This window comes from Zootermopsis nevadensis, unplaced genomic scaffold (genome assembly GCF_977971745.1).
Source record: "Zootermopsis nevadensis isolate Lab colony 2312 unplaced genomic scaffold, Znev_1.0 Znev_ptg000087l, whole genome shotgun sequence".
Lineage (NCBI taxonomy): Eukaryota > Metazoa > Arthropoda > Insecta > Blattodea > Termopsidae > Zootermopsis > Zootermopsis nevadensis.
In genome coordinates this window covers 1-72,089 of record NW_028259218.1, presented here as the reverse complement: position 1 = coordinate 72,089, position 72,089 = coordinate 1, and the positions used below count along the sequence as shown (strand labels likewise).

The window sequence follows — 72,089 nt, the reverse complement described above, 5'->3', positions numbered from 1 at the left end:
TAAATCGCGGGGTTGTTTTGAGTTACCAGACATGACACTGGAATATAAGTGTTAGATTTCGATTCGCTTCGCCCCTATGGAACTGCTGAGTTAAGTGGCTGCCAGCTTGTCAGGGTGTCCCTCTCGGTCACCACGTCCACACCAGAACTGTGACAGGCCCTCTGCCCTCAGGCAAAGCTGATGGAACGTGAAATCCTACTATCGCAGAAGCCTGAACACGATCCACCCCCACGCCTACAATTTCTACACGTTCGGTTTTACCTTGCGATTTACTATTTTACTTCTGAGGACGTCTATGGAAGTCCACCGGAATATTTAATATTCATAGCTGGATTTTATAAAACAGCGGCAGATTTTGCTGTGAGCCTACTCCAAGGAAATCGAGTTATGCATTTACTGAGTTGAGTTCTCTGCACAAAACTGTATGTCCGACGATCACCGGGATTTTGCTGACCGACGTCTGATATGCAATCTAGTATCGCCCTAGAGACGTATACAAACATTACCCCTATAACGAAAAACCTACCCCACCCTTCCCAGTACTCAGACATATCTTACAAATTTTTATTATTTAATTTTGCATCTAATTTCATACAAGTATTCTCCAGTATTTCTTAATTTGAAAACCTTGATACATTTACAATGTCTTGCAAGTTATACGCACAAAAATTTCCGTGGGTTAAGAAGAATCAGGGCTGCCACCATCAAAATCAATTCTATAGAGCATAGTATTCAGTGGTATATATAATTAAATCGTTCTGGGCTGCCAACTGTGCGGAAAAGTACAATATTTGTGCTGATACTGTCACAATCGGTGATGCGTTACTTGTGAATGCTTTCGCAAGATTTCACAGAGAAGTCGAAACATTTCTGCCGCTATTACTGTTTATTATAAATACCCTGATGAAACTAACTTACGAACACAGTGCAATCTTCAGAGCGATATACAGAATGTCCCAGAAAGATATATAAAAATACAATATGGAATATTAATCCCGATATTGATTTCACCGCTGTCAAATGTACCACGAAGCTAACGGTGTCCATTTTAATTAACTGAGTGCCAATGCTGACGTATGTAATGATTTACTTCATTAATGCGTATATATCTTTATGGGACATACTGTATCTGTTCATATAAAGGCTCGCCCATATTACATCTGAGAGTAAGTTTAGACGCTAAATAGCCGACCCCCCCCCCCCCATTTTGACATTCAAATCTACCCGCGGCATTAACATTCATGCTCAGAGCTGAAGTTCAAAGGATATTCTACGATTAAACACACGTGATACTCTGATTCCCACTAAGTGAGATCTAAGGCTTTATATTTTTTTACGTGCGATAAGTTTAATGATGTAAAACTTGCAGTTATGTACCAATACTCCTCAGCGGATCTTTTGAATGCCAGAACTCACCCACAATAACTTCCTGAAAGCATCATACGTAGTTCATGCCGTTATTCAAAGGTGTGGGATACGCCACGGACTAATACACGACCGGAGCATATAAGTAACGAAGGAAAGATTAATAATCGACCTTCGGCTTGATAAATATTCGTTCATCTTGAAACAGTGAAGTAGAGTTTTTATTTAGAGTAGTATACACCGAGCCAGAAGTAGCCTCCATGAAGGAATCGATTACAGGACCTCGTGGACGCATGCAAAACCATCGAAAAGGTTAATTTCTTTCTGCATACTCTGTAGTTTGTTCCGGGGTCTGAGGTTTTCATAGTGATGAAGATTGTAGTGACGTTTTCCGGGTTGTGACAACTTACGACTAAAATTTTGGATGAACGCGTAGCCTCAGTCTTGTCGGTAACCACACAAAAGACCACAGGTTGAAGATGAAGACAGTACGTTCTTCCAAAACGTTCGTAACAAACTAGAAGACCTCGTGGCAGATAAACACATGCCAAAACATCTTCCTCTGGAAACAAAAGTCGTAAAAGTTAAGTTATTTCTGTTTGCGATGCCATTAAAGATGGCAGGCAAGATAATGGAAATCTGGACGTACGTTCTCCATTGAAACATGACAGAACCGCATTACTACACTTCACGATGAACAAGACCTCTTAGCATAACGACTTTTATCTCTCACAAAAGAGCTCGCGACACCGTAGGACTGGAAAAGGTAACCGACGCTGATAATCAATAACGACGCACAAAGCAACAGTGTTGACTGACGACATGCGTTCATAGTTTCTCAAACGTCAAGCACAGTTCCGCTAATATAATAAACTTCCATCATGACGACGCGACCCGATATATCACCAAAGAATACAGATATTAATTTACATATAAGAAGACACTCTCTTTGATGAAGATTCAAATATGTATTCATACGTTTATGCAACATAAACCCTTTCAAGTTTACTAACCGATTCCTTACGTCAAAAATACATTTCCTAAGATGATTGCATTCTGGGTTGCAGCATCCTGTCCTCCGGTAGTTTACCAAAGAGTCAGGGGTCCTAGTACCTCAATCATACGGGCGATAATTACTAATGACAGAAGCAGCAAGGTACTCTGAAACGTCGGCAAACTTTTACCAGAATACATGGCGCTACAACCCAAAAGACAGCCATCCCACATTACAATACCTATTATAATGCATAGCTTATAGGCTAACATTTTATTAATTTTAAGAAATGCGTATTAGACATAATTTTACATATGAGTTACGAAGTAATTAAAAGTTTATACAGCTGATGAATATCGACACAACGTATAATTTAAATTCGTACAAAGGGAAAGACGTTGCCCTATTTGTAACCAGGATACAGACATTGATGTAATTACATAATTTAGAAGTCATTTACATGCAAAATTAATATTCTTTCCTGCAGACAGTAATTTCAGAATACTATAGAAAACAACGCCATGAATAACAGAGATAAGAATAAGATACGAGAAGTGGTATTGGTCTATTCTAGGCAAAGCGAAACTCAAAGAACCTATCGATATTTCTGAGACCCTAAAAGAATGCCACAAACCACGACCGTAGCTTTCCGGAACTCAGGGAGACAAAGATCTTGATTTTCTGACTCTCGTAGTTTTGTTAACGTCACAGAATCAAGGAGTTTACGATGTCGATGTGAAGGAAATTCACGAGGGTGCATGAGCTCCACTCATATTCAGGTGTATTTAGAAGTAATTTATGACAGAAGGAAAATAAATACAAAATATTAAACTGACACAAAGGCAGGCCATTCTGTATTTTATCTAGAGTTTCATTTTATTTTGGACAGAATCATGTTTAGATAACTGAGCAGTTCCTACGTCATGATACAGCGAAGTGAAAAGTACTCTCTTGGGTTCGTTGGATGCAACTAATCACTAACCGTGGACAACGGCGCTATTTGTTAGGGGATAAACAATGAACGCCCCGGGAATGAACAGCAGGAGATAAGCAGGAAACAACTAAAAACTGTAAAAATTAATCGTATGTCCACAGAACACTGACAATGATGCATATCGCACCCACATGCAAATAATTTACAAAGGTTAATCTGTTAGCGTTGGGGGTCGCAAGAAGTTCTTAACAAATCGCATACGTCAAATTTTTCCAAACTGTCGGCAATACAAAACTTCCAGCTTCAGTACATATCACCAATTTACTTATATTCCATAGGATACATAAATCTGTACGCGGTAACATAAAAAAAATTATATCGAGGTAGATTTTTCCTCTTAAAATAATAAGAATAAATGCGAAATTCATGATCTGCATGTTATGTTATGTTCCCTCAGTAGCTGTACTAAAAATCCTTTTACACGAACACATCTATTAGACGTTCAACAGTAACAGATATAAACACGAGGCATCGCACCAGAGGTTATAATCGCCTTACCTTATACGTATCGCAGTTTTTCATTACTGAGCTACTTAAAAATGCACTTAAGTCTCCAGCGCCGAATGACAGGGCTTTTTTGAAGGACAATTTGGAAGGCTGTGCATAAACACATTTCAAACAACGCGTAACTTGGTAGACACTGTATATTTTGCAACAAGACTTCAAGTAAAGCAAAAACTTCTATAATAAATTGCCTATACGACTATAATGTCTATTATCTTACGATTAGTAATGATATTTCAACAGCTGATAATCGGCGTTCGCAGAATATGTACACATACGCGATATAAGAAATGTTAATGTCTGAAGGTTGACGGACGTGTTCTATTAACTTGCACCAACTTTGAATGTAACTATTTCCAGAGACCCGCACAATACATACACGTAGATAATGCTCTGTCTTGACGTACTAAATGATTTGGAAGAAAGCCAAACTGACGCGGAAGGGGAAAAAGCTGATTTCCCGAGCAGCAAATGGGCCAGAAGTTTCTTCAGATAACGGAGAGCACTTCCCTTTTTCGCAGGCGGAGGATGAAGACTGGCATTTTTAAGACCCTGACGTCTTCACCGAGTGGAGTACGCCTTCTCCACCACGTAATTTCGTGAACGACAGGACGGAATTTTGAACATAACCATTTTCTAAGATATACATGCGTTTGACACATGATTAATCGTTCTCTCTTTCATGTTCGGTTCAATTGTGAACGCCGGAGATGGTTAAGAAATGTGTTATTATGCGCGTAAGTACCAGGACTCAAGATTTTTTTTTATGGAAGAATTTTATATAATTAATCACAGTCTTCCAGTTCGTAAAGTAAATTCAGTGAGTATGCATCTATGAAGAGTTCATTTAGTAATCTGCTAGGGGTTCTTAAGTATTTATCCATCTACCGTGTACGTCACACAAACCTGTTCCATAATTTAGACCTCAACGTTATAACTCCCAAACGTCATACGAGTACAGCAGTCCTTGAGAACCATTCGTTCAGCTACTCAGATATTACGTTGCCCCTTACAAGACCGTAAAGTCCATTACAGTGTTTAACATACAGCAAATGACCCTTAACATAAGCCAGACGAATCCATTTCAGAACCTCCCAGCACACTGCACGATGCGCTCTCAGACGGCCTCCAAATATGAACAACCGACAATGGGACGTCCTCAAGAATGTTTGGAAGGAACTAGTGTGTTTTTGAGATGACAATGAAAATAAACTGCAGGTAACGGGAGATATAAAATTTCAGGTAAAGTGTAACGTCATATCCCATGGTACACGCAGAGTACGTACCAGTGAGCGAGCTGTTTCCATAAAGGGACGTGGATTTCACTGCTATACTTGGAATTCTTTTACCATCCGAAGCTAGGATTCATTCCATCGACATTCGGTCCAGCGTTACACCGTTCTGAGGGCATTCGGCTGTACAATGCACTCCTCCTCGAACTTAATCACTGTAGGAATCCATTTCGTGAAGAAATGGGAATATGCAAATTCCCATCTAAAATTACTTTCTTCCGTGATAATTTATCCCTCGGGTGCCACTTTCTCTCGTCCGAGATTCCCACTTTACCTTGTTCATCACCACAGCGCTCAAACTTTACACGGTGTTTCACAAAGAGCTCAACTTTAAATGGAAAAACATTTTCTACGCGCTTAATACTTATAATATTCATGTGGAACAGGGCACAAAATATAATCTATTTTTTGTTGGGTTGATTGTCCGTCTACATAATAATTTTTATTATGGTTTCCATTTTTATTAAGAATCCACTATATGTTTCCACCTTAAGTGATCATCTTCAGGTTGTAATTGTATCTTAGCCTCTGTTCGCATGGGTATTTCTTCCCTCTCCTGAAGAATAGGTTACGAAAATTACACTGTTGTAATTGTGGACATATCATAAAAAATCATCAGAAATTATGTAACTTTATTCTCGATGAATAGACACGAAAATTGTTACAGCTGATTAAGAATTTCGAGAGAAACAATTCGAGAACAGAAACATCTATTTCTGTCGGACCATAAAAAAGTAAACAGTACAAGAATATCACCGAGACTCCTCCGCGAATGAAGTTCACACTTGAAGAGTCACTGGCATACCGCCACCAAATTAATTCCGTGTTAATTGGAGAGTAATGTCCTGTGCGAAGCCTATTTAGACACACGAAGTGTAAAATGTACTTAACAAAGTGATTTCACTTCAGAGACAAACATTTCCAGCAATTATGCCTTCTATTAGACCATATGAGTAAGCACGCCACGTCTGTAATGCTCATACATTTTCCTGGGAAAATTTCTTAAGTTTCTCCCTTGGCCTAGACGACATCGTAAGCGGAACACACGACGAAATACATAATTAAGAATACTAAAAAAAATACGAACTATAACACAAACTCCATAATAAAGGTACTATTTGAGGTTTTCACGGCTGTGAGTCTGAAGATGTCTGTCTTCTGGGTTGTAACACCATGTACTCTGGTAGATGTCCACCAGACTATACGACGCAACAACCCAGAAGCCAGCAATCTCCATATTGAAGCATTTAAGAATACCGTTTAAATTTTGCGATCATGATAAATGAATTTTGTATGGAAAATCTGAAAGAAATACACCACTAGGAATGCGTGGGCATACATGAAAAGATAACGTTACAATGCATCTTAAACAGGGCATGAGAATGAATGTTGAATTCATAGGAGAACTTTTAAAATTTCGGATCATAAAAGCCGGGGAATTTATTGCCTAGTTGAGCAACTATTAGATTCTTAAGAAGGACTCTTAACTTTTGCAATACGGATCCCAAAGCTCGCAGTTTTACCCCAATTTTCTTCTGCAACATTAAATTCCTTAAAAGTTATGAAAATATCCTTATTTAGTCTAATTTGACATTAAGTACTTGCAGAATCTAATATTTTGCAATACCACAAGAAGAGGGCAAGATAAAACTTTAACGCCCATCGATAAACCTAAATAGTGAGATTACTTTCACAAGACCGAGTTCCTTTTCGTCTCCAAAGACGTGTTAATAGGAAGGCCGATTAGATATCATGACGAGGTGTTGTGTCGTGAGTCCTTTAACGACGTTTTTATCAAGGCACTACCGAAAGAAATTAAGGAACAGTCACGAGTGGTTTAATGATAAATAGGAGGCCTTAAGCCATATTAAACCATTTCGTAAGAAATTACTTACAGGGACCCAGGAAAACTACAAATATCTACCAAGAGTTAATCCCCCTTTAGATTATAGATCACTCCTACATTCCATTAGGGACCTTGAATTTCTAAACTCGGATTGGACAGCGGCTCTCCGGAGAATTTTCAGTCTGTCCAGCCAAGAAGCTGCCTGCCGCGACTGTCATGAACATCTATTAGTGTTTAGTGTCACATCTATTCAACGTGACACTGATGACCAAACCTCGTAAGAATAATACCGAGACGACTCCGACAAAGACCTGCGACTTTTAAAACTGGCCACGACACAACGTCCTTCAAAATTCATAATTAGAATTAATAGTGTCATTTTACTTTCTATAGCATGTTTTACTGTCAAATTTAACAACAACAAAAAATTACAAAAAAAAATCCCCCAGCAAAGTTTCATTGTAAAAATGCAGGTAAGTTCATATCTGTTTATAAATATTTGTAAACTCTACGAGGGTTAGTGGCTTTGACATTTGAAGCTCTTCAAGAGACATGCCACTCAGTAAACAAGGCATTGCTGTCAGACAGTTTCCAATTCTCTGCTCATGAACAGCCCTGATCACGTAGCGACTGCTATATGATTTTGGTATCATTCGACCCACCAACATGTCCAGGGAAGTCCTAAAGATTCCTATATCGAAGCAGAGGACGAGTCGCATATTATTAGATCGCACGACAGACTCTGCCTTGAAGCGAAAAGAAAACCACATTTTCAATCTTCAAGCAATCGATAGCAAGAATCCCGTATCATGGCAATTTCTTTCAGCTCAGAACCCAACACTGTTTTATCTGCGTTTATAAGGCAATCTGTCAGCGACTGCTAGGGCTACGTTCCTGAAGACACCGCCGTCAGCAAGATCAAGACCTCATGAGGAAACAAAGATTAACTAAAAAAATACTTGAAGATTTCTGTCTTCTGGGTTGTTGCGCAGTTGAGGCAGTATGACCTCTGAAACGTTGCTGGACATCGACCAGAATACACAGCGCAAGAACCCACAAGACAGAAATCTTCATACTCTGATGACGGAGGCAGTATGACCTCAGAAACGTTGGTAAACATCGACCAGACTACACTGCGCAACAACCCAGAAGACGGAAATCTTTATACTCTGATGACGGAGGCAGTATGATCTCAGAAACGTTGGTTAACATCGACCAGACTACACAGCGCTTCAACCCAGAAGACAGAAATCTTCATACTCATCGCCCTGATGATGGAGGCAGTATGACCTCTGAAACGTTGGTTAACATCGACCAGACTACACGGCGCTTCAACCCAGAAGACAGAAATCTTCATACTCTGATGACGGAGGCAGTATGACCTCTGAAACGTTGGTAAACATCGAACAGACTACACAGCGCAACAACCCAGAAGACAGAAATCTTCATACCAAGAATCGCCCTGATGATGGAGGCAGTATGACCTCTGAAACGCTGGTTAACATCGACCAGACTACACAGCGCAAGAACCCAGAAGACAGAAATCTTCATACTCTGATGACGGAGGCAGTATGACCTCAGAAACGTTGGTAAACATCGACCAGACCACACAGCGCAACAACCCAGAAGACGGAAATCTTTATACTCTGATGACGGAGGCAGTATGACCTCAGAAACGTTGGTTAACATCGACCAGACTACACAGCGCTTCAACCCAGAAGACAGAAATCTTCATACTCAACGCCCTGATGATGGAGGCAGTATGACCTCTGAAACGTTGGTTAACATCGACCAGACTACACGGCGCAATAACCCAGAAGACAGAAATCTTCATACTCTGATGACGGAGGCAGTATGACCTCTAAAACGTTGGTAAACATCGACCAGACTACACAGCGCAACAACCCCGAAGACAGAAATCTTCATACTAAGAATCGCCCTGATGATGGAGGCAGTATGACCTCTGAAACGCTGGTTAACATCGACCAGACTACACAGCGCAACAACCCAGAAGACTGATCTCTTCATGCTCATCGCCCTGATGATGGAGGCAGTATGACCTCTGAAACGATGGTTAATATCGACCAGACTACACAGCGCAAGAACCCACAAGACAGAAATCTTCATACTCTGATCACGGAGGCAGTATGGCCTCTGAAACGTTGGTTAACATCGACCAGACTACACAGCGCAACAACCCAGAAGACAGAAATCTTCATGCTCATCGCCCTGATGATGGAGGCAGTATGACCTCTGAAACGATGGTTAATATCGACCAGACTACACAGCGCAACAACCCAGAAGACAGCAATCTTCATGCTCATCGCCCTGATGATGGAGGCAGTATGACCTCAGAAACGTTGGTAAACATCGACCAAACTACACAGCGCAACAACCCAGAAGACGGAAATCTTTATACTCTGATGACGGAGGCAGTATGACCTCAGAAACGTTGGTTAACATCGACCAGACTACACAGCGCAACAACCCAGAAGACTGAAATCTTCATGCTCATCGCCCTGATGATGGAGGCAGTATGACCTCTGAAACGATGGTTAATATCGACCAGACTACACAGCGCAAGAACCCAGAAGACAGAAATCTTCATACTCTGATCACGGAGGCAGTATGGCCTCTGAAACGTTGGTTAACATCGACCAGACTACACAGCGCAACAACCCAGAAGACTGAAATCTTCATGCTCATCGCCCTGATGATGGAGGCAGTATGACCTCTGAAACGATGGTTAATATCGACCAGACTACACAGCGCAACAACCCAGAAGACAGAAATCTTCATACTCGCCGCTGTATAAACCCCAAATCATACATTTTGGAAACCCCTGAGTCTGCAAACTCTTGCCTTCCCCAGTTAACAGGCTTCCGTTCTCCTTCCAGTGGATTCCTGTATGGAGCGCCCATCAACAAAACGGCACAGTTGTCCACGTTTATGACGTCGTACCATGTCGGTCCATGCATATCAAGAGACAGATCTTGATCACGTATTCTGTAAGCATTCATTCAAAGCCTTCAACGTTCGACAATATTTGACATCGACGTCATGTCTCTTGTTATGAATAACTTACATTAACGCATGAGGACATCGTCTCTCTATCCTCCTTATGTAAATTAAATCTCGGAAACTGGTAAACTGACTTGAACTGAATTTGGTACAAGCTCCATCATTGCGTATTGTGGAACAACTTCACTAGCTTACTTCTATGGACGGTTGCTATATAATAAGGTCTCTTCTATTTCCATCCACTGTCCTTCTGGTACTCTGCAGCAGGACTGATAATTTTCGTTCATCTATAGTTCATTCCTTTTCTTGTGATGCTTAATCCCCGCTGGCACATAAAACATCCAGTGAAAACAACAGAAACTTTTGTACTATATTCGACAATTCAGTGGTGTCACGTTTTACCTTCCAATTATTGAGAGTCTGGTATGAACCACTAAGTTATACTTCGCGAAGCTTGTGAGATCGACCGAAACAGCCCGAGAAGCACACGAATTGAGTCAGTCGGGCCACCCGGCTAGCATTCGACCACTCTAACTGGTTTTCACTCAAGCTTCACGAGAAAAGGAATCTATTACAACTCTCGGCTTTCTGTCTTCCGCCTTGGATGTATCCACTCAACACTTGTTTCTACCATTCTTCGGGCAATGCTAACTGATTTGTTTACGTGCCTCTTCGGGGGTGGGGGTTGTCTCCTTTCGACATTATTTCCGATCGTCTCCACGACCTCACATCTGCAGGTAAGGCCATGAAATTAAGAGCAAAGTAGATAACACAGAACTTCAGAAGTCTTAATGGATTATAGACTTATTTTTGGCTCTTAATTTCAATGGCTGTTTCTTCATTACAGCTGGCATCAAGGCGTACGGTACGACATGCTTGTCACAGAGACAATTGGTTGTGAAAACTGTGTTCGTTGCATTGACAAGGAAATTTCAAATAATGAGTACCAAAAAATAATTTTCGATCAATGTAATTAGTCATCACGGTTGAGGACGTGTTACGATATACAGATATTTTAACGCAAACACAATACAATACGTACAATTTTCACTACTGTATATAACGTGAAGAATATTCCGGACGGTTAAATACGTGATTTATGTTTACATTATCAACAGCATGATCGTCCAAAATTAACTTCGTAGCAGATAATTTTATTAACGTCTTTATTTCAGCCATAATCATAACTCAAATGCAATGATCATGACATTTGATATTTATACATCGGTGCAAAAACAAATCTGGTTTTCTAGGCTGTGAAGACGAAATCACCACCACCATCGTCACGGTATAAGGATTAAGCTATGTCCTGTCGGTCCATATTCCAAACATTCCTTTTCTCAATATGTTCCCTGCATCAATTGTATCCTCTGGCTGTCTGTTAAGATTTATACTACGGAATATGAATTCATATTTTAACATCTTCATACCCATTCACCTCTTCAAATTTAATATTATTTTATTATCTTGCCTGAATTTCTGGTCAATAAGAAAGAATGAGTTTTCTATTATCGTACAAACTCTGCATCATCATTTTTGTAATTATAAATTTGTATGTGAAGAATATTAAATTATGTTTCCAGATATAATTTGAACTGCTCTTAGCTCTACTGGAGCAGAACCCGAAGTATGATACTGACGATCTCAAGCCAGTTCTATCCCCACCAATTTTTTTTTAAGATACATCTTAAAATCATAGACCCCCTTCTCAACATACCTGTCCGATCAGACTTCCTATTTCACTTTCCATACAAGGAAGGACGACTTCCGTAATTAGTGGGGTCTCTTATGCAGCACCAAGAAAATCGATATTTTATTCACAAATACTTATGTTATTCGCTAAGTAATTTGTTCTAAATTTCTCTTGCTATTTCTTAGTTATGAAAAGAGACACAAATTTTTCGATAGCATAAAAGTAATTCGTTTTTATAGCTCGTGGAGAATCAGTACACAAATCAATACAAACGTATTGCAAAACAATTAAAATTTATTACAAAAAAATGGAGCCCAGCAACCGTGGAAATATATTTTAACCGGAAAATAAAAATCTTTAATTTTTTAACAATATGGTGAGAAAGATTCTCATTTGTTATATCTAGACCAAACACGACTAGACATATCGCTTCTGAAAACGATGACTTTGTTTCATCAAAACAGACGCATTTCAATTTATTAAGAAACAGTCAAAAATAGCTCTGGTATTGATGAAAGACTCTCGGGTTACAACACGCTTCCCAAATGCTTCACGGACAGTAGAAAACAATTTCGATTGGAATAGAATTTTCGAGAATGAACACATTTTCCTCTCGTGAACACTTGCACAGAACCTGCGGCCTTACGATAAGGTGACCTAGAGTCCAGTGTCACGATATTGGGAGAGTACCGACTTATGATTTCATTTTGTTCTGTAGTACTGTTACAGGGTTGAGTTTGAAATGAAACATTCTGTGTGTGTGTATGTATATTTTTAACGCATATGCATATTTCATCAATGGGCAGAGAAATCGAATTAAAATCCCTTTTGAAGGACGTGCTGATGGGAATTAATATTATCCATGAGAGGAAATTGGAAAATTTACTAAGGGAAAACCTGAGAAATGGGGCAAAAACAGTGGGGGGGGGTGTTTCTACGTATAGAGGATATTTTATAACACGTTATACGGTTTCAGGAGTTTCGAAGTGTGTATCTGTATGTGTGTGGCTACAGAACACATATATCATCTGGCAAATCCGAGATCAGCTTCTAGTCAGAATGAAATGTGTTTTGTAAACAAGACGCCGATAGATTTTAATGTTATCCTGCAATTATATTCAAATATAAACTACCGAGAAACTGAACATAGTAAAAATTGAAATGACATACCTTAAATTAGGCCACGACATCTTTTACATTTAATTACTTACTATCATCCTCTCATTCCACGCAACATAGTCGGAGTTCACGAAAAAGCAGTTTAAATTGATGGTTTTATTAAAATATTAAATTAAAATTGTGACTAGTCACCTGCTTGCGACCGGATTAGTAACAGAGTCACCAGTTATATTATAAATTGGAAACAACTAGTTGATAGAATCTTCCTTCAAATACTAATATAAACATAGTTCCAGTGCATTCTACATATCCCGCCCATATCATTTAATTTATATGTGGCGAAGTTCACGTTACGAAATAAAACACACAAATTTATCCAAAGACAGTAATTTCACTCGTCTATCCAGACAGAATAAAAATCGTGCGAATGTTTCCCACATTTTCACACTTCGCAGAATTAACGACATTTTGTCTCCAATATTACCATCGTATTCGGCCTGCCCCTTCACGAATTCATTTGTCCCTGACAGCAGAAACTTCCAGAACACACGCTTACAAGTATTTTTAAACGAATAATTTTCAATAGTGTGTGGAAGTGTGAGGTCCACTAAGAGAGACACTAATCTTTCCCTCTTATATCCTATCTTCTATTTCTTTGTACTCTCTTCCATACGTACGGTTGGAAAGTCGTGGAATATATGTCTCATTGATGTTACCAGCAAAGTAATGTATTTCTTAGACAACGTAATAATAACTGTGTAGATACGTCTCCATATTTACGAGATCCTTTCTGCCTCCATCATGAGGACGATGGTGATGGAGGAAGCAAGGACATCTGAAACGTTGGTAAACTTCTGCACTCTACAACCCAAAAGACAGTACCTCAGTATAATTATTGTTCATTTACAGCTTTGCTGTTCATTCGACTGTCAACGTTTCTCATCCTCCCTCGATTTAGGTCCAGTAATATTCTAAAAGTAGGATTTGAGGTATTTACGGCGGTGAGTGTGAAGACAAGACATTTTCAATTACGTAACGGAGTTGGCATTTGAGATTGTACGAGATGCAGGTTAAATCACGCGGGGAAATACGGACCTTTATCACAGACCTCGGTACGAGAAAGACGGCCAGAATCGAGAGAATTATTTAAGACCCTTAGCTACATACAGGCCTACATGGTCAGACAAAGCGAAAGAGATTGATTATTTCTGCCTACAGTAATACAAAATACGAGGCTCGTCCACAAAGTAAGTTTCCCTGGGGCCGTTTACAGAAACAAAACACAATTTCATGGAAATATTTATTGCAACAGATACAGCAAGTGTCCAGCTATTTTTCAACATATTCGCCACCGGAATTGAGACATTTGTCATACCGTGGGACCAACTTTTGAATACCTGTGTCGTAGAAGTCTGCCGCCTGGGATTGGAACCACTGTGTGACAACCATCTCCGCCTCTCTGTCATTCTCAAAACGCTGACGCTGACCGGACAGGAATTTCTTGAGGTGTAGGAAAAGATGGAAATCACTGGGAGCGAGGTCCGGGCTGTAGGGTGAATGATTAAACACCTCCCAGCTGAACTCCTGCAGGAGACTTGCTGTCCGTCGAGCCGTGTGCGGCCTAGCGTTATCACTGACCGCACTTCACAGTCGGCGGGAGCTGGAATAAGAACCTCCATCTTCAACAGCTGCAACGATGCTACTGTGAGAACGCGGGAAGTACCGTTAGTGCATGCGCCATGCTACGTCATTGCTCTATCACGTACGCACAGTCGCTTCGTGCAATATAAGGTTTGCTAGCTGTGGGACGAGTGGGAAACTTACTTTGTGGACGCGCCTCGTAACACACGGAGAGAATGTGTGAAGGCTAGTTACATCAGATAGTAGGGCGAGGGTAGGCGATTAAGACATTCGAAAGAAAATATTAATACATTATATGAAGTAAAGTGGAATAGTAGTTGCTGAAAAGGAGAAATATGAAGCTCCTCTTTACTCTGTTTAAATCAGACTAATCTTTTTTACACTTTCTTTTAAACTTCCTTCGTCTCCCTTATCCTCAGGACGCATAAAGTTAAGTACAACGTCCATGTAAAGCAACGTGTAAAACTATTTGTACACAGACGTGACTTGTAAAATAACAAGGAGGCCGGAACGTTGTACAAATTACCTGTTTTAATTTAGATTTATCTGGCTTAACACAATGGACGGTAATAGCATGTTAATAAATAATTTTATTTAACACAAGACAAATGGACATAAATTTACTTGCAAATAATCACACACAACGTAAATGTATCGTTGAAACTGTTACCTTCACACGTCCTTTGAAGCATTGCACATAAGGTAGTTACATTTCAAAAAAAACCTTTTTCCTTTATAATCTCATCGCCAAGTTGACAAAGGGCCTATTATCGCTAGTTAAAACAGAGTTTTCCCAGTCGGTGAATTCATAAGAGCCATTTCTACTGCCATTCCAACTTTATACTCGAGTAATTTCTTCAATTCAATCGCAGAACCGCGACTGACACAAGCTCTATAATTAGATTCTCTCTTCGCTCGACCCGAAAGCTCCATTTCTTACAATAGGAAAGGCGTGGTTTCTGCATATTTAACAGCTAACATTTCCTTACACGGTATAAACCTATTAATCTTTGTAATGGAGACGCGTGGTGTTTTAATTCAGTAAGAAATTATTTTTTAATTTTCTTTGAAGACTTACATAATAGACGTTCTGAATTTCTCTCTTAAAATTTCGTATCATCCACCTCATATCCATATCCTTAGAACATATTTCATTACACCCTTTCAAATATTTTGATTTGCTATTTAATTATAATTATATCATATTTAATTATTCATCGCATCTGTGCCCTGTATCCACTCGATTCAAGCGAAATTCGCCGCAGAAAATATTTTGCAGCAGACAATTTAGTTCCATTAACCACATCAGTTCTTCCTGTTTGCTCCAAACTTACACATGAAACACGGACTTAGTCAGGGCTTTCCAAGAGTATTACAGGAACAGCATGATCCATGCATTTAAGACAAAGATAAACGAAAGGCAGAAATAACAAACTCCATGTGACTGCCCTTTTTGAGAAGATAAAAGTCAATGGTTCAAGAAACGCCCCGTAATTTGTAAAAAGAAAAGTTTAATTCTCTACACACCAGAGCCCAAAAGTGGTCATTTTCGTCACTAGTGTTGAAATCGTCCATCAGTACGAGCGGTATGTCATTCAGGCTCGTCAGATGCCGCCTGAGTTGTCCGAGCGCGCTTACGTTGCCTATATTCGCGGCAGTACTGCGCGTTGGTTTTGGGTCCGGGCCCGACGTTTTCCGTGTCATTCTCTTTGGAATGTTATGCTCTACGCATTCGTGCACAGATTTTTGTAATTCTGGTTGTACTTTGCCCTCATATATCGCGACATTTTAAGAAAATCGGGAAATTTTCAAACTTTTTTCAAATTCACAGCCTCGTATCTTTTTGAGTTTTTGAGATACACACTTGGAGGCCAGGATGAGTTGCAACATATACACTCCTCTTCAAAACTACACTTGTTTCACTCAGATCGGATAATTAGTCTCTGAGATATGATCCCGTTTATGGACACGTGTCGAATCCGGAAAGTCGAAAATCGCGGGTTCAATTTGCGCGTGCGCAGTTCGCGACTTCCAGCCGCCACGGATGTCGGAGCGGTACTGGCACACACTTTCATCCTTCCTCTTTAAAGCGAGACTAAGATGGCGACGCTATGTCTATTTTCAGCCGAGTTATTGAAGTTTGAAATTACTTCGACAGAAACTGTCGCTCATTTGGGCATTTTAAAGATGTTTTCACGTCAAAAATCAATCTTAAAATTTCTCTTACTAAAACACACGTGTTAGGATAACGTACGAGGGAGGTAGATAACACTACGGGTCTACAATGAGGTTGAGGAGAAATCAGAATGCAGAGAAATGCGCAGCATCCCAAGCAAGATAAGAACTATTTTCGTTTTCCGTCGCGCAAAACGAAGTCACGATTTCATTAATTCTTATACCGCGTGCCCCATATCAACTTCGCCTTAGGTGTCATTGTGGCAAATGTTTGGCCATGCCGTACTTCTTATACGCACCCCTAAAAGTGCGTATCTACAAATTTGCATAAATATAAGACGAAGAAGAGTCCCACAGAAACACTAATGCCCGATTACTGTCCCATAACAATACACATTTGGAACACCCGTTATTGTATGAGATACGTTGCTGGCTTACAGGAACTACAAGAGTTAGTTACTAACTTTTAACCCAGTAAGGCCACACTTCTGCCATCCCTGGAAGGAACTACGAAAAAATAAGGAACCAACCGAGGTCAATATTTCATTATCCGCAATCAAGAACTTTCTATGTCGGATTTGAGGTTTTCAAGGCGGTGAGTCTGAAGATGGCTGTCTTGTGGGTTGTTGCGCTGCCAAGGATCCCTGAAACGTCGGGAAACTTCTACCAGATTAAACTACGCAACAACCCATCTTCAATAACGTTCTTTCTTAAGAATAAGTTCACTTCGCAAAAATTTTGTTTTAAACCGTTGTTCTAATCAGACAAAGTTTGTTACGAAGGCAGCCTTTAGCTGTCTAGATGGTACACTTACTATCAGGGCCAATAATCTAAAAACAAAAATACAATGGTTATCAAAATCAAGATGTTAGACCATTGTCTTCTTCTCTATCACAGATAAACCTGACCCCACGTCCTACCTCCTGTTCCAGAACAATAATTATCATATAATCAGCTCATGTAAAAACCTTTTGTTTCGTGATGGCAACGGCGTAGATTAATTAAGACATCGAAGAAAGGAAAGTTCAGATTCCCGGGGCCATCACCAATTAAAACAATTTTCTTGGAGACTCTGTGTTTCGAGAAAACATATTCGGGAAGAGAGACGTGTTACAATTCTAAGTATTGTCCACGCGTGGTACAAATGTATCCGTAAAAAAATTCAAATATCTGTTTGGAAATCTCGAGAAAGTGCAGTTTCAACCCTTCAATAGGCTCTGATAACAAACAGACTCGAGGATATAACAAATATTAGCATAGAGACAAGTAAGAGGAACCTATTTAAGTAAACAGACAGATATTGTACATAACTGGGTCCCGATAAACCGGTATGACGACTCCAGCTGCTGCGAAATCCTCTTTTCTCGCGTAAACCACTCAGCCAATCAATACCCGAAGCTAGCTAAAACCTTTCAGACCTCAGCTGGCCTAAACATCATATAAACATTCACTTCTCACCTCAAAGAAAACAAAACACCTCAATATTTAGCGCAATTTGTTCAATACGGTCAAAAACGAAAAAAAAAAATCCATTTACATACACGCAAAAAATAAAACAGCAGTCGTTATAAATGCTGGTTCCTTCAACATAAAATCAATCCTTCGTTACGATTTAATCTTTTCTTAAAAAAATTTCGTACGCATTTTACAGGCGGGCGGACGGACGGGGTGTTGAAATCATATACCCCTGTACTAGGTAAATTGTGATGATCCACATTCCAGGTGGATCAGAACAAGATAGCCATGCACGGTTCCATAACAGGCCCCACGTGCACACCAACACAAAGCGCAGCTGTCGCATTAACGAGAAATCATTTCTATTCGTCAGGGCAAATTTCCTAACCAAACACTTCTGGTCTCCAAAACCCTTGGCTGGATAAATGACAGAAAATTGAAAAAATCTCGTCCTGAAATTCACACAAGAGTACAGTGACTGGTAAAGCCAATTCTGAGAGCTACGTCAATACCACGACAAGGCCAGATCCTGAGATACAGAAATCACACTCTTCACTCACTGACCTTGTAGAAACAAAAGACTAGGAACACGACACACAACACTGTAATCGTAGCGAAAATAAGTTCGGAATATGTTAACTTCGTAAAAATGTATCCATTCAATTTTGTTTATTAAACAGGTCTACAAAATCTGTACGATTGTTTCGGTCAACAACGGTGTCTGCATTTCCGTATAAATGATGGATGCACTGTTTTTTTTTAACAATTTCTCGAAACTTCTACATCCCAACACAGCTAAATCACACGCCTGCGAGAACACACGACACTGCAGTGTAGGAAGAAGACCTTTGGATTACGTTGCTGAGACAATTGCCCTCGCGAGACAGATTAACGAGGACCTTAGAAACAGATGCAAGGCAATTTTAGGGGATTTCAATTCATATAATTTCGCTCTAGCTCAGCTATTCTCTTTTTACAGACGCATCGGATTCAAATTTTCGTCCTAAATCACAGGATCCCTACGTCGCCCCAAACAAAATACACAGCCCTGTCCATTATTTTAACAAATGACGAAACTTCTCTGCCAGTTTCGTGGCCCCACAGTCACTTCAGTCCTGAAGATGGTGACATTATGCATCTCCGAAACTCTGACAACACGTCTGCACGGCAACTGAACTCATAGCCAGTTACACTCAACGTTCCAAGAAGCGATCAGACGGATGATAAGATGACCCCGAAGAACTTCATTACATCGCCCACGCGTGCCTGCATCAGTGTCCCATTAAATAGCATTCACCTGACTAATTTCCTTCATGTTGCCTGTCATTACGTAAAATGCATATTCCGTCGTTTCTTCTATACGCGAACTTCTGTGATAAATTATACGCTGACGACAAATAAAATCATACAAGACTCGTGGCACTAGGAAATGAATCAAATTCCGTCGATAATGAAGTCTAGCTCGCGTCCTACACGGTTGTTACGATATTGATTTCATGTTCACCACACATTTTTTTCATTACAGACGCGCCATACGAGAAATTAGGAATGATAACACGGAACCCTAAAGATTTCCAAGGCAAAACAACCGATATTTTCATAGGGTTTCTATATTAAGAACATAAATTACCGTATGTTTCAGGCTGGTGGAATTTCACGGCCCAAAAGTTCTTCTCAAACGTCCTTATCTTTCTCATAACAATGTAAAGAGCTTACGTAACACAAAACTATATTGTTATCTCACGATGCAGCACAGTGTTAATTGGCAATTATAAAGACGTATAAAGAAACCACATATCAAATCTACACAAATAGTAATGCAACAGCGATGTACTTTCGTAATTATTTTAACCGCACATATCTACCTGAACACCAACAGTCTTGAAATCACTTCATTCTAGAACCAAAAACGTAAGGAAATTGGGGGTAAGCAATACCCAAACTTCATCAACATCAAAGTTTCCTTCTCATATCTCTGTAGGCGAGAGCGTACGTTATAACGAAACCTGCTTTTAATATTTACTTACTACATTTATGCACGCTCCTCTGTTTTTAACACTCACAATCATTCTGTCTAGTTGAGGCGGGACATTAACGATAGCTTAAGAGCACAAAACAGAACACAACCACAGCGCGAATCAATTACCTACGAAATTCATCACGAGTAATGGGAAACACGGAAACTTCGTTCTGTAAACCGATCGATATTTTGTTCCGGACGCTCAGAAATGGGAACAAACTGAAAGGAAAAGACCAGGGTTAGATTCTTCTGTCCTACGGTTTCAGTCCAGTGGCGAACTCTTGTTAACGCGATAGTGAACCTTCAGGTCCCGTAAACTACAGAAATCTGACTAGCTCAACAAATGTTAGCTTCACAACAATCACGAGACTTCCGAGTTCGCTACACCTATCCAGCTCAACAACGTCCAGCAACACTGAGATTACTTCCAACGAATTCGAATCGTTTACTTGTGCGAATAACACGTAACTCCAGGAATATTCTCGCTTTGAAATTAATACGATTTCTGTAGTGAGAAAAACTCGAAAACTACAGACGAAGAATTGTCAAAATCGAAACATTTCTTGAATTCCATTTTCATACAATGCCACAACACACGAAACTTTTATTTTCTTATTTATTTTATCCGTAACAACGTCATCTATTATGAAAATACTCAGAAGTACATCGCTTCTTACATTCCCGTGTCTGTGGCTCTAATCACCACAAACTGCCCCCAACATACCGAGTGGCGTACACATCATGCGTAATTCAATCCCTAATTGGTTCAGGCATTCTACGTCGAGTTCTGATTAGGAACTAGCGTTTAAATAGCGAGATTAAGCCTAAGTGCGGTTTAACAAAACTGACTTAACGATGATAATATCAACAAAATAGACGAGCCGCTTCTGTAAATAAATGAAAACTGGTGCCTTGCCAGTTGTATGAACTTAGGAAATTGATAAATAATTCCAAAAGAAAATGCGGAAGATTCGAGAATATCACTCACGGATCTAACGAAGCCTTGACAAAACAGGCAACACCTGGTCCTAATGCAATACACATCATAACCGTCAAATCGTCGTGCGAAGAGCACAAAGCGTGGGACTTGGCAACAATTGGCCACTTTCACTTGCTCTATACTCGCTCATCGACGGCTTGACGAAACCTGGCTAAGGATTACAATTCACTTTTCACTTGAATAAAATTAAGCAGAATATTCAAGACCGTTTCCTTAATATCACGAAACGAAATCAGATTAATAATACCGTGTAAGATAAAACATAACATCCTGGTGAAAGACTGATCACACCGTTCTCCCAAATGTTCACTACTGAATAATAATATACCGTAAGTGGAAGCAATATCGATATATCGCACTAGAACACAATCCCGAAAACCTTAAGATATTCCAACTCATTTTCAATACTTCCCAAAAGATTCTTTCATTTAATGTAGCAATTTTAACCTTAAACACAAAATCGGAAAACCCAAATTGTTCACTTTCCACACGACAAATTTTTTTAAAAAAGTAAAAGACGATGGTGTTAAATACACTTTGAAACACAAATTCAAACACCCATCTTAAATTTGCATTGACGATAAAACAATCGATCGTTTAGTACAGTTCACCTCACATTAGTTTCTGGGGACGACAAATGAATTGAAACTCACCTGGGTAGCATCCGTATAATGTGTGGAAGAATTTTTGTTGATCAGCTGAGATCCAAACATTGATATTCCACTGGAGGTGGGGCTGCTATAGACCGACTGGTATCGTCCTGTTGCGGCAGCATTATTTTCGTTATAAGAACTTTCACTAAGAACACCAACAAATACTACACACTTTTAATTTAATTTGAATGCGTCTAAATTATATTTCACGGAGATAATTCGTAGCAGTACAGTGAAAACTCCCTTTACTTTAGCCAAATATTTTTAGTAATATTACGAATTTCAGACACTTCCACGTATTTGCGGGGCAACTCCCGTCAAACTTTCTTGCAGATCCATTTAAACTAAACGTTCTTCCTGTCAATGTAACACGACGACTGAAGACTCCGCGTGTCCGCGTAATGCATACCTACCAACCGATAGTCGCACACATCTCTACGTAGCGAGTTCTCGACCAATCAAAACCTCGAATGGGAGGAGTTTCGCCCCTTCAAGTGGGAACTCTATGTATCAGAGATAAAGCCGACAGCCTGAGCTGTATAGAAGCTGTAAGAATTATATAAGTCGTTGAACCACAAAAAGTTAATAAACTTTATAAGTAAACGCAATTATCACTTTTCACACATGTTACAGCACCCGTGTAATTTAAACATAATAAACACATTTTCCTTTAAACATCATTGGTACCTTAATTAATGTCGTGCTTATGAACTTTAAAAAACAGGGTAATGTGTTTATAAGACCACATGGGGTCGTAAGCCAACATATGAAACTGTCTACTCTCGTTACACGTTAAATTTGACTGAAGTTGTTTTTCCGACCCGTACAGTTCAACAGACAAGTAGAAAGTGAAGCTTTATCCACATACCTACATACCCCGCTTGAAGCGCCTAAATGTTTCGTCTTTCCGCCGTCAGATGTCAGACAAGACCTGACAAGCTGGAGTGTGTAGTACACATGCAGTATTGCTACTACCTTACGAACACGTTTCAATGGCGGTGGAGGGCATGGGTGAAGATACCAAATTTGTTGGAAACTTGTATTAAACAATCTATTTCTTCTCATCACCTCACAATTACTCGCGATAGCAAAGGCAATTATTTTTCTTGGTTCAACGAATTCATGCCAGGTCGAACAGGTGAGGTTTCAGTGGTTTCTTCCAAGTTAAGGTATCACAGAGATACAGCTTCGCACACTTCAAGGTTGTGTAAGCTTCGATTGGCAGCGCAGTTACGACGTTCAGTGATCGCAGTTCGAGAAGCGCTTATTTTTTACGTAAAAAATTACCCAGTAATAAGTGTTCCTCTGAAGGATACGTTCCCTGTGTCACCCGACATCTGCAAGGCCGTCTGTAGAAAGACCTGGTGCAGCAGAGGCGGGTGAGGCACAGATGGGTAGGGTCAAATTTAGAAAAAATATGTTCAAATTTTCGAAATATAAAAAAACTCTGCAAATCTGGTGAAAAGCGCAAAAAACAAAAAATTTTCGGAAAATTCTAGAAAAATTTAAAAGTTGAAAATTTTCAAAAATTCTTAGTTTTGTGCGCTTTTTGGACGATTTCCTAGGTTTTTGATTTTCCGAAAATTTTCGAAAAAATTGAAATTTCTTTTTGAAAAATTTCAAAAAAATTCAAAATTTTAAAAAATTAAAAATGGTTGCAAATGGCATGAAAAGCGAAGATAACTACAAATTTTCGAAATTTTCGGCAAAAACTTTGAATTTGAAATTTTTCAAAAAATTTTGGTTTTGTGCGATATTTGGACATTTTCCTACATTTTTTAATTTTTTGAAAATTTTGAAAAATTTTATCTCTTATCAAAATTTTCTCCACACTATCCCGGCCAGGACCGTCTGTGTACGACCCGGTCACTTCCGTTCCCTTTCTCTGAGGGACGCGGAGTCTGCCGAACTCGCTCTCTGCAGGATACGTTCTCTGTGTCACCCGACATCTGCCAGGTCGTCTGTGGAAAGACCTGGTTCGGCAGAGGCCGGGTGAGGCACAGACCGAAGCAAGCAGAGGTGTGATTTTCCGAAGTTTTGAAAAATTTTCAAACTTTTAAAAAATGTAAAAATGGTTGCAAATGGCATGAATAGCGAAGATAACTACAAATTTTCGACAAAAATTTTGAATTTGAAATTTTTCAAAAAATTTTGGTTTTGTGCGCTATTTGGACATTTTCTTAATTTTTTTTATTTTTTGAAAATTTTGAAGATGCCTGCGTCATCAGGGCAGTATGACCTCTGAAACGTTGGTAAACATTGACCAGACTTCACGGCGCAATAACCCAGAAGATAGAAATATTCATACTCATCGCTGTGAAAACCACAAATACTATATGGGGTATATATTCGATTAATTTACTTCTTCATTAACAACTACAGTCGAGTTGTAACTATTAAGAAATTTAAATGATGAATCGGGATGGGTACGAGAGAAAGTGGCAAGTGACAATCTTTAAGGCATTAGCATTATGGGACTAAGGAAATCCACAAAAATCTCATTTTGGATAGCCAGTTTAAGATGGAATTCAAATAGAGCAATCCAGTTGCTAATCTACAGACTTTTCTCACAAGAAATGATACAGTCAACATCGGACATTACAACAAGGACTAGTGATCACCAAATGTGTAATGGCGCTGAAGTGCCATAGCGACATGCTGTGTGAATATTTTCGTTTATTTATTTATTTGTAGTGTTCTGTCTGACGACAGGTCCATATATCATGAACAGGATCCTCCCATCCTTTTCTCGGACTGGGACCTGTTCATATACGTTCTTGGCAGATGATCCAGAAGTGGTTTGCCATTGCCTTCTTCTGTGTGTGAATGGAGTAATTGTTGGGATGCCACGGAGGAAATCTCCGTGTTGCCTAGACCACGGCCTTGCCCAACACAAGTTATAAATTCGGGCACCGCCGGGAATCGAACCCGAGACCCCAGGATTACAAGGCCAGCGATCTAACCACTAGACCACCTCATCTTATTATTATTTAGTGTTCTGTCTGACGACGGGTCCATATGAACAGGATCCTTCCATCCTTTTCTCTTCTTGGACTGGGACCTGTTCATATACGTTCTTGGCAGATGATCCAGAAGTGGTTTGCCATTGCCTTCTTCTGTGTGTGAATGGAGTAATTGTTGGGATGCCACGGAGGAAAACTCCGTGTTGCCTAGACCACGGCCTTGCCCAACACAAGTTATAAATTCGAACCCGTGACCCCAGGATTACAGGACCAGCGTGTTCGGCTGCATGGAGTCTATTTTCTAAGTAACAAGTCCCACAAAACATATACAGACTAAAATAATGCGTGAGGTTCATAACATGACCAAATCTGCGTTTATGACATTTCATATTCTGACGTTACGAGTTCTGGGACATTGCGCCGTGTACTTTGGTTGAAAGTGGCTAAAAGTACCTTCATCATCAAGTCGGTGAGGCATCAAAGACCTCTGAAACGCCTATAAACTTCTGCTAGACTACACGGCGCTACAACTCAGCCGTGAGAACCTCAAATTCTACTTTGTGCGAAGTAATCGGAGAGCCCCAGCTTCACAGTTTTCGGGCCGAACTGCTTCCCTTCGTCTCATCGTCATTCAACTGTTCTTGTGTGTAGCAACTCCATGTTAAATAGGCGTGAAGTGGAATTATAAATAGAAGTGTCCCAACGCTAGATGCAATATTACAGAATCGACACGCGACAACTTTCATCCTTTGATGAACTTCACATAAATAATGTAAAGACGCTGATGAATTAATCAACGACACGCACACTACGCTTCGATCAGGTACACTATCGATACACGATCAGTCCTTACGTGCGTCTCAAGTCTGGTTAGATGAGCGACTTTACACAGGTTGCTGCTGCTTCTTGTAGCTTTTAAAGATTGGAAGTGTTGGCCTGATTTCAGTAATAATCCATTGTAAAATTATGCATCGGCTTTGACATTAGGTAGGACTCACTGGACATACGTATTCCTCCGAAATATATCCAACATCGACTTTTTCACCGCCGTGAGAGCCTCATGTATCATTTTGTTACTTCATATTTGTTTTATATTTCCCTGGAAACGGATGTACATTGAAGTGGAAAATGCTCCGATATGGCTAGCGGTACTTCGGAAATCACAGAAATTTTAAAAATAAAAAATAAAAATATTATTATTATTATTATTATTATTAAAGTACCATACCAATGTGATGCAACTGAAGGGGGTATTAATAATACTGCACTTCCGGATGGCCTGGCTTCTATACCAGGATTTACCACTAGTATTACCCGTGTCGAGATTATTGGCCACGGAGAGCAATCTGCATATTTATTTACTGCTTATTTAATGACGTTATAAATAGCTCAGTTTATGTAGCATCGAATGTCAGTATGATTAATGACTAATAGATTCAAGACAAAGTGGAAAGGAGTGGTTATGAAATATTTTGGGTACTGTCTCAAGATTATCTCAAAGGGAATGACCAAACACGGAGTCTGATTTATGCAACTGGATTCCAGATTGAGAATCGAAGCCGGGACCTCACAAATAAAATAGAGTGCCAATCCTTCCGTCGCTAATTTCTGCGTTGTAGGACCCTTGGTATTTTCAATTACAAAATAGGTACGAGTCCTTCAGAACGGGTTAAAGTTATTTTGTCATTTTTCGCAATACTGGTCTTAACGGTGGAACATTATATTGATTATGCTGAAAAATGGGGTACAGAATGTGACATCGACGATAACTGATAACAGGAAATGAATAATAGTTCTAGAGCAATACAGAACAAAATGGTTTAATATTGAATGGCACACTGATGATGGCACAACAGGGCTGAAAGGCGTATGTCAGAATAAGTGACAAGTGCGAATAAACACTGTTGGTAGGTACGCGAGGTCAATACAATTAATTTCAAACCGCACTGTATAAAAGGGCATAAGACGCTGAACTAAACTTGCTCGATTTAATATTACCTCGTACTAAATACAGGGAGAAAGTATAGTTTAACTCCTCAGCGCCTGAACGCGCCGCAACCCAACTGACCTGAACGTTTCGCGGACAACATGAAAATGACATTATTGCATTTTCAGCGCGTATACTGCACAGGAAACAATGGAAACAAGATTGAAATGTTTATAAACAAGATATCTGCCACTTCGCATACCTCATTGTTATTTACATTAATTTACTATGTACCGTCGCATTGACGAGCCGGGATAGCTCAGTCAGTATAGTGACTAGCTACGGGCTGGACGGCCGGGGTTCGAATCCCGACGGGGGGGGGGGGGGCAGAGGAATTTTTTCCTCTGGCCTCTGCGTCCAGACCGGCTCTGGGGCCCATCCAGCCTCCTCCACAATGGGTACCGGGGTCTTTTCCTCGGGATAAAGCCGGCCGGGGCGTGCTGACCACTCACCCCCATCTAGTGCCGATGTCAAGAATGAGTAGGAGCTATACCTCCACTCCCCCCCAAGCGCCTACATGGCGTATAGTGGGACAAACTTTACTTTACTTTACCGTCGCATTGAAGAATCACACAGCTCAGTAGGAATCTGTTTATTTCTTCACTGTACTTTCGTTAAATATTCACCATATCGAAAAACATTACAATAGAAGTTACAGAATCTAGAAGGATATTTACTTTAAGCATTTAAAAACTTTCGTAAGAGGAGCCATTTTTGAGAAAGTGGACAAGTTCCACGCAAGCTTTATGCTTGGTACGGTTTACACTCACCTCGAAAATATAACACAGATCTCCTAGCACAAAAATTCATCCAATTTTGTTGCACAGGTTCGAAGATCAAACATGCACAAACAACCTATAGTACACTTTTGGTAGTATAGTATTTGATGTTCTCACTGCGGTGAGTGCGAAGATTGGTGTCTTCTGGGTTGGAGTGCTTAGTGGTTTTGTAGAAGTTTGCCGACGTTTCAGAGGTCTCTGCTACCCTCATCAGGGCACTGTGATATAAATTATAACACTCTATACAACAGTCCGAAATACGTTTTACAACAAATTTCAAAATTTACTGGTTCACAAAAAACTCTGTCGCTTTATCAGATGCATTTCGGCAACAGAGAGCGTTCCCGAGGAAACCAACAACTGTTATCCAGCGGACAGCAAAGTGCAGGTCAGGATCACCGTTACAGTCTGTTCCGTTGGTCAGACTGACGTCATCTCGGTGTTCACTGAGGCACTGGCAGTGCTGGACCACTGCAGAACATCTAACATTGGGGCTAGTGACCGTTTTGTGGCAGGGGTTACAACAGAGTTGGGCCAGTGACAACGAATCACTACGCTGGTATTTACTGTTTCTTAACAATATTTTGATAAATTTACGTTGAGGTTAGAACGCAGTCTGAATGTTTCCTGCGATGATGCTGGGATAAGCCGCCTGGGAGCTGGAAAATTTTCGTAACGAGTGCGTCCGCAATATAAAAGAAAAATAATATCAGTGATTCAATCGACGAGGATTAGATGGGCACAAGATGTAGCACGTATGGGTAAAATGTGAAGCGCGTAGATATTTTTGTCTCTCTCCCCTTGTCTATTTCTTTTCAGCCTCTTTTTCTCTCTCTCTCTCTTCCTGTTTACCTCGCTCACTCTCTTACTTTATTTCTCTTTCGTTACACCTTAGTTCTTTATTCGAATCCTGACACGGGTTTCGTAATGTCTACGCAATAAATATTCAACCGCTAACTTTAAGATGATTGCTGCCTGTGAGGAATCGACATTACTGAAAGTGTACTCGATTAAAATCAGCGGTCATCCGGGTTTTAGTGCCGTGTAATTTTGTAGGTGGTTACCAGTGTTTCGCGGTCCAAAGTTAAGGGCTTCATCTGTGACCCGGTACGTGGCTAGTCTCAGGGTAAAAATAGCATCGCTTCCCTATTTTCTTTTCCATAACCCACATACAGACTGTGACCGTCAAGAAAATCTCCATTACAGTCTGAAGGTATTGTTTTCACTCCACCCAAACCAAGATCGTACTCTTGTAACATACGATAAGTATGCAATACTGGAGAAGGGTGGGGGAGGTCCTTAAAATTTCAGTTGGGATACTGAAGAATAAGCTGGACCTTGGGGAAATCAGTTGTATCAACGCGGATAATGTTCTCCTGTCCACTGGACAGACGCCACATTCAGGATGCATAATTACCAGGCAGCTCGTTAGTTGTTTTGGTATCAGAGTCATAAATAAATATTTTACCCCGTCATTTGTTAATCTGCACTGTGCTGTGCCGCATTTTGGCCACTTCGGTTTCCTGCCCGAAACGACCCGGAAATGGTCTTCAAAGCAATATTTGAATTTCCAATTCATATCTGCTGAAAAGAAAGAACTGCGTAACAGCCATTGTAGTCTGCTTAACATAACAATTACAGAGGAAGAGGTTTACTGTTACTCGTTTGCGGATAAGTAAAGTAAGGTAGGCGGATGGGGTTGAGCGGTCAGTGTCACGTCCCAGCCACAGGCATTGGTGTCCGATGGTAAATCTCTTCCACAAAAATGCAGTTGCACAAAGACAGCGTTATTCCACGGCTCTTACTTATAAGCCCTTATTCTCACGGCAACAGACGCATCCCATCAGCAGGACCACCGACGTGACGAGGAAGGCAACTGCTATGAACGGCGTAAGAGTTGTCCATAATGTCACGTTCTCCGCGCCTGCAACACAAAACAACAAACGCACAATTACAGGAGTTGTCCTTAGTCTCTTTAGGTGGCAAAAGGCTGCAGACCGATACAGAAAGAAATTAAATTCACCCGAAAACATTCAGTATAGACTCGAATGTAGTCACGAGGGGCATTTTAGTAACGCGGGCAAAAAATTAAGCGCGTTCCTGACCATCGCGACCCACTTTCAGAAGTGTGTAAGACGATGCAATTTAGCGACCATGTGACTTTCTGCAAACAAATATTTTAAAGACATAAGAACGAATGTTGTGCTGGAATCGTTGGTCTGAGTTCAGTCACTATCAAGTCTGTATGGAAAAGTCAAAACGAGAACTTCTATATCAGCTCAATGTGGTTAAGCTAGAGAGAAAGAAAGAAATTAATATGTGTATAGTCTACACTAGTATAGATTCAGACTACACATGTCGGATACGAACTAACATCAAAGTTTCGCATCATCGAGCAGAGTAATGTAACTGTCGGAGTAAGAAAATCCAGAGCAGTTTGCAGATAATCTTATCAATATGACTTCAGATAATGACTATTAAGAAACCGTGTCGTTAAGCTCATAATTACCTACGGGAGCAAGGCACAATTGCAGTTCGTGCTTACTATTAATATTATAAATCAGAAGAGTGTCAACGTAGAGAAATCTTTCACAAGAAAGTAAGGCACGCGGTTGGAAGAAAATCAAATGTAATTACCAACAGCACTACACTGACGAATGCCACAACTGCGCCCGCCCTCGACGTCCAGAGAACTCAATGCAGTGAAATGGCACTTCTGCTTGGTATCTACAAGAAGCAGTTTTTATCACGCAATTTCAGCAGGCCCCACCTATTCCAAAAATTCGCTGATTCAATCACAATCACGGTAAGAACAAAATACTTTTACAGAAACCCCTTCTATTCAATTAGACGATTTATTGCCTTGCGAGCCCCAATTTCCTATTCCCAGCGCCTCTTTGGCCAAACTCTTAACCCTATGGGGTTTATCCTCAGCGATATGACTTACTTCTAGGTCTTCCTACGTCTCTTTCTTCTCAGTGGGCATATTTTATTGGACATTTTAGCGTCGTATTCCTCTTCATTCCCTCTGTAATTTTTCTTATATTCTCACATCTCAGCTATCAATTAAGTTTCTTATTTCTGCGATTTGTAGTTCATTAAATTTGTTTCAAGCAGTGGTCTAAGATCTCTCGTAGGCGCAATCCTCGTACTCTGACTACCTTCCTTATATCCCACGTTCTAATTCAAAAGAGGACATGAGGGTTGAATACAATAGAGTGTAGCCCCACTGATATTTCTGTTCTCAATTGCTTTCAAAAATGTTGAAAACAATTTATTTAATTAGAAAGTGTCAAATTATTAAAGTCACCTGAGCAACTTCATGCTACCCTTACAGAACACCTCCTGTGTAAGTTCTGTTTAGCCTTTACCAGGAGTCTATAAGAATCCATTGAAATATATTACTGAATTTATTGGTGTGTTAGTGCTCTATCTTATTTTGTGTGTATGCGTGTGCACGTGCATTGACATTAAATAAAAATTAACTGTAAGTAAAGAAATATTAAATCCAGCATGTATATTTCATTCACATACTCAGAAATTTTTGTACATTTATTGTATCTGAAAGTGAAACTTTGATTATTTGTAAACAATTTTACTGATGCTTGGATGAGTGTGAGCCCTGCCAGACTTTCCTTGTGCTCCAGCACTTGTCCCACAGCTGCTGGCTGTCTATCTTTTGTTGTCAGTAAGCTGCATTGAATTTTCACTTTTTGTCTGTTTTTAATTATGTGTATTCATTTACATTGACTCTTAAAGTAGAGTGGATTTAATTCTGTATTCACTGTTGTATGGTATTTTTTCCCTATTATTTACAGTATCATACGTTAATAATCTCAAACAATACAGCCCATCCTCGAGTGTATTCTTGTTTGTGTGTCTTATTGGGGTAATTCTGAAAATTACAGCTAGCAGGGCTATAGTTAAGAGTCAACAAACCAGCTTCTTCTTCATCATCTATTGCTCTCTGGTCCGTATTCGGTCCATGGCCTCCTCAATTGTCCTATTCCTTCGGTCCGTCTGTCCGAGGTTTAGGTTTCGGAACATCTTCCTTTTTATGGTGCAAGGTTGCTGGCCTTGCGACCAACCCGGAACCTGGAGGACCACGGTACCTGTCTTAGTCTGACCTCTCCTCCTCGACTAATCTGGCTAGGGAGGCCCTACCAGTAGCTATGCTACCGCCAGCATAGCTCTTGGGGTCACTGAGGTACACAAGCCCCACCACCACGACAAGGTGCAGCTAGCAGGGGTATAGTTAAGAGTCAGCAAACCAGCAGTGTGTGGCCTTGTAATCCTGGGGTCTCGGGTTCGATTCCCGGTGGTGCCCGAATTTATAACTTGTGTTGGGCAAGGCCGTGGTCTAGGCAATACGGAGATTTCCTCCGTTGCATCCCAACAATTACTCCATTCACACACAGAAGAAGGCAATGGATCATCTGCCAAGAACGTATATGAACAGGTCCCAGTCCGAGAAGAGAAAAGGATGGAAGGATCCTGTTCATATGGACCTGTCGTCAGACAGAACACTTTAAAAAAAAAACATAAATCCAGGTGGTAATAAATTTTATTATAATTGTTACCTTCAGCATGTGCTGAGGAGAACATTCAGACCTGACAGGAATGAAGTAACACAAGAACGGTAGAGCGGCACGAGATGTTGTTCAGGGGAAGGACCGACGAGGCAATGTCAGGTCAGGCCCATGTGGACATAACACCCAAGAATGTTGCAGAAGTGGAGGAAGCTGTGTCTGTGGATAAACACTGCAGCATTCATTCACTAGCAGTGCAATTCAATGTATGCATCAACACAGAATCATGTGATGCCTGGGATATTTTAAGGGGTGCACCCAATAGGTCCAACAAAAGCTACAGCACGACACTACTGGTGGAGCATTTGCAGTTCTACCAGACAGAGGGCAGTGATAACAAGTGATACAGCCACTTTGAACCCATAGCAAAAGCTTTAAGCATGTAACAGAAACATCCATCCTTCCCCCACCACAAGATATTCAAGTCCCAACAATCTGAAGGGAAGGTCATGCTGACTTGTCTGATATCACACGACTGCTGATGCTGGTGTTCATGGACCCTAACATCACCATAAACGACTAATCACTAAAGAAACACAAGGAAAATATTTTCTGACACTGTTCAGTATGGCTCTGCATACAATGCATTCACATACACAATACATTTAAATGAAAGAAAATTAAATATAAAAAACAGCAAAGGATAATATATTTGGAAACATGCACTCACTCTCTCTCTCTCTCTCTCTCTCTCTCTCTCTCTCTCTCCACCTTCACAAGCAGCAGTACAGGACTTTCCAGCACTGCAGCCTTCACATTCCACTTGAACCGATCTCCAAGAATACGGATGAGTGGACCCGTGATATGAACCACAGATGGCTGGAGAGCTTGAGCACTGGTCAGTTTTATCACTTCACCTAGGCCCTGTGCAGCCTGCTCTTTTATCTCAGGAAGCCCATTAAGAATAGCTTCACGAAAAATAGGAAGAATCGGCATGATGCCCTGCAAACAGAAAATGTAATCAATGGCCAATTTTTAGGCGCATTTGTAAATGAGAGTATGCATTTCAATCACGGGAAGCCCCTATAATAAAACCTTTCAGTTTATCATCAAAACTGAATGCTCAGTTTACTCCTATGCTCACTTTGAAGTAAATAAATAAAACAAAAGTCAGAAATTTAGAAAACAGTGATAATAACAACACTAACAATATAGCATCAACAATACAACTCTCTATTTAAATGCGCTAACTCAACGGCTACAGGAGAAAATTATAGATAAAACATACACAAAAAACAGAAAAAAGTGAAAACAAAACTAAATTAAATACAATGTCAGACAATGCATCTGGCATCCCAAAGGAAGGACCTAAAATCCATATTTCTATCCAGTAATTTTTATGGTGGCAATTTCCTATGCCTGTCATGTTTAAAGCTGTTACTTCACGGTTGTTTGACTCTCCATCATGTGTGCGTGGCGCCACTGCTGACAGTCCTCTTACTGGTAAGAGAACGCAGCTTGTTTCTTTGAACGCGTTCAGTCAGAGGATAGCGTAAGTTGTGGGCTCTTATGTCCTTTCAGATAATAAAGATTATTACTAGGCCAGATTTTAGAGGTGTTTCAATTTTTCATAAAAAAACAAATTGTGAATTGTAGATATAGCATACCTCAACATATGACAATAATATACCTTTGGTAAGCAAAAGCCAGGAAGCAAATCTTGTCCTTTTAAATCACTGACAGCAAAACGCACGGCCGGTCGTATGTCCCCAACATGAGTGGTTTGTTGGGAAGAGTCCAGAGTCTGTAAAACAAAAAGTATTCCAGCATAATACAGGAAGATTGAAAGGGAAGATTCGTGTCTACAATCGGAATACATAAAAAAATTTATATGCATTTCTTATAAGGGACATACAGTATTTGGATAAATACGGCATTAATCTTATAATGTTAGAAAATCAAATATGGCAAAAGTAAAATTTTTCTGCCTCTATTATTAAGCTCCACACCTTAGACATGTGGGGTGGTGGAGGTATATATCCATTCTTCCGTGTCCTCAGCAGTAGATAGAGGTGAGTGGCCAGCTTCATGCACCAACCACTTTACCTACCCCATAGGGAAAGGTTCCCTGGTACTTACCCACTGCAAAGGATGCTGTGTGCACCCTAGAGCCAGTCTGGATGCAGAGGATTAGGGGAAATTATTTTTCCCCTGCCAGGAACTGAACCTCTGTCATCCAGCTTGTAGCCAGTCACTATACAGAGACTGAGCTAACCCAGCTCCTCATAAAAATTAAATCTGAGAATTTAAATTAATCCCTACCACTTACATTTGCATAACCTAATTATTACACAGCATTCCTTAATTAAATAAACCAAACTGAATTACCAAATAAACAAATTAAATTTTACCTGTTGCTTTATATGGATATGAAACTTGGTATCTCACCCTAAAAAATGTATACATCAATCAACAACAAGGTGTTAACTGATGCACATACAATATAAGAGGGAGGGCACAATGCTTGGCACTCTTCATTAAATCAGGGAGAATAAGATGGGCAGGACGTAAACAATGCATGGGAGAGGTATGAAACACAAAATTTCATTCAAGAAACCTCAGCGAAGTTACTACCTGCGACACTTTGGCACAGATGACAAGACAATATTAAAATGGATATTAAGACAAAAACAGCGATGAGATTTAAATTGCATTCAACTAGCTCTGTACCTTGGTAACAGCACTGAGAACTTCCCATGCCATCTGAAACACATCAGAATTTGAGTCTGTGAACATAAGTATTAGGCCTCGCAGAAGCTGTGGCACATACTGAGAGTAGTCAGCATGAATGAGCCGACAGAAGGCGCAGAACGTCGGAGCTCCACCTTGTCTGACCGAGTGGACCCCATCAGCTGGTCCATGATTGTCCGAATACCAACTTCATCCGTCACTGACAGTATTCCAGCTCCTGCAGACAAGACCAACAACCAGGTTATGTTAAGATATGCATAAGCTGCACTCAACTTGAATTATCCGCCTGTTGTGAAAATGTAAAATAAATTAAGTTGGCCTGTTATGCCGAGGTCAGCCTCCACTCAGATTCAATTTCTATAACTTCAATCAAATTATCTTAATGTCAAATTTCTTCCCTTTAGCTTTCCTCCTTCTAGTTTCAATTCCCTATCAAAACACTTTTCCTAACCACATAAGTATATGATACAGAACAATCTCAGTATAATGAACTTCTGTGGACAGACAAATTATATTCGCTACAATCACATCTCATTACAATGATAGGCAATATTAATGAATATGACTGAAGTGTAGTTTTCTGAACGATTTCCAGCAACACAAAAAGTGCAATGACTATGTGCAGTTCGTTACAGTTATCTCTTTCCACCTTCTCATCACAGAAAGTGATCCCACATTCACATTTCATGCATAAATACAGTGTTACGCATACAGATTCATCTGCGCCAAAATGAATTCTATAAATTCCCGGTGAAACATCTTTTGAAAGCTGTCACCCTATCGCCGAAGCTGTGGTCCGAGCATATAGCAAAACACTTCACATACACTTTGAAAGGAATTTATATCTGTCCGCAATAAGTTTCACAACAATAAATTTCGTAATATGCTAAGCACCACTCCCACTTCTAGCATATCACTTTCATTCTTATGAGTTTCAACAAGCAATGCTTGTAAAAAAAACCCTTCTTTGATACATTCATAAACAGAATTATACCCTCCCACATTTTTCATATCCAATAATCTGTCTAAATATCAGATTTGTTGTATAAAGTGAAGCTTTCGTGGCGATGGAAGTTGATGAAAGACTCTCGGGTAACAAACCACCTGACGCGGCTTGGCACCCGAGAGTATTTCATCATCAGATGTGTTGTTTGCGCTGTAAGACCATGACTCTCCAAAGTCATGAGCTTACCAAGTAAGACAGCATGCTCTATTCATTTATTTAGTAGCCTACATTTATGAGTGAGATCATCAGATGTTTACCTGAGCCTGTGTTTCTGAAACAAAGCTTCTCATTCATTCTAGTAATAATAGCATCTTGAAAGTGTTTGCAGTTTCATTAATTGATGTCACATAACACCAGCCTGTTGCTGAAAAAGGGAGGCAGACTACAGATGAATGACGTATGCGGCAAATTGCATTGACGGGTTAAATAATGGCTCACCTGGGCCTCATGTGTTGTGCCTTGGGCCATAGACAGAGCTGCCAGAAGTGCAGATAATACTTTATAAGAGCTTCGCCTGCCACAGAGGCAAGAATTGATAAAGCCTTGGTGTTTACTCGTGGAGGAGCGATAAGCTGTGGAACAAGGTACGGCAGAACCACGCGTGACTTTATGGCCGTCACCTGCCGTAACCCCTCTAGCGCGGACTCTGCAACCTTCGGGTGTGGGTCAATCTGAAAAAGAAAAAGTTTTCAATACTCCTTAAAACAGAAACTGACATTCCTTCCCATATGTAACTTGCAACTATAAAATTTTCACCAAGCAAATGGACTCTAATCAGAGGTATTTATGCACTAGTACCACTGTAGAGATCTATAATGATTAAAAACACACATTTCCCTTCAAACATCTGAATTTACTCATTTTGTTATCCATTTCCAATTGCTCTTCGTATGAGATCCACACAGAAATCTTGAAACATACAGCTAAATAATATACAACTGACCAGTTGAAATAAGTATTTGTGCAAAACACAACATACGAAAAATATCATGACTGAAACTCACATATTTAACCTGTGTAACAACACTGCCCCCTGCCCTATCTTCTTGTCTACCAGTGAATATGGATGCCAAAGCAACGTATAGGCTTTAGCTTCATTCTGTCATGTAACACAAATAAAAGACAAAAGCTATTCACCCAGAGTGACATTAAATCTGAATTTGCAATGGCATACCAAATGGTTGAGCATTGCCGGAAGGATGTCATCGAGTGCTCGGCCTCACTTCTGGCAGCGGATCACACAGTGGGCACCATGTCTTTGCTGGTAGAAGCCATTATCTCTGAGAGACCAATACACACTCCCTGTCTCTGATCTGGTTGATCCGACTCCAACCCCTTCACCAGAATCGGAATGATCTCTGGCAGCACCCGTTCGCCTAGTTTCCGCACTAGATCTCCTAAAGTACGGGCTGCAACCTGTCACAAAAACAAATAAAATTGCTGATAGTTCTGACAGTTATTATTGAGTAAAGTGTGCTGCCTAAAATCATACCTTTTACGCAGCTCTTAATTGTAATAGTTAAAAAATACTTACTGCAGATCCTTGCTTTTGATACTGAAAAATAAACCTTGTGCTTTTTAGATAATTTATAACACTACTTTCTACACTTATACATCACAAAAACAAAAGAGAGGAGGAATGTGGCAACATAGTTCGAGATACTAACCCAGAATTTGAATCGTAAGACCAAGGAAAACCTGTGATACAAACACATCCTACTATACAGTGACATTTAGTAGTAGTAGCAGTATAGGATTTATAGATGCAGAACTGGCTCAAGATTGTCTCTAACAGCTGGTCTTGATAACATTCTTTTAATATAAAATCAGGTACTTGGTATTGAAGAAGCTGTAATTTATTGTACTGACCAGAAAAATAAGCGATTATGAAGCACACGTTTTACATTGTATTCAATTAAATACAGAATACATTAAAAACACTTTTCAAATAAATTTATGAACCTTAAAAAGAAACATAATCTTCTTCCTGTATCTACTGTCTCTGCAGTAAGCCATCGATTACAATGAACCAATTCAGGCTACAATGAAACTCGTTCAAAAGCCAAAACACTTCACTTCTAGGAAATCAAATGGTTTGGAACATGAACTATGAGAATGATCAGACAAGAGCATCCTACATGTTTGATTATGTGATAAAGCTCAAGTGTAAATTACCTTAAGTGGAGGTGAAGAGTCACTTGATAAAGTGACCAAAATGTCTGCAGAGCACAGGTCTTTGTTTTTACAATACTGTGAACAGCGGTAGAGCTGACACCTGTCACCACTGTACAATGACTGTCATTTACACGTACGAACAACGTGCACAATCTTACACATTCCTTTATTATTATTATTATTATTTAGTGTTCTGTCTTACGACAGGTCCATTGCTCTGCCCAAAAAGAGCTCTCCAGTTTTCCCTATTCTCGGCTTCTCGTTTTAATTCCTGGAACGTCATCTTCTTTCCTTGTTTAAGGTCGTCGGTTAGCTGTATCAGTCTTCTTCCCAGTCCTCGCTTTCCTTCAACCTGGTCTTCGGTGATATCACTCAGTAACCCATTCCTTCTCATAATATGTCCCAGCCAGTTAGCTTTCCTTCGTGTAATCGCCTGCAGAATGTTTCTTTGCTCGTTGACTCTCCTCAATACTTCTTCGTTGGTCACTCGATCCGTCCACCTGATCTTCTCTATTCTTCTCCAACACCACATTTCAAAACTCTCCAGGTATTTCTGTTCCTTCTTCCTGAGTGTCCAAGTCTTCCTTTATGGCAGTCTAAGTCACGCACCTTCGGAGGTCTCGCAGTTGGTTCGCACACAACCTGACAAAAGAGAAATCACATACTAATTACAGTATACATACGGTACTAGAATATATTTTCACTTTGTTACAATCTCAGTAAAGGGAATCTCAGTAGTAAATATGGTGTTTAATGACTGAATTCATTAACTCTGACTCCAAGTCTTCTCATTAGCTAAGTGCGTAATCCTACAGAATTGACACACTTTCAGTTGCCTCTTGCTGTAACCAATAACAATGCACTGTGCATATTGTTTCAATTACCAGGACCTATTCCATTTTAAGTACCACTAATAATACAACAATAAACTGATAACTAGTAGGTACTGCTGTATTACTGAACATTACATTTTGAAACTGTAAATTTCATGAAAAAAATTTAATAAGTAGCAGTAGTAGTACACAGTTTTAAACAAAAATTTAATGAAAATTCAATGATATGTGTTAACTCCATTAATTGCAATAATAGTTTCGTAGTATTTTCATATAATTCAATTCAATTAATTCAATTCAATTAATTTATTTACGTGTTTGCCAACAGCAAGAAGCCAATAACAGGCAAACACTGATAATATATACAATAATAGTGAAATAAAAATTAAAAATATTACACAAACGGATTAACTAAACTTATAAATATACAGTATTAAATATAACTGCCAAGTACAGGCAAACCCAAAATAGAAACAATATTAACACAGAGCAAAAAATGAAGGAATATAAATAAAAACAAATAATCCACGTAGGGAACACTAATATAATTGTAAAACTTTAAAAAATATAAAAAGACAGATAACCAAGCTAGATCATTTCCCTTGTTGAGAACGTTCGCTCAAGGGAGACAATGTTTGTGCTAAATACGTCCAAAGATTTACATACGTCATTTGCAGCGATGACGCACCTGGCTGAAGGACTATGCCTTAGTGCACTGCTCACACTAAAAGTAGAAAATTCTCTTATTTGCCTCGCCGGCACACGTAAACCAACAGCGTCCATAATGGAATGGCAATTTATTTTGCCCTTAAATACATTAATAAGAAATAACGCATCGAGATGTCGTTGTCTGGAATAAAGTGTTCTAAAATTTAAAGTAGATAGGATCAGTTCATATTTTCGGGGGATATTAAACTGGAAAAATCGGTAATTGCATAAACTGGCAAATTTTCTTTGAATATTTTCTAATTTATTAGAATCTGTCTGTGTAAGATTATTCCAAACGACCGAGGCATACTCAAGCTTTGACCTAATTAAAGCATTATATAAAACAACAAGGCTGTCTAGAGAGGAAAAATTATAAGTAATAAAACGAATAAGCCCTAAGGTCCTTAGTGCCTGGGAATGAACACAATTTACATGACAGTGAAAATACAGTTTACTGTCTAACAAAACACCAAGATCTTTTATACAATTTGTACGCAAGATTAAAAAGTCACTAACAATGTAATTAAAATGGATACTGTTGGTTTTACGTGTGAACGATATAATTTTGGTTTTCTCAATGTTTAGTTCCATATTGTTATCATTACACCACTCATGTACGGAATCGATATCTGCTTGAAGAGCTCTGCAGTCATGCACAGATTTAATATCGTGATATAGTTTCAAGTCATCGGCAAATAAGAGAAATTTAGAATACTTAATTTTGTCGCAAAGGTCGTTAATAAAAATATTAAATAAGAGAGGTCCCAAGGTAGAGCCTTGTGGAACTCCAGATAACACCGCGTAGAGAGAAGAAGACTGTCCTAAAATGCGAACAAAGGCAGATCTGGATGATAAATAACTTTGGAACCACTTGACATAAGGAGAAGATAGTCCAAATTTATTTAGCTTTTTCAAAAGAATAGAATGCGGGACTGAATCAAAGGCCTGCCTAAGATCAAAATACACAGAGTCGATCTGTCCCTGTGAACAAACCGACGGCTGAACATCATTAAGGTAGGTAACTAAATTGGTTACCGTAGATTTTTATTTACAAAAACCATGTTGACTGGGGTGTAATTTGAATTTGAAATAAAAGGAAAGGTGATCATGAACAATGCTTTCAAAAATTTTGGAGAGGTTATTAAGGATCGAAATAGGCCTATAGTTAGATACTAAGGCGCTGTTGCCTTTCTTAAAAATCGGCACAACAGCCGCTCGCTTCCATAACAAAGGAAAGTTCCCACTAGATAAACTAAGGTTGAAAATATGGCGTAAAAGAGGAGTTAAAATCTCAGAACAACCTTTTATGACGAAAGTCGGGATTTCATCGGGTCCGACGCATTTCGTCGAACGGAGATGACTAATTGCCCGCGTAACATCATCAACAGAGATACGAGGAATATTCAAAACATCAGAATAGGCGAAGTCAGAACTAGTCGTAACATTAACGCAAGAAGGGGAGTTAAAAACAGAACGAAAGCGGTCAGCAAAAGCCTCAGCGATTGCCTGGGGTTCCGTGATAAAACTGTCTCCAACTTTAATTTGTGTAATCGACTGGTCTTTCTTTTTGAAATTAGAAATATATTTCCAAAAGTGCTTTGGTTGGGTTTTCAAATTTTCTTCAATAGTTTTTAACCAAACCAATCTATCTGATTTAATAGTCAATTTAACTAGTTTACGATAGTGAGAAAAAACGCTATAATGATAATCAGATTTAGATTTTTTGAATTTCTTAAGAGATGCATTCTTCTTTCTAATGTAATAGACAAGAGTTTTGGAAAACCAATGAGGAAATGCAGAATTTCTGGGTTTTACAAGGGGAATAGCTAGACTGATGGCCTTCGACACAGTAGCCGTGAGATTATTAACTGCAGCATCAACCGAGCTTTCATTAAGAACGCAAGACCAGTCAGAGTTTTCTAGGGTATGGAAAAGTAATAAGTAGTCTCCTTTCCCGTAATTGCGTCGAGGAGTAAGCGAGGTATGTTGATAGTCAAGACTTAGTTTAAGATTAATACAAAATTAATACCATTTTATAGTGATTCAAAGTCCTATAATAACAATTGAATGAAATGAAATGAAATACATCAAAATTCCTATTCTACACAGTATCGAAACCAGAAAACATCATTCTCACTGCTGTGAAAACCTTTCATCTCACATGGTATTTTATGTTTAACACAAAATAAAATATTCTTTATCCTATTAAATACAAGGTATTAAAATACTGTACTACTGAACAAACTATATATCTTGAGCAGTAAGGTAACTGCAGGGTGGCTGTTGCGAATTCAAAACCTAGCAATGGTTTTCACGAAACCATCTGGGCACACGCGAGAATAGCCTAGCTCTGTGTGGCTCCGGCTCGATCCCAGCGGACAAAGAGTTGAATTGTGGCACAGGGATCGATAACATGGATTACTCACTGTAAGTTTAAACAACATTCAGTCTTTGTGGAACGCTATTTACAACAGTAGTACATGACGAGACAATTATAAACGGTTGTTGAGAGGAAGCAGTCACGACTTACATTATAGCACCAGTATGAATGATGACATCTGTCAGTATTAATTAATTTCAGATTCTGATTAGAATATTAAGCATACTCTATGTATATGTCATCAGGCACCAATTTTTGTTATGATTTAAAATCATTTGTCTGGTTTAACAGACATCCAAAAATCCTATCCAATTATAAATGCTATATAACATGTTCAAAAAGTTTTGCACCTGCAAGAACCAGTTACAGGTATAGCAAATTAAAGCATATTTTTTTAAAAAATGGCTGTCCATTTCAAATATAGGAATACAGCATTTAAACCAGAGGTTATCAACCCACAGCCCCCCTGATGTGTTTTGTACAACCCATATGCATTTTTGTGATCTTCTGGTTTTTATCAGTCTGTATGATAAAACTGGTTACAACCAAGATTAAATACTTAGCCGAATACAACTGTTGACTTATTGGCTACATGAAATGCACAGCGAATTTTGTGATTGGTAATAACAGTGGCTACATCACAGTACTTGCATGATGGTGGCCCATGTAACATCATCATTTCCTTGTACTATTAACTTCCAAAGACAAAGTAAACATAGCAAATAGACACATACATCTTTTATATAGGGGCTTCACATATGAAGGCATGCCTTCAGTGCACTGCTGACATTACTTGTCCAATTTGAAGCAAACAATCTCAAACATCATTTTATTAAAAGACATAAAAGCACGGGAAATAGAAAAGTTATTCAGAAATATTTTTTGTGCCTTAATGTCCAAGTGCTTAAATTGTGTTGTTAATTCTGTTTCCATGGATGAAAGTACAGATGCTACAGACACTGCGCAGTTAGCCATTTTTCCTTGTTGGGTTGAGGGAAATATTCAAATCATGGCAGAACTGGCTGCGTTAGTCCCCCTTAGGGACACTTCACAGACACTGCTTTGCAGAACACCTTGAAGACATGTCATGTCTGCCCTACCTACATTTCAGTTCAGTTCAAACCTTATTTCTCTATACCCCTGCTAACCTTTAATATATAACAAACCTTGTTGGCACTATGAACTCTCTCCGGGTCACAATTAAAATCGCGTGAAATGCTGCTACAATGCCAAACATCCAATACTAATTTATATTTATTTTAATAAATGTGACACAGAGACACGAAGTGAGCACATGCTGTTGGAAAAATGGTGCCGATAGACTTGCTCGACGCAGGGTTGCCACAAACCTCCAATTTGTAAAAAAACGCAATATCTGCGAAGCGCAATAAAACGAGGCATGCCTGTATATAAAAGACACATAATAAAAAGTTTCGAGAGAAAGTAATTTAATTAATGACTGCAACTTGTATTTTAAAAAATTCAACTCTTTGGTAATTAGAAAGATATGTAAAATGCTAAATGTAGGAAATAAAGGATAAGTTGTGTCTGTGACTACAATTCATTCCATGAGAGCGTACTTTAGGCTCTAGGATTAGCCCCATGCATTGTAGACGTATAGCACCGGCTGGAGGATCGTAGCTTCACACTGTAGTTGCTTTACATCTTGGGGAGAGAGATACCAATATCCACCGTAGATGAGACTGGGCGGCCCCAGAACCATTCTGCAAATCGTGGCGAAGAGCAATATATGAAACAAAATATCTCCACACTATTTCTTATAGTAGAATTTGTGTGCTGAACTGTCATCCTAAATCATGAGCCTTGTGGGAGAAAATCAATCTATTTATCTCCCAGGTAAAGACTGTGCTTAGAAACTTAGTGTTCATTCGTTTGTTTTCTCAAACAATAAGGATGTCTGATGCACTATTCAGTCCCTGTGTAAAGGTATGTCAGATCACCACGTCTAAACTTGTTCAGTTTAGAGATGATGTTTGTCTGGTATGTGCTAACATACAGGTTGTATTCAAACACTTCCACTTTGTAAGGTTTCTCCTCTGTAAAAGTAAAAAAAGAATTTACATTTTTCTGATGTCAGACATGACGAGTGCTACACAAGTAAGATTTAAGAAGTATATTTATGCTATGGAGAATAGTATTACATTCACTGAAGTAACATTTTCAATAGAAAGTAATGTGCCAGCTTGCTTTCTGAGTCTTTAAAGAAGAATCATTCATAACTTAATAAATATATCTTAGTTTGCTCACACTTATGTTTTGAACTCTATAGATGTAAAACGAAAATCCAGAGCAAAATGTGCAGATTACTTTCACACTAATGGCCAAAAGCAAGAAACTTAAAACAATCAAAAGCAGCTCTAAGGAACTACAAATCTGTCGCAATAAACAACGTAAAGTAAATTAAGCCATTAATTTGATTAAAGATGGCTGTCTTCTGGGTTGATGCGCCATGTAGTCTGGTTGACGCGATCACCATAATGATGGAGGCAACAAGGACCTCTGAAACGTCGGGAACCTTCTACCAGACAACACGGCGCAACAACCCAGAAGACAGCCATATTCACACTCACTACCATAAAAATAACAAATCCTACATAAATTAGATCCTTTGGAATCCTGTCACGATACTCAGACTTACTATGTGGGAATCTTCTGATGACGTGACGATCTCGTCCACCGAGATCTACACTTTCTATAGTACATGCTTAGGGATCAGTCCAATATAGTCTTCTAGCTGGGTAGTCTACTGCAGGTCCAGTTGGCCACTGTTCCATTGTATCCACAAGTGAATAACGCCCAGTTCCATCCATATACGCTGAATCAATACGACCATTCACACCGGAACATAAGCCTATGAGAAATAACAAAAAAATTCTGTATTCATAGTTGGCACATATCCTGCCACTGTATAATGACTGTAGGGTGAAACGGGACCAAGCTGAAAATCCTGAAGATAACAGACCACTAAAAAATGAACAAATAAGTTGCAGTCTTGAACAAGATATTGTGTGTTGTAGTGAAAGGGTTTTCCCAGCCTGCTAGAGTCGTTCAACTTCAGTAGTGAAGAGAAGAAATTATGTGCAAGAATGCAAGGAAACTCCAAATAGACCTGCTATAAACAAGCTGGTTGCTTAAATTGAAATTACTGGGACCATTATCAAGACGATTTGTGTGTACACACACAAACACAAAGGCATCCAAAACACCAGAAAATATTGCACATTGTTCATAGTCTTTCTCGACAAATTAAAACAATTATCAATATAAAGGATTTGAGGTTCTCATCATGACATATTAAGATGACTGTCTTCTGAGATGTAGCACTGTGTAGTCTGGTATATCAGTCAGCATCTACCAGACTACACGGTACTACAACCCAGAAGACAGCCATCTTCATGCTCACTGCCATGAGACTCTGAAATCCTACTTTTTTTCAATCAACATTTCCATGACCAATTTCTGAAAAATCAGTTTCCTGCACGTTTTTCTTATGGCTGGTACTGGCCAGTGTACTCTTCAAAACTCAACCCATATGCAATTTCTTCTTATAATACTGTTTACAGGAATAATCCGCAACACAACTCAAGATCTGAAGCTGCTATCGGCACCGATGAACAAGCTTCGGTTGGCGTAATGCAACAGTACCAAAGACAACTGCAGTTTTATAAACTGACGGTGCACGTACCAAAATTGTTTTCATTTGACTTGCACTCTCGAGGCTGCTGTGTTCAGGAACATGAAACGTGATTATGTTTGTCACATAATTTGGTAAATATATGCAATTAGAAGTCCAGCATCTTTTGGAAACAACCCGAACAAATGGTTCAGTGTTTAGCATTTAATGAACTTATGCAACAGTAATGCTGTAAAGTCAGTCTTCAAGAATGTTATAAAGAAGCGTGAGATTCTGCTGCCTTCACTAGAGTTTCACACTTTACAGTGCATCATTAACTAATTAATCTATGTGGTAGAAATCACCGATCAAGTCACGTGTGTAAAACACACAACTTTACCCAGTTTGACGGCCCACAACGATGTCATGAGGTCGATCCAGCTCGGTGTGTACGAGTGTACGTTTCTTATCTCCAGTTAATTCAGAGACCATAATCACATCAAGTCCTGCATCTACCTAATACACAGGCATGCCCACCCAGTTCAAAGCAATGCCCCTGTGGGTCTACCAAGTTTGATGCCTGAAAACAAACATATACATTCACTTCTGAAATGGCTGATCAGGAGACGGATGGATTCAAAACATTCTATACCATTTGCAGGTAAATGAATTCCCACTGCTTGGATTGTTGAAACATATTCGAGACAAAAATTCAGAATGAGCAACACAATGAGAAATTCGGAGCCCTCTGTGCAAGCAACATACTGCTCAGATTTTTCAAAACCTAAGAAAGTTGGACTTAGTTAAATTTCTGTCACTATAAAATGTTGGTGTCATGTATTCAAGAAATGCCTGTTTCAATAAAATGTAGTTGTAATAAATATACAAACTAACGTCATTAATGTGATAACCAAGAACGATAAATTGGTTATGTGACTGGCTACTGGCTATCCTCCCAAGTGAGGCAAGGCCTTTCCTGTTTGCAACCACCTGCAGAATGGCTTAAGCTAACCACTCACCACATTTAGTGACCTGGTGCCAAAATATTAGATTACTTCTCAACTCCCACATCTTCATTGCATGGTGCTTAGATTTACGAGAAACTTTAACTTCTTTAAAGTTTGTTGGGAGATGATATTTTTATAATTACCTTCATTATATTGAGATACAGTTGTGTAATATAGGGAAGGCAGAGGAAAAAGTCTCTCAAAGATATATCTTTGCAATGTAAAACAAAATTACAAGGCTGTCAATTTCGGAATTCTAACCCTGGAGAAACTTCAGAAAATAATGAAAACCTACAGTCGGGATAGCTTCTGGATTCAAGTCCCAAATAAAGATGGTTTCTGTAGCTCGCGAACTAAACCCAATAGAAGAATGGTACCATGACAAAAGTTTGTGTTTTGATAAGATTATAGACACCAAAACCACCTCCAACAACAATAATAAAATAAACAAAAGGAAAAACAACAATGTCTGTAGGCATAGCAGCAATAGCCATAACAATGACCACTTGGACCATTGTTGCTGAAAAATGTGAGACATGGATGAGCATGCTACAGCGTACCATTCAAATTTCAGGCTACAAAGTTTCACATCTGTTTAAATTTCATGTAAGTTACAGAAAAGTATCAGATCCTTAAAACACTTGCTAATCGCCTACCACAATGATCAAGTCATCTCGCTGCACTCTCCGCGACTGGGGTTTGATTCGATGTTGAGGACAAATCATAGAAATAAGACCTCCTGATCATCTTGCCGTGGTGGTCAGACCAGAATGTAGTTTGGATTTGTTACATCCCATAATATATCCACTGACTCCACTTTTTGACCACGGTCATTAAATGATTTGCTAAGGGCATAGATTAGAGAGTTTTCAACAGGTTTGTACGTATTCAAGTCTCTTAGATCCATTTCAGCAGCAACAATGAAGTGGGCAGGTTTTCCTGGAAAGCGCAAACGTTAAACATGAATTTGACGTAAGATGTGTCAGTCTTCATTTGCCTACATTTGGAAAGAATGAAAAATTACATGTACGTATACATCAGAATTACCTGCAGAAAATCAAAATCTTTTTACATGTACATATCCTCCTCTGGTAGACTTAGAAACCAAGTTTTACACCCATACAGAACTACAAGTAAAATGTTAGTTTCACATATTTTAGTTAACTTGTATTTAGATAGGATGAAAAAGAAGATTTTTTAATAAAGTTATATCTGATGAATAAAAATACAAGGGGATAAGTTAAGAGAGCACAGAAGCTGTCATCAGCAATCAATTAGACAAATCATGATGCCCCTCAGCCCTAAAATATTTCTGCGTTTGTCTCGACAGAAATGAGGTCTTGAAGACCTGATATTGAACTAAATGTTACCTCTCGCAAAACAAGTCCTGTTCCTCGATGTTCCTTCCCCTACGAAACCTGGAGCGCAGTGGCAAGAAAAGTCTCCTCCCTTCTTTTCTACACAGCTCTGTGAACAGGTTCCAAAATAACATGGTGGTAGAATGCAGTCTTCTTCATCAGAACTATCTCCAGAGTCATTAAATCCATCACAGCGGAATTTGCTGCTAACGCAGTTCTTGTCAGCACACTTGAATTGATCAGTACCACAGTGGCCAGACTATCGACCTGCAAACAAATGACCATGTAGCTTGCAAAGATTCTACACAGATTCGTATGTGATCCTTACTAAGTGTAGCAGGCACATAAACAGAAATGACGAAAATTTCTTCAAACTTATGTCTCCCTGCTCCCTATAAAAAGAGAATAAATAAAACAGACAAAAGATAAAGGAAGAAACAATATAATTCGGTTCAAAATACGTACAATACCTTTAAATACTTATGTGATAAAGCTTTCTCCATCAAGAAATACAAATATAAGTTTGTATGATGTAAAACTTTCATGGCAACTAAGTATAATGAATTCTTCTCAGGCTACCGGCCATGTCAGGTCCCCAGGGTACTGAACTCCATACCCTCTGGATTAGGATGAGTGCTACACAAGTAAGAATTAAGAAGTATATTTATGCTATGGAGAATAGTATTACATTCACTGAAGTAACATTCTGAATAGAAAGTAATGTACCAGCTTGCTTTCTGAGTCTTTAAAGAAGAATCATTCATATATCTTAGTTTGCTCACACTTATGTTTTTGAACTCTATAGATGTAAAACGACAAATCCAGAGCGAAATGTGCAGATTAGTTTCACACTAATGGCCAAAAGCAAGAAACTTAAAAAACAATCGAAAGCAGCTCCAAGGAACTACAGATCTGTCGCAATAAACAACGTAAAGTAAGATATTGTAGATGTGTCATATTGTGATTTATTTAAATAGTATTAAAAATATATTAAAATTAGCCGTCAATCACAATATAAAATAATTAAAAGATTAAAATATCATTTTACGTTCCTTATCGAGTACTCGATTTACATGTGGAACATATACGACATGTTTCGACTATATATAGCCATCATCAGGTGTTATGTTATAAATCAGTAAATCAGTAAAAATCAGTAAAAATCAGTAATTCAGTTGAAAAGTTTATAACATAACACCTGATGATGGCTATATATAGTCGAAACATGTCGTAAATGTTCCACATGTAAATCGAGTACTCGATAAGGAACGTAAAATGATATTTTAATCTTTTAATTATTTTATATTGTGATTGACGGCTAATTTTAATATATTTTTAATACTATTTAACGTAAAGTAAATTAAGCCATTAATTTGATTGAAGATGGCTGTCTTCTGGGTTCACGCGCCATGTAGCCTGGTTGACGCGATCACCATAATGATGGAGGCAACAAGGACCTCTGAAACGTCGGAAACCTTCTACCAGACAACACGGCGCAACAACCCAGAAGACAGCCATATTCACACTCGCTACCATAAAAATCACAAATCCTACATAAATTAGATCCTTTGGAATCCTGTCACGATACTCAAGACTTACTATGTGGGAATCTTCTGATGACGTGATGATCTTGTCCACTGAGATCTACACTTTCTATAGTACATGCTTAGGGATCAGTCCAATATAGTCTTCTAGCTGGGTAGTCTACTGCAGGTCCAGTTGGCCACTGTTCCATTGTATCCACAAGTGAATGACGCCCAGTTCCATCCATATACGCTGAATCAATACGACCGTTCACACCCCAGTCAGACCGGAACATAAGCCTATGAGAAATAACAGAAAAATTCTGTATTCATAGTTGGCACATATCCTGCCACTGTATAATGACTGTAGGGTGAGACGGGACCAAGCTGAAAATCCTGAAGACAACAGACCACTAAAAAATGAACAAATAAGTTGCAGTCTTGAACAAGATATTGTGTGTTGTAGTGAAAGGGTTTTCCCAGCCTGCTAGAGTTGTTCAACTTCAGTAGTGAAGAGAAAAAATTATGTGCAAGAATGCAAGGAAACTCCAAACAGACCTGCTATAAACAAGCTGGTTGCTTAAATTGAAATTACTGGGACCATTATCAAGAAGATTTGTGTGTACACACACAAACACAAAGGCATCCAAAACACCAGAAAATATTGCACATTGTTCATAGTCTTTCTCGACAAATTAAAACAATTATCAATATAAAGGATTTGAGGTTCTCATCATGACATATTAAGATGACTGTCTTCTGGGATGTAGCACTGTGTAGTCTGGTATATCAGTCAGCATCTACCAGACTACATGGTACTACAACCCAGAAGACAGCCATCTTCATGCTCACTGTCATGAGACTCTGAAATCCTACTTTTTTTCAATCAACATTTCCATTGACCAATTTCTGAATAATCAGTTTCCTTCACGTTTTTCTTATGGCTGGTACTGGCCAGTGTACTCTTCAAAACTCAACCCATGCAATTTCTTCTTATAATACTGTTTACAGGAATAATCCGCAACACAACTCAAGATCTGAAGCCGCTATCAGCACCAATGAACAAGCTTCGGTTGGCGTAATGCAACAGTACCAAAGACAACTGCAGTTTTATAAACTGACGGTGCACGTACCAAAATTGTTTTCATTTGACTTTCACTCTCGAGGCTGCTGTGTTCAGGAACATGAAACGTGATTATGTTTGTCACATAATTTGGTAAATATATGCAATTAGAAGTCCAGCATCTTTTGGAAACAACCTGAACAGATGGTTCAGTGTTTAGCATTTAATGAACTTATGCAACAGTAATGCTGTAAAGTCAGTCTTCAAGAATGTTATAAAGAAGCGTGAGATTCTGCTGCCTTCACTAGAGTTTCACACTTTACAGTGCATCATTAACTAATTAATCTATGTGGTAGAAATCACCGATCAAGTCACGTGTGTAAAACACACAACTTTACCCAGTTTGAGGGCCCACAACAATGTCATGAGGTCGATCCAGCTCGGTGTGTACGAGTGTACGTTTCTTATCTCCAGTTAATTCACATCAAGTCCTGCATCTACCCAATACACACACATGCCCACCCAGTTCAAAGCAAAGCCCCTGTGGGTCTACCAAGTTTGATGCTTGAAAATAAACATATACATTCACTTCTGAAATGGCTGATCGAGAGACGGACAGATTCAAAACATTCTATACCATTTGCAGGTAAATGAATTCCCACTGCTTGGATTGTTGAAACATATTCGAGACAAAAATTCAGAATGAGCAACACAATGAGAAATTCGGAGCCCTCTGTGCAGACAACATACTGCTCAGATTTTTCAAAACCTAAGAAAGTTGGACTTAGTTACATTTCTGTCACTATAAAATGTTGGTGTCATGTATTCAAGAAATGCCTGTTTCAATAAAATGTAGTTGTAATAAATATGCAAACCAACGTCATTAATGTGATAACCAATTAACTTGTACATGGGCATAAAAAACCAAGAACGATAAGTTGGTTATGTGACTGGCTACTGGCTATCCTCCCAAATGAGGCAAGGCCTTTCCTGTTTGCAACCACCTGCAGAATGGCTCAAACTAACCACTCACCACATTTAGTGACCTGGTGCCAAAATATTAGATTACTTCTCAACTCCCACATCTTCATTGCATGGTGCTTAGATTTACGAGAAACTTTAACTTCTTTAAAGTTTGTTGGGAGATGATATTTTTATAATTACCTTCATTATATTGAGATACAGTTGTGTAATATAGGGAAGGCAGAGGGAAAAGTCTCTCAAAGATATATCTTTGCAATATAAAACAAAATTACAAGGCTGTCAATTTCGGAATTCTAACCCTGGAGAAACTTCAGAAAATAATGAAAAACTACAGTCGGGATAGCTTCTGGATTCAAGTCCCAAATAAAGATGGTTTCTGTAGCTCGTGAACTAAACCCAATAGAAGAATGGTACCACGACAAAAGTCTGCGTTTCGATAAGATTACAGACACCAAAACCACCTCCAACAACAATAATAAAATAAACAAAAGGAAAAACAACAATGTCTGTAGGCATAGCAGCAATAGCCATAACAATGACCACTTGGACCACTGTTGCTGAAAAATGTGAGACATGGATGAGCATGCTACAGCGTACCATTCAAATTTCAGGCTACAAAGTTTCACATCTGTTTAAATTTCATGTAAGTTTCAGAAAAGTATCAGATCCTTAAAACACTTGCTGATCGCCTACCACAATGATCACGTCATCTCGCTGCACTCTCCGCGACTGGGGTTTGATTCGATGTTGAGGACAGATCATAGAAATAAGACCTCCTGATCATCTTGCCGTGGTGGTCAGACCAGAATGTAGTTTGGATTTGTTAGATCCCATAATATATCCACTGACTCCACTTTTTGACCACGGTCATTAAATGATTTGCTAAGGGCATGGATTAGAGAGTTTTCACCAGGTCTCTTAGATCCATTTCAGCAGCAACAATGAAGTGGACAGGTTTTTCCCCGGAAAGTGCAAACATTAAACATGAATTTGACGTAAGATGTGTCAGTCTTCATTTGCCTACATTTGGAAACAATGAAAAATTACATGTACGTATACATCAGAATTACCTGCAGAAAATCAAAATCTTTTTTACATGTACATATCCTCCTCTGGTAGAATTAGAAACCAAGTTTTACACCCATACAGAACTACAAGTAAAATGTTAGTTTCACATATTTTAGTTAACTTGTATTTAGATAGGATGGAAAAGAATATTTTTTTAATAAAGTTATATCTGATGAATAAAAATATTTATGACAAAAAAAAATACAGTCCAACAACAAGTGGATAAGTTAAGACAGCACAGAGGCTGTCATCAGCAATCTATTAGACAAATCATGATGCCCCTCAGCCCTAAAATATTTCTGCGTTTGTCTCGACAGAAATGAGGTCTTGAAGACCTGATATTGAACTAAATGTTACCTCTCGCAAAACAAGTCCTGTTCCTCGATGTTCCTTCCCCTATGAAGCCTGGAGCGCAGTGGCAAGAAAAGTTTCCTCCCTCCCTTCTTTTCTACACAGCTCTGTGAACAGGTTCCAAAATAACATGGTGGTAGAATGCAGTCTTCTTCATCAGAACCATCTCCAGAGTCATTAGATCCATCACAGCGGAATTTGCTGCTAACGCAGTTCTTGTCAGCACACTTGAATTGATCAGTACCACAGTGGCCAGACTGTCGACCTGCAAACAAATGACCATGTAGCTTGCAAAGATTCTACACAGATTCGTATGTGATCCTTACTAAGTGTAGCAGGCACATAAACAGAAATGACGAAAATTTCTTCAAACTTATGTCTCCCTGCTCCCTATAAAAAGAGAATAAATAAAACAGACAAAAGATAAAGGAAGAAACAATATAATTCGGTTCAAAATACGTACAATACCTTTAAATACTTATGTGATAAAGCTTTCTCCATCAAGAAATACAAATATAAGTTTGTATGATGTAAAACTTTCATGGCAACTAAGTATAATGAATTCTTCTCAGGCTACCGGCCATGTCAGGTCCCCAGGGTACTGAACTCCATACCCTCTGGATTAGGATGAGTGCTACACAAGTAAGAATTAAGAAGTATATTTATGCTATGGAGAATAGTATTACATTCACTGAAGTAACATTCTGAATAGAAAGTAATGTACCAGCTTGCTTTCTGAGTCTTTAAAGAAGAATCATTCATATATCTTAGTTTGCTCACACTTATGTTTTTGAACTCTATAGATGTAAAACGACAAATCCAGAGCGAAATGTGCAGATTAGTTTCACACTAATGGCCAAAAGCAAGAAACTTAAAAAACAATCGAAAGCAGCTCCAAGGAACTACAGATCTGTCGCAATAAACAACGTAAAGTAAGATATTGTAGATGTGTCATATTGTGATTTATTTAAATAGTATTAAAAATATATTAAAATTAGCCGTCAATCACAATATAAAATAATTAAAAGATTAAAATATCATTTTACGTTCCTTATCGAGTACTCGATTTACATGTGGAACATATACGACATGTTTCGACTATATATAGCCATCATCAGGTGTTATGTTATAAATCAGTAAATCAGTAAAAATCAGTAAAAATCAGTAATTCAGTTGAAAAGTTTATAACATAACACCTGATGATGGCTATATATAGTCGAAACATGTCGTAAATGTTCCACATGTAAATCGAGTACTCGATAAGGAACGTAAAATGATATTTTAATCTTTTAATTATTTTATATTGTGATTGACGGCTAATTTTAATATATTTTTAATACTATTTAACGTAAAGTAAATTAAGCCATTAATTTGATTGAAGATGGCTGTCTTCTGGGTTCACGCGCCATGTAGCCTGGTTGACGCGATCACCATAATGATGGAGGCAACAAGGACCTCTGAAACGTCGGAAACCTTCTACCAGACAACACGGCGCAACAACCCAGAAGACAGCCATATTCACACTCGCTACCATAAAAATCACAAATCCTACATAAATTAGATCCTTTGGAATCCTGTCACGATACTCAAGACTTACTATGTGGGAATCTTCTGATGACGTGATGATCTTGTCCACTGAGATCTACACTTTCTATAGTACATGCTTAGGGATCAGTCCAATATAGTCTTCTAGCTGGGTAGTCTACTGCAGGTCCAGTTGGCCACTGTTCCATTGTATCCACAAGTGAATGACGCCCAGTTCCATCCATATACGCTGAATCAATACGACCGTTCACACCCCAGTCAGACCGGAACATAAGCCTATGAGAAATAACAGAAAAATTCTGTATTCATAGTTGGCACATATCCTGCCACTGTATAATGACTGTAGGGTGAGACGGGACCAAGCTGAAAATCCTGAAGACAACAGACCACTAAAAAATGAACAAATAAGTTGCAGTCTTGAACAAGATATTGTGTGTTGTAGTGAAAGGGTTTTCCCAGCCTGCTAGAGTTGTTCAACTTCAGTAGTGAAGAGAAAAAATTATGTGCAAGAATGCAAGGAAACTCCAAACAGACCTGCTATAAACAAGCTGGTTGCTTAAATTGAAATTACTGGGACCATTATCAAGAAGATTTGTGTGTACACACACAAACACAAAGGCATCCAAAACACCAGAAAATATTGCACATTGTTCATAGTCTTTCTCGACAAATTAAAACAATTATCAATATAAAGGATTTGAGGTTCTCATCATGACATATTAAGATGACTGTCTTCTGGGATGTAGCACTGTGTAGTCTGGTATATCAGTCAGCATCTACCAGACTACATGGTACTACAACCCAGAAGACAGCCATCTTCATGCTCACTGTCATGAGACTCTGAAATCCTACTTTTTTTCAATCAACATTTCCATTGACCAATTTCTGAATAATCAGTTTCCTTCACGTTTTTCTTATGGCTGGTACTGGCCAGTGTACTCTTCAAAACTCAACCCATGCAATTTCTTCTTATAATACTGTTTACAGGAATAATCCGCAACACAACTCAAGATCTGAAGCCGCTATCAGCACCAATGAACAAGCTTCGGTTGGCGTAATGCAACAGTACCAAAGACAACTGCAGTTTTATAAACTGACGGTGCACGTATCAAAATTGTTTTCATTTGACTTTCACTCTCGAGGCTGCTGTGTTCAGGAACATGAAACGTGATTATGTTTGTCACATAATTTGGTAAATATATGCAATTAGAAGTCCAGCATCTTTTGGAAACAACCTGAACAGATGGTTCAGTGTTTAGCATTTAATGAACTTATGCAACAGTAATGCTGTAAAGTCAGTCTTCAAGAATGTTATAAAGAAGCGTGAGATTCTGCTGCCTTCACTAGAGTTTCACACTTTACAGTGCATCATTAACTAATTAATCTATGTGGTAGAAATCACCGATCAAGTCACGTGTGTAAAACACACAACTTTACCCAGTTTGAGGGCCCACAACAATGTCATGAGGTCGATCCAGCTCGGTGTGTACGAGTGTACGTTTCTTATCTCCAGTTAATTCACATCAAGTCCTGCATCTACCCAATACACACGCATGCCCACCCAGTTCAAAGCAAAGCCCCTGTGGGTCTACCAAGTTTGATGCTTGAAAATAAACATATACATTCACTTCTGAAATGGCTGATCGAGAGACGGACAGATTCAAAACATTCTATACCATTTGCAGGTAAATGAATTCCCACTGCTTGGATTGTTCAAACATATTCGAGACAAAAATTCAGAATGAGCAACACAATGAGAAATTCGGAGCCCTCTGTGCAGACAACATACTGCTCAGATTTTTCAAAACCTAAGAAAGTTGGACTTAGTTACATTTCTGTCACTATAAAATGTTGGTGTCATGTATTCAAGAAATGCCTGTTTCAATAAAATGTAGTTGTAATAAATATGCAAACCAACGTCATTAATGTGATAACCAATTAACTTGTACATGGGCATAAAAAACCAAGAACGATAAGTTGGTTATGTGACTGGCTACTGGCTATCCTCCCAAGTGAGGCAAGGCCTTTCCTGTTTGCAACCACCTGCAGAATGGCTCAAACTAACCACTCACCACATTTAGTGACCTGGTGCCAAAATATTAGATTACTTCTCAACTCCCACATCTTCATTGCATGGTGCTTAGATTTACGAGAAACTTTAACTTCTTTAAAGTTTGTTGGGAGATGATATTTTTATAATTACCTTCATTATATTGAGATACAGTTGTGTAATATAGGGAAGGCAGAGGGAAAAGTCTCTCAAAGATATATCTTTGCAATATAAAACAAAATTACAAGGCTGTCAATTTCGGAATTCTAACCCTGGAGAAACTTCAGAAAATAATGAAAAACTACAGTCGGGATAGCTTCTGGATTCAAGTCCCAAATAAAGATGGTTTCTGTAGCTCGTGAACTAAACCCAATAGAAGAATGGTACCACGACAAAAGTCTGCGTTTCGATAAGATTACAGACACCAAAACCACCTCCAACAACAATAATAAAATAAACAAAAGGAAAAACAACAATGTCTGTAGGCATAGCAGCAATAGCCATAACAATGACCACTTGGACCACTGTTGCTGAAAAATGTGAGACATGGATGAGCATGCTACAGCGTACCATTCAAATTTCAGGCTACAAAGTTTCACATCTGTTTAAATTTCATGTAAGTTTCAGAAAAGTATCAGATCCTTAAAACACTTGCTGATCGCCTACCACAATGATCACGTCATCTCGCTGCACTCTCCGCGACTGGGGTTTGATTCGATGTTGAGGACAGATCATAGAAATAAGACCTCCTGATCATCTTGCCATGGTGGTCAGACCAGAATGTAGTTTGGATTTGTTAGATCCCATAATATATCCACTGACTCCACTTTTTGACCACGGTCATTAAGTGATTTGCTAAGGGCATGGATTAGAGAGTTTTCACCAGGTCTCTTAGATCCATTTCAGCAGCAACAATGAAGTGGACAGGTTTTTCCCTGGAAAGTGCAAACATTAAACATGAATTTGACGTAAGATGTGTCAGTCTTCATTTGCCTACATTTGGAAACAATGAAAAATTACATGTACGTATACATCAGAATTACCTGCAGAAAATCAAAATCTTTTTTACATGTACATATCCTCCTCTGGTAGAGTTAGAAACCAAGTTTTACACCCATACAGAACTACAAGTAAAATGTTAGTTTCACATATTTTAGTTAACTTGTATTTAGATAGGATGGAAAAGAAGATTTTTTTAATAAAGTTATATCTGATGAATAAAAATATTTATGACAAAAAAAATACAGTCCAACAACAAGTGGATAAGTTAAGACAGCACAGAAGCTGTCATCAGCAATCTATTAGACAAATCATGATGCCCCTCAGCCCTAAAATATTTCTGCGTTTGTCTCGACAGAAATGAGGTCTTGAAGACCTGATATTGAACTAAATGTTACCTCTCGCAAAACAAGTCCTGTTCCTCGATGTTCCTTCCCCTATGAAGCCTGGAGCGCAGTGGCAAGAAAAGTTTCCTCCCTCCCTTCTTTTCTACACAGCTCTGTGAACAGGTTCCAAAATAACATGGTGGTAGAATGCAGTCTTCTTCATCAGAACCATCTCCAGAGTCATTAGATCCATCACAGCGGAATTTGCTGCTAACGCAGTTCTTGTCAGCACACTTGAATTGATCAGTACCACAGTGGCCAGACTGTCGACCTGCAAACAAATGACCATGTAGCTTGCAAAGATTCTACACAGATTCGTATGTGATCCTTACTAAGTGTAGCAGGCACATAAACAGAAATGACGAAAATTTCTTCAAACTTATGTCTCCCTGCTCCCTATAAAAAGAGAATAAATAAAACAGACAAAAGATAAAGGAAGAAACAATATAATTCGGTTCAAAATACGTACAATACCTTTAAATACTTATGTGATAAAGCTTTCTCCATCAAGAAATACAAATATAAGTTTGTATGATGTAAAACTTTCATGGCAACTAAGTATAATGAATTCTTCTCAGGCTACCGGCCATGTCAGGTCCGCAGGGTACTGAACTCCAGTACCCTCTGGATTAGGATGAAGATGGTTCTTGAAACCCAACACAGCTGGTAGCCAGAGAGGAATTTATTCTACACATAGTTTTTCTTGTATAAATCAGTCTCACCTGCTTCATTTTGATAAATGGAAGAAGTCTATACTCTTAATCTGTAGCTCTCATATAAAAATAACTGAATACATTTTCCTGTTTTAAATTTTCATATGTAAATTTATAAAAGTAATTAATGTTTCTACACATTATTTTCTCTTTCTGTGCGCACACATATATATATATAACAACTAACCAACTACCGAACTCCATGAAACAGAGTCCTCTTCTTGACAAAGTATTGGTATGCTCAAGAAATTTCCGACCCTTTATGGAAGCTGAAGATTTGCTACTGTCTTGACAACAGTCTACTATCAGTCGCTGTCAAAAAAGAAAATATAATGGTAATTTTTTCATAATTTCTAGTGTGACCTAAAAGGAATATAATAGCCAATCTTTACAGTATCACCCAAGCACCAACAAAATAAAAAAAGCTATGGATATCGTATCACTTACTGGTGTAACTTGTCATACTGAAGATGGCTGACTTTCGGGTTGTAGCACTGCATAGTTTGGTAAAAAGTTTACCAGCGTTTCAGAGATCCTTGATGTCTCCATCATCATGGCAAGGAGTAAGCCAAGTTGCTCTTGGTCCTGACGATGGGGGCAGCAAACACCTCTGAAATGTCGGCGAACTTCAGACATTTCCTCGAATATCTGATATTAATAAATACTATATCCTAATTCATAATAGTCTTTTGAATCACGTATTGAAAAACATGTTTGCGAGACAGAACGCACCATTTTAAAAAAAATTTATATACACTGAGTTTCGTCTGAGTTATCACCACAATCATCATCCCCCATCACAGTGCCAAGACTGGCTAATACACTGTTTATTTTGGCATGTGAACTGATAGTCTGGACATGACTCATTACAACTGGCTTCAACAGAACCATCACTGCAGTCTGTGTCTCCATCACATTTCCATTCTCTATTAACAAAGATTTGGCATAATAACTGTGGCATACTAAAATGCACACGTCATTTCCACAGGAATAAAAACTGATATTACAAAAATTCCTATTACAATTCAGATGGAATGTACCACTTCAAATCTAAGATGGATACCAGCCATGATGAAGGATATTTTCTGTGGTTTTCCTTGCTCTCACAAAGAAAGTGGCAGAGAACAAGTACAACTTATAACAAGAAGTACATTATAGTGAACAAAATCATTGGAACCATCAATTTCTTAAGGTTATGTATGTAGAAAAATGTAGTCTGCATTTGAGTAAACTTAACCAAGCCAAATGTCAGCCAATGAGAAATCATACGATTTCCCGTGCTGTAACGCAGAAACCGATTTTCATTTTCTTCAACCCAGCTGCACTATTTCTCTCACATTGTCCACATGTTTCCAATAGTAACACTGCCAGGAATGCATCCGTCAAGAATAACATTATTAATCTGTAGTGCCAAAGCCAGATAATCCACATAAAGTCAAAATGTCTTAAAACGGTCAAGCATGAAGTCTATATTCTTAAGATCCGACTAAATATAAATAACTCCATCTTTAATTTTACTGTCAAAACTATTAGTAAACTGAACTTATCATATATGTATTACATCTTCATAACAGAGAGACAAGAAATGTTATTAGATAGAAACAAATCATATTATAAAGTATACATTAAAATGATGCACCAACAGCGATACTAAGACTCACGTGCATTATCCATAACGACGTCTGTCACACAGATAACACGCATTCAACTTATCTAAATCACCCATATGTGGAACGAGTCATAGTACAATAAAAATACAGCAGGCACACAACTTAGGAACACAAAAACAGAACAAAGAAGCAACTGAGAGTACAATACACTTTGAACTATACATGATTTTTAATTGTTTAATATCAAAATACCACAGGTTTCAATGTAATAAAAACTTCCTAATATACTTTGAGGATTGCAACTGGTCTGTGAAGATCATACTCACTCTTATGTTGACTTTACAACAACAACAACAACAACAATAAGCTTCTCCAGAATAAATTCATGATAAAAATCAACTTTCTAAGTAAGTCTGAATCCAATTTTTGTTACAGTCAAACTGAAAAGAATACAGAAAAAATTTAATTTCACTGTTTGCTACATGCCAGAACAAAATTCACAGTAATCGTGCAGACGAGAGTATAGAATGAATTCATGTTATTGAACTTTTGTGCATTGGAATTGCCTTTATATTTTAATAAGGAAAAAATAAATCCTAGTTCCATAAATTTGTGAAAGATGATGAGGGAGAAACACATATTCATTGGAGGAAGCTATAAGATACCAAATTAACTAAACATGGTGTACATCAGGACAATATCCAGCCATAACATTCCTACCATAAATCAACGACTCCCACAAACCTTAGTAGAATCACTAATATATATACAATGCAACAGTTGTTACCTCTGCTTCCTGTTCATGCCTTATAAATCTGAGACTGCGATATAATCTTCCCTTGCATCTGCCCAAAATAGTTCATTTGCTTCATATGAGATGGTCAGAGCATTTGGCCAGCCCAGTGAATCATTGGTGTGAGCCATCCATTCCAGCCTTTCAAATATCTCCCCAGTCTGTCCAGTACATGCAACTGTAAAAAAACAAAATTGTTTTTACACAAGGGAACTCATAATAAGCCAAAAAAAATCATATTTCTTATTCTAATTCCAGAGGAAGGTACAATTCCCATTAAAAATATGACAATTAAGATATAAGTTGTTTACATGAAAGTAAGGATCATGTCTGCTGGCAGGCTTTAGTGTTGTTGGTGTTGGACCTGCAAGTTCTGCTACCAGTGAGTTAGTTAGATAGTATATAGATAAGAAGTATGCTATTTAACTCATGCAACTTACAACACTGTTTCTACTCCAGTAGTTTATAAGCTCTATACCAATAAAACATTTCTGATGAGAAACCATCTACATTTGAGTTCACGTAACAAACCTGAAGGCAACAAAAATTAGCAAACCTGAAATACCTTTTTGCATAAGATATGCAGCTACAAAGATTACGAACTGTTTTGTGACCATTTTTGTCATGTATTTGAATTATGATATGCCGCATACCTCAAGCTTTCCAACATACCACAGCACATGAAAACAGTTTCGAGGTCTCCGCCCCACTCTCCAATTAAAACCATTCTTGCCCGCCGGTTATTGGCCTACCTGCAGACATTCTAAAGTACCCTTTCTCACGAAACGTAGCCGCCAAGTTGTGACGTCACAGCCAAAGCCCACTAAACGCGAATGCCTGATCGGTAACACCAGTGGTACAAACCTCTCAAAAATCATTACCGTATGCACACTGGTGAGAAGCCTTTGAATGCAATGCAAAGTTCTCACTCAGTGCATCGTACAACACACATGGAAATGAAACAGTACAAATGTGATAATGCGATGTTTGCAACAAGAACTTTTCAAGGAATGATGATTTGAAGAAACATTATCGCACTCATAAGTATGCAATAAACATTTCTCACAGAAAGAAAATCTTGTGATACACGGTTTTATCCATACAGGTAAAAAGCCTTACACTTGTGAAGTATATAATAGAAGTTTTTCTCAGGGCGGACATCTCAACGCGCACAAACGCATACACACAGGGGAAGAAACCGTATAATTGTGATGTATGCAATAAGTAGTTTCCAGTGCGAGAAAAACTGAGAAGGCGTTATGGTATCCACACGGGGTGAAACCATATGGTTGTGTTGTATGTGAATGAAGCTTCACAGAACTTGTCAATCTTAAAAGTCATCTTTCTCGTGTGCATACTGGTTGAAATACCAAGTAGTGGAGAAGTGATGGAGTGAATAATTTAAACTTCAAAGACTTTGTTTATGTTGTAAATATTACCCGTGAGATTTTTGCTACAATGTGGCAAGTCAGTGTTTGGAAAATAGCTTATTTTCTATGCGTTTATATCATCAGATAAAAATACATAATGAGCTATGCAGCGTTGTGGTACGTACGCACATGTACAGAGAAGTCCTGTCAAAAGGCTACGGCCTTCATAAAGGAAATAGCACGGGGTTCAAGATGTCCACCAGAGATTGCACTTTGTGACTTTGCAGCAGCTGTTAGAACCAATGTTGTACAACATTCCGATATATTTTTTGAATAATGTGGAGTGTTGTGTGACAAAACATGAAGGAATTCTGTTATTTTTATATCATCATCCAGGATATCAGCAACTCCTTGAAATATCTTCTTGTTACCTAAATTGCTAGGATACCCAGCTCATAATTTGTAGAATTCAATTTTGTTAATTTGCATTCTACATCTTCAGGTGTGTCTTGTAACATATTATCAATGAAGTTCAGAAAGTCAGTATATTGTAAAGTGTACTCCTTTCCAAAATCTTGATTCTCTTAATATCAATTAATTTATAAGACCTTACTGGACATGTGTCTGTACACAAAATACTGTATATACACATTTTTATTGCAATTAATCTAGTATCAAAATAAACACATAAAATGTTTTGGTTGAATATCTTTGTGTATATAAAATGTACTAACCACATAAGTTTTGCAAGCAAAAATGTGTTATTTTGAAAAGCCTCTAAGGCAGCAACTTTAGCCCTAAATAGTAACACATATTTCATTGGCATAAAGATAATAAGATAACAAAGTGGAACCAGCTAACCAAAGCTAGCCTAGCCTAATGCAGCATGTTCTTACTGACATACAGAACTGCAATGAGGATCCTTTAAATGCTTGACTTAAAGGTGATATAATAGGCTGTTCCTTATGCATTACCTACCAGTCACATATCTACTTTCAGTGGCATTGGGATAACAAAAAAAAAAGCATTGATTCATCACTAATTTGTATATGTGTTTTCGTGTAAGATGGGAGCCTTCCCAACAATATAAACCTTTAGTTTTAATTTTCATAACTTTATTTTGTACAGAAAAAACTTTTCTATCCACTTTTATACTTGTTCTGAAGGAATGTTTACATGTCATCACATATGTAACTTTAAACTTTTAGCAAACTTGTGACCACACTCATTACATTCTAACGGCTTCTCTCCCGTGCGAGTGGTGGACAGTGGAATATCCTGTTTACGAGCTCATGACTAAACAGCATGCCATGTACATGAAAGTCCCTTAGAGGTCTTCTCTTAATAATTTCAGTATATGATACTAATTCATACCCACAGAATTTTTACTTCATAATGAAATCCTTATAATTACATCTACATCTCAGAGCCTTGGCTAATTTTACGCAAATGGATAGGTTACATTTTCCGAGATATGTGGTTATGAAATCGATTGGCAAGTGCTTCACGATGCATTTCGTTATTGATGGATGTAGCAAGCAATTGTCTGGATGTATTTATAATTTCTTGTGAATTTTATATACTTCTGTATCGTCCACAACACGTGGGTTCCTTTCCAGTTTGTCAGGTTGGCGTGCCTGTCTAAGAAGAAAATGGCCTATTCTTCCTGTGTTGTGTTGTGTGACTAGTGGTACTTCTGAAAATTTATCATTTAAATTTTTTCCCTCTCTGAAAATCATGGTTTTCTTGGCCATGAAGCTATATAGTTATTTTAAGTGGTTACCAACATTTGGAGGAACACATCGCATCCATCTTCAGTCTAATATCACTTGTGTCCTACAAGGCTACATGGCATTATAACCTGGTATAACAGACCTTATGTTTACCGCTGTGAAAACCTCATATTCTTTACCTTTTCCTTCTCTTCCCTTATAATGGGGATACTTATGTCCCAAAACACTACTACAATTATGTAACATAAATTCAATCTCCACAAAGAAATCTTTATTTATTTTTCAGAGGCACCATGGTTTGATAAGACTTTGCTACAAGATATGGTAGTAAAAGCTGGTCAGAAGATTAATTACACCATCCCAATTGGAGCTTCACCAAGACCTAAAGACAAATGCTCCGTAAATGGCAAGCCTTTTGAACCTGAAGTACGAGCTGATATTCAGACATTTGCCAATCAGACTGTGTTTGAGATTTTGTTTTCAGCTCGTTAATGATACTGGGCGCTACACTCTCACACTGGGGAGTCCTCAGCTTCTGCCAGTGTCACTGTGCAAGGTGAGTGTGATTTCAAAACCCACATGTGTACTTAGGCCAGTCAGTCTGATAACCGAAATAAAGACGGGGAAGTAGTGTATTATGACTTTAAAATATTTCTAAGTTTTCATGGTGATTCGTTATTAATAGTGGTCTTGCTTTTTGTACCAGTACCAAGAAAGCAGGATCAACATTAAAATTACTTTTGTTGATACGTGGTATATGTAAGTGTATTTGCCCTTATGCTTGTAGAATTAGGGATACTTGTTCATGTGGAAGCTTACTTTACATTTAGGCAGTTCTCTGAAGTGAAGTGTTTTGGATACAAAAGTAAATGTCAGTGTCTGTCATTCGTGTCCTGTACTGAATCACAGTGGTTGTAGTGTAGAATTTACATAGCCGCAGTTTGTTGTTATGAAATTAAAGCACTAGTTACATAAGTGAAATAAAATGACAACTTTCATACCATATTAAATTAAGAGTAGTAATTATTTGCTTTTGAAGTTATTTGGCTACGTATACCCAATTATTTGTTTTTGGAAGCAAGCCTAGGAATGAGATATGGATGTGAAGAATTAAGCATTCAGTCAAAAATAAATATTCTAGTCTTATACTTAAGTAAGGTGTTGAATATTTCTTTTAAATGAAATTAATATACCATGAATCTAAATGTTCTTAATCATAAAGTTATATTATGTTTACAGATCGACCATCTCCACCTGAAGGTCCTCTAGTGGTTAGCAATATAACAAAGGAGGGCGCTCGCCTTACGTGTAAGGTACGACTTGGTTGATTGTGGAAGTCCCATTCTGCATTACATTGTGGAGAAAATGGATGTGTCAAGGGGCACATGGGCAGATGCAGGCATGGCTTCAGGTCTATCTCATGACGTAACAAGACTAATACATCGGAAGGAGTACCTCTTCCGAGTAAAGGCTGTCAATAGCATAGGAGAGTCTGATCCTCTTGAGACAGCAAAGAGCATCATTGCGAAGAATGAATTTGGTATGTAATCACATACGATTCTGTGAAAATAAAATAATAATCAAATATATTTGTCTAGTCCATATAATTTACTTCTGTTCTCTTCAAATCTTAATGTTTATAAGTAGTGTTTTCTTTTATAGAAAAAGAGAAACAAGTAATCTGATATTACATTGGTTGATTAGCAGTATTTTGCTATTTGTACAGTTTCTTAATTTTAATTTATTTCCGTCATATTTTTTCAAAGAAATAATGAACTAAAGGATATCTTTGTTATGTTCCACTTTTGTTTTCTTTATAATACAAATGTGACAGTATGACATATCCATGCATACTACTGGGAGAGAGGGAGAGAGAGAGAGACACACTCATACACGCACAAAAGTTAGTGAAAGTTTCTGTTTCATTATTCCATTAAATGGGTCTGTGTTTAAAACTTAAAATATTTCAACAAAATTAAAATTTGAAGGCACTTCACTGACATCATTAAGAACAGCTAAAACTACAAATGTTACTAACACTGATAGAAATATTGTAATTACAGGAGCAGAATATTCAGTATGTAATTTAAATTCTCCATAGTGTGCTGTGTTAAAACGATTATAATTTATCTGTTTCTTTATAAATTTATTTACTATATTAGACGGACCAGATGCTCCTGGAAAGCCACTTATCATGGACCGTGTAGACGTAAATGAGATAGTGGTTCTCCCATTACTGGCTGTATTATTCAGAAGAAGGAAAAAGGAAGTCCATACTGGGTGAATGCTTAACAATCCAGTGTAAGTTAAAAATACCAAATTGTCATATTGATGATATTCCTTTCTCTTCAAGATACAGTTATTAACCCTCCAGGACTCGCGTTGTGAGCGCAGCGCCGCATTTTCAGTAGAAGTCTGATACACTCTTTCTAGGAATTGTTTTCTCTCCTGTCGCTTTATCTATGTTAAGAGGAAACCCCCTTAAATGGGAATTTCAAAGGAAATATTTCTAGCTACGACTATAGACCCGCTTTTTTCAGTTTACTTTTAGAATTCTGATAGTGCGGCGGCCCGCTCACACGCGAGTGTTTGTGTTCTAAAGTGAATTGTTTTTAAGTTTGGGTTAATTTCGTCTCTATTGGTCACGTTTACCAGTAATGTCTTCTAAAATAAAATCTTCTGATCCAAATGTTTAGTTGAAGTGGTTATTAGAACAAGTGAGTGCAGGAGAAATTATAGATTGTGAATTCGATGATAGTCAGGATTCTGATGAGGAACCACAAGAGGAGAATCACGATAGTCAATCAGAAAACTCGGCTGAAAGTTTAGATGAAGATTCCAACTTAGGGATAAGTGATGTTTATCTTGGCAAAGATAAAATGAATAAATTTCTAAAATTTCCCCTATGAAGAAGTAAAAAGGCACATTATCTCTCACTTTCCTCGGGGCAAGGGATGCGCAAAAAACTTAAAAACCGAGATCGAGTTCTGGCAGCTATTTTTCCAGATAATTTATTGGGCGATATCACAAAATTCACAAATAAAACACTGGATAAAATTAGAGAGAATTATTCTAGGCAAAGAGACTGCTTAGAAACTTCAATCGATGAAATCGAAGCTTCAATTGGACTTTTATACAATGTTTTAACATTTTATTAGTCTCTTAATCGTAACTCCTTAAATAAATTAAAAGTCAGTAATAGTCTGATTAAGTATTTGCTCAATTGATGGGTTGCGGCGCGGCGCTCACACGCGAGTCGGGACGTTCCAAAGGTGTACGCGAGCGCTGGAGGGATGACTTCCAGCATCTTAAAATAATTTAATAAATTAAAAGTTGTGAATACTTTGTTCATATTGATAATATAATTGACAAATTGATATCTTACAAGTTATTGTCCATTATTTTCACAAAAATGAAACAGAAGCAGTCTGATGCCGTAGTTGACATCTCTTATTTTGGCTGTATCTATGACTCATTTTTTCATTCTGAGATAATCAGTACAGTTACTTCTTTTGTGAGTTACAGATTTTAATGATATTTTTGTACAAGTTCTATACTTCTCTAATTTACTTTGGTGTATTTTGTCACATACTGCACCAAAATAAACAAGAAATTTTACTTACCATTCAGGGTACTGTACCGTTCCGTGTCATTGCAACAAATTCAGCTGGCCAGAGTGAACCTAGCGAGTCATCTGATACTGCGATTGCTGAAGCAAGATACCGTAAGTATTTCTGTACTTATTAAACACTGAGAAATATTCGTTTGTCAATAATATTACTTATGAAACTGACATCCCCCTAAAATCAAGACACCTCTGAATGATATCCGCATCAAAGCAGGCCAGATCTTTCACGTTGACATCGATTTTATTAGTGAACCTCCACCAGAAGTAATATGGTCTGTGGAAAATAAGCCACTCAAGACAGATGAAAGAACATACAATGTTACGGAACAGCTCTGGTCTGGATGAAGGATCTTTCCAAGTCAATGTATTAGGTAAGAATTTACAACGCACGTAGTTATAATTTGAAAAGTGGAGTGAGATGAAATCTATTTTGAGACATTACAATAAAGTGTTACTGGTGGGAAATATAAATAGTTACAGGCTTTTTGAAGGAAGCCTGTTTGGGGATTGATCGGGGTTAGTAATGGCTGTTAAAGTGTTCGTAAGTGTATGGAGTCGTGCGTCCCATTAATTCCCTCTGCAGAGAACTCCTTGAAAGTCATACAGTGACAGGTCCAGGCTGAATGGGGGATTGCCCAACACCTGGAGTACTTTAGTATTGATTTGTAATGTTTTTAAACTCATTTTAATATTAATAGCTGATTTTGACAAGTAGTTACTTACGACTATAGAATTTTGGTATATACGGTAATTGAGGAGCATTATGTGTTAGTTTTGGTATGTATCTGATTGGTTGAACTGTGTAACACTAATTCTTTGTATGATCTGAAGGAAAGTGATGAATATCAGTTCAGAGTGACAGCATTTTGAATGAACAAGCCATGCATGGACCTAGGAGGTGTTAGTTATAATTTACTGATCGGAAACCATTGCAACAGACAATTTAAAATTGGATAACATTGATATTGATTTATTTTCTCTATGTGTGTGACCTGCCTTACAGTTTGTTTTGCCATCTTTAAAACCTCTGAGCTGACACATGCTTTAAGATGTGAGGTTTTCACGTCAGTAAAAGCGTAAAAACCAAAAAAAAAAAATTTGAAAATTAGGGAAAAAATTTTTAAAGTGAAATTTTTCGATTTTTTTGGTTTTGTGCGCTTTTTTGACAATTTCAAGCATTTTTTTTATTTTTTGACTTCTTGAATTTGTTTTCTTACTGTGTGTATTTCTGTGTTTTGTAAGTTAATAGTCATTTGCCATGAATATTTGATGCTATAAGACTTGTGTAATAAGGTTTGAGCATCATAATATTGGGGTTTAATGGCTAATGTGGAAGGTTATTAAGACAACCAACACACAGCTATATTACAATATGTGAGGTATTGCAGGTAGCATTTCAAACGGCAGTGCAATGGAGCGTGCTTCGACGTAGATCTACTTCAGATCCGTAGTCGGTAGATGGCAGCAGAGTTTGTTACAGTACGCAAAGAATGATAATTGTATATCCCTCATTCTCCCGCGATGGCGGGATGTGTTCGCTGCTTTTCAGATGTTGCCATCCCTGCGTACGAGATAATGGCGTAACTGTTGTGTGTCCACTGCATTTCTTCTGTCATATATTGCGAGGACGTGCAAGTTAATGTTTTGTTATTTGAGCGTTTGTTGAATTTATGTGTGTTATCTTTCCCTTGTGTGGAGGACGTAAAGTAAGAACAATTTCGAACATGTCATTTCATGCAATTTATATAAACTTCATGACATTATACATGACTTCTGCTTTGAAGTGACTCAGAATAAATAACAGGATTTTGTGATCACAGTGATGAGTATTTAACTCATAAGAATAATCAAATTTATGATCAGCTGAACAAGTTTCTGTTTCTGAAGGAAGAGGCTGTATTACAGAGAGAAGAATGTTGGTGATTTCTATCCAAGACCCTTATAAATTAATTATTATAGCTGTGAATTTTATAACTGAATAGTAAGACAAAAGCAGAAAATAGATTGGAGTCTATATAAATTTTATTCAGGCTGTTTGCGACGTATTTCCATTAACAAAACATATTAATTTGTTTTCATGTACTTGGATTAGTAAGCTCACATCTTGGTAGCCTTTCGATATCACTGCTGTTGAGACACCTCCAGTTCAGTTTTAGTGTCTAATTACCAAAGTTCCCCTGTCATTATCGTATGATTCTGACTGACAGTTGATACCGCATAAGTCCATAGAAGAGAAAAAATTTTCCTCTTAAAGTTTATTGCTACTCTCATAGTGAGATTTTTCAATGTCACATGTGTAGCCAGTCATGTCATTAAGTTTATAAATCTTTATAACAAAACATTCATGTTTCTTAGGAATGTATCACACAAAGAACTGTGTAAATTTATACCAATTTTTCAATTTATTAACATTATTTTCACTACAATTAAGAACCAGCAACAACTGTTTGTTGTTCTTTATTTACATAAGTTCTGATGTTGACATTTTGACTGCTGACTACAAAAATTCCTGACTGACATAAAAATTAACCACATTGTACTTCGGCACTGTCTAGCGGACATACTTGTGAAGCATGTGTCATATGCAGCACATTACATGTTTCCCAGTGATGCTTCTTCATATAAGAAATTACTAGTTTCTCATTTCAGTGCCCACGATTGCTGCAGTAACTTTATTATTGGAACTTATTGAACTGGCATCATAATTCTGTTATATGTACAGCTTTTTTGTTTCTCCTTATGTTTGTGTTTCACAGGAAGTGATCTGTTTTGCAGAGCAGTGAAGGCAACTGCGTTCAGAATGTTGTAAGGAAGTTCACACATCTAAATGCCAAATGGAGTGATGTAACAGATGGAAGCTGCAATAAGTTTAAGATCCTTAAAGAAGCTTCACAAGAATATGGTGAATTTAGAGGTAAGTGTAGAAATTGCTGTTGTAAGTGATTGTGCATCGCTAACTCAGTGCGTGAGGGAATCAGCTGTTTCTTACAATCTAAGTTAATGTGGTCATTTTGTTTACTGAAATAGTTTGATTTAGAACTGTTATTCATTGTTTTTAAGAAATTATTGGAAATAAAAATAACATGCTTCTTGTTTCTGTGCCAGATTTTAGTTACATATTTTTTTCTGTAAGATTTGAGGTTTTCACGGCAGGAAGTATGAAGACTTCTTCAAATATTTTCAGTATTGGAAATAGTTGAAGGTTCCAAATTTTGAAATGTAGATGTGTCGCAATATCTGTAACATTATGGGCAACCTGAAAGCTACAGAAAAATTAATTCTCACCTAATGTTTCAGTACTTTCCTCCTAAGTATTCCTGTGTTCTTGTGTTTGGTTTTCAAATGAAAATCTTGTACTTATCTATTGTTTATCAAACGACTAACTTTTCATATGTGTTTGTCTCCACCTGAAACCATAACTGATATAACCTCTGTGCATTTGCACATGTGTGGAGGGGTAGTTGGAAGATATCCTAATAACTCTGCTGTAATAAAGTAGTCACTTGTGCCCTTTGGTAGTGGAATGATTAGCATAGTAAGCTGTTGAGGAACCTTTGATTTTCATTATAAAGAACCATCTCATAAAGCCTACTTTTCTGTTTTCTTTATGTAGCCGTGCAGTGATTTGCAGATGGCTCTCACCTACACATTTTTGAACAGTAAAATCAATTGTATTCAAAACCCCCTGCTTCTGATGCTGACTCTGGAAACTGAAATCATTTTACGAGGGCAATTGAAAAATTAACCTCCGATCGAGTTTAGGGGAGGGACAGTTGTCCATATTTCTGTGTTTGTAGAGCAGCATTTAGATAGATGAGAAAGGGAAGCTTTAATGAATTGGTCAGCTTTAAATTATGCCCCTTATGACTTTACATATTCTGACAAATTCTATTATAATCGCATGGCTCTGAATTTATTCCAGATGATTGAAAATGAAATTTCTTTAAGATTTTTTTTGTGGGAATGTGAATGTGGATAGTATGGTAAATGTTTGAACACTGTTATTTGTTTTTTCGGACAGGAATAAGTTGGCAAAAGTAACACTGTCCTCTCGTCTTGCCAAAGATTTGGCCTGTTTCTATGAATGTGTTACTGTAAAGGATCTAAAATTTGAATTTTATAATCGTTGGTTTTCGAAGGTGTTTCGTCTCATCACGAATAACATCAACATTATGGATTAAGTTTTGGCCTGCCCCATGCACAGGGATTAAAGTTATTCTGTATATTTTTTTCAGGCATTCCTGGATTGTTGTACTCTTCGGTTTATGTTGATAAAGTGGCTTTGGAATTCTGTTCTCATGCATATTTTCATAGTTTTCATGTTGTCCTCATATTTATTATTGGTTCTTCTGTATTATCTTTGTTACATTTAAGATCCAGCATTCTGTATC

At 38.2% G+C, this 72,089-nt stretch overlaps 3 protein-coding genes and 2 long non-coding RNA genes across 14 annotated transcripts; 3 read left to right on the top strand and 2 right to left on the bottom strand.

Moving 5' to 3' along the window:
* Nucleotides 1–27,299: 27,299 nt before the first annotated feature.
* LOC147870871 (stalled ribosome sensor GCN1-like) lies at nt 27,300–53,135 on the bottom strand. 6 transcript variants are annotated; one of them, XM_087341772.1, is made up of 12 exons: nt 52,878–53,135; nt 49,482–49,705; nt 47,895–48,149; nt 44,543–44,755; nt 43,464–43,607; nt 37,963–38,604; nt 36,962–37,203; nt 36,226–36,458; nt 34,761–34,998; nt 33,721–33,834; nt 32,761–33,032; nt 27,300–29,425 (listed from the first exon to the last, which is right to left on the bottom strand). In XM_087341772.1, the coding sequence occupies exons 9-12, from the start codon at nt 34,824–34,826 to the stop codon at nt 29,323–29,325; spliced, it is 555 nt and encodes a 184-aa protein (XP_087197898.1). In that variant the 5' UTR covers nt 34,827–34,998; nt 36,226–36,458; nt 36,962–37,203; nt 37,963–38,604; nt 43,464–43,607; nt 44,543–44,755; nt 47,895–48,149; nt 49,482–49,705; nt 52,878–53,135; the 3' UTR covers nt 27,300–29,322. The 6 variants fall into 6 exon arrangements, 3 of the variants coding, with proteins under 3 accessions (XP_087197898.1, XP_087197897.1, XP_087197900.1); XM_087341771.1 differs by lacking the exon at nt 43,464–43,607; XR_015533093.1 differs by lacking the exons at nt 27,300–29,425; nt 32,761–33,032; nt 33,721–33,834 and adding exons at nt 45,918–46,097; nt 47,181–47,463 and having other exon boundaries at nt 34,824–34,998; nt 37,963–43,607.
* On the top strand, nt 46,964–50,908 carry LOC147870872 (uncharacterized). The gene is made up of 3 exons (XR_015533101.1): nt 46,964–47,130; nt 48,688–48,816; nt 50,417–50,908. It is a non-coding gene; the product is annotated as an uncharacterized LOC147870872 (long non-coding RNA).
* LOC147870870 (uncharacterized) lies at nt 52,010–55,759 on the top strand. The gene is made up of 3 exons (XR_015533100.1): nt 52,010–52,095; nt 53,675–53,803; nt 55,404–55,759. It is a non-coding gene; the product is annotated as an uncharacterized LOC147870870 (long non-coding RNA).
* On the bottom strand, nt 54,495–61,865 carry LOC147870869 (uncharacterized). The gene is made up of 6 exons (XM_087341775.1): nt 61,621–61,865; nt 60,962–61,145; nt 59,012–59,174; nt 57,864–58,122; nt 57,133–57,401; nt 54,495–54,692 (listed from the first exon to the last, which is right to left on the bottom strand). The coding sequence occupies exons 3-5, from the start codon at nt 59,025–59,027 to the stop codon at nt 57,335–57,337; spliced, it is 342 nt and encodes a 113-aa protein (XP_087197901.1). The 5' UTR covers nt 59,028–59,174; nt 60,962–61,145; nt 61,621–61,865; the 3' UTR covers nt 54,495–54,692; nt 57,133–57,334.
* A 108-nt stretch (nt 61,866–61,973) lies between these two features.
* LOC110840932 (uncharacterized) lies at nt 61,974–70,793 on the top strand. Of its 5 annotated transcripts, none has more exons than XM_087341776.1 (6): nt 61,974–64,201; nt 64,357–64,626; nt 65,310–65,610; nt 66,233–66,371; nt 67,701–67,794; nt 70,474–70,793. In XM_087341776.1, exons 4-6 carry the CDS (start codon nt 66,355–66,357, stop codon nt 70,639–70,641), a joined length of 279 nt encoding a protein of 92 aa, XP_087197902.1. In that variant the 5' UTR covers nt 61,974–64,201; nt 64,357–64,626; nt 65,310–65,610; nt 66,233–66,354; the 3' UTR covers nt 70,642–70,793. The 5 variants fall into 4 exon arrangements, 1 of the variants encoding a protein (XP_087197902.1); XR_015533099.1 differs by having other exon boundaries at nt 61,974–62,514; nt 70,455–70,793; XR_015533098.1 differs by having other exon boundaries at nt 61,974–62,839; nt 70,455–70,793.
* Nucleotides 70,794–72,089: the final 1,296 nt, after the last annotated feature.

Bases quoted from the DNA above. Each gene is read 5' to 3' on its own strand.
- LOC147870869 (XM_087341775.1), bottom strand. The intron at 57,402-57,863 runs GTAACATTTAGT...TGCACTTTCCAG, and splicing joins CAGGACTTGTTTTGCGAGAG to GGAAAAACCTGTCCACTTCA.
- LOC110840932 (XM_087341776.1), top strand. The intron at 67,795-70,473 runs GTAAGTATTTCT...TCTGTTTTGCAG, and splicing joins GATTGCTGAAGCAAGATACC to AGCAGTGAAGGCAACTGCGT.
- LOC147870871 (XM_087341772.1), bottom strand. From the start codon at position 34,826: ATGTTCACAGACTCAAATTCTGATGTGTTTCAGATGGCATGGGAAGTT. The intron at 33,835-34,760 runs GTACAGAGCTAG...TTTGTTTTACAG, and splicing joins TTCTCAGTGCTGTTACCAAG to ACTCTGGACTCTTCCCAACA. The intron at 29,426-32,760 runs GTGAGTGCATGT...TTTGTGTTGCAG, and splicing joins GAGAGAGAGAGAGAGAGAGA to GCGCGGAGAACGTGACATTA.